Below are 51499 nucleotides of genomic sequence, written 5' to 3'. Positions count from 1 at the left end.
CACAGCCCCTGCCTGGCAAGCACAAGGTCCTGAGTTTGATTCCCAGTACCAAAAAAAAAGAAGATTGTATTTTTTTTTGTATGAATACACCACAATTGGTAACCCCATCATTAGTCAAGGAGCACCTCAAGTTAAAATATGAGCTCTGAAATTTGTGTTAAAAGGTAGACATCAGGGCTGGGGATTTAGCTCAGTGGTTCTGCCACCTGCCTCACAAGAGCAAGGTCCCGAGTTCAATTCTTGGTACCAAAAATAAACAAGGTAAAGATATCGGGGCTGAGGATGTAGCTCAGGAGCAGAGCATATGCTTAGTATGCACAAGGCCCTAGGTTTGCTGAGACATTCTCTTACTGATGGATATTTAAGTTAGATCACTTCCATTGTGGGACTGTTATATATAAAGATGTTATGAACTGTGTGTGCGCACGTGTGCACACATACCTGCACATGCCTGAATGCACACATGGTGCTGGGGATTAAACTCAGGGCCTCACATATGGTAAGCACTGCTATGAACATTTTTGTACACATTTCTGTGTAATTTTCATTTCTGTTGGGTACAGTATTAGGGTGAGATTTGTGGATAATTATACAGAAATCTCCCCAAAGATATTTTTACATTCCTCCCAGCAATAATGTATCAGTCTACTCCACATTCTTGCCAACTTTGGTGTTGTCTTTTTTATTTTAGCTATTCTTTTTTTAAAAAACCACTTAGCAGTCCAATTATTTAAATACAGGATGACTAAAAATTGCATGTTTTTATAACAGGAAATACAAAAATGACAGTTTTATCAAATTTATTCAATAATTGTTGGGTATATCTTAAAACATTAAATACAAAACATGTTACAATCTGAACAATAGTATCTAGTCTTTCTTTGAACAACACACTTTACACTGTCATATTAGCCTTTCCTTTTATCCTGTGGGTGGTATAATTTCAATAAAATGTCTACCCACTAAACTTTTTTTGTTTTTTTGGTACCAGGGATCGAACTGAGGACCTTGCACTTTCAAGGCAGGCGGTGGAACCACTGAGCTAAATCCCCGGCGTACTCACTAAACGTAATGGTGAAGACAGGGGCAATGGACATCCTGGTTGGCCTTTCACTATCCCATAGTTTTCCATTATTTGGTCTGTTAGACCTAATCTAAATTGTGACTTTTTGAACTCTTGTCTTGAATAAATGAGCTCCATATTGTCTGGTCCAGAAGATACATAAATATAAACACATTTGTAATCTGCCCCTTATCCTGGACAATGTTGGTCTGCTTTCTGTCATCACAGATTAGTTTGCAGTTTCTGAAATTTTATAGAAATGGAATTATACAGCCTACAGTTTTTTAAAAAAATGTATTCAGAAATAATTTCAACACAATGAAGCTCACTTTTTTTTTTTTTTTGGTACCGGGGATTGAACTCCAGTCCTTGTACCTACGGGACAAGCGGTGGAACCACTGAGCTAAATCCCTGGCTTTTTTTTTTTTGAGACAGGGTCTCACTATGTAGCCCAGGCTGGGCCTTGAACGTGTGGTGCTCCTCCTGCTTCAGCCTTCAGAGTGCTGGGATTACAGGCATGCTCCACCATGCCCAACATCTTATTTATTTTCATCAGGGCTCTCCAGAGAAGTAGAACCAATTGTGTGTGTCTGTGATATGATACTCAAAAGGGGAATAGTTGGGTCAAATGTGACTTCTATTTTTATCTTTTTAAGGAATCTCCATACTGATTACACTCCCACCAACAATGAAGAAGGGTTCTACCTACAGCCTTGCCAGAATTTGTTAATGGTTGACTTCATAATGGCAGCCATTCTTTCTGGGGTGAGATGGAATTTTTTTGAGACAAGGTCTCAGCTATGTAGTTCAGGCTGGCCTTGAACTCACTATGTAGCCCAGGTTGACCTTGAACTAACAGTGATCCTCCTGCCTCAGCTTCCTGAGTGCTGGGATTACAGGCATGTGCCATCATGCCCAGCCTTTAATATTATTTTAATTTGCATTTCTCAAGTGGCCAGTGATGTGGAACATTTTTTCATATATTTATTGGCCAACTGTATTTCCTCATCTGAGAAGTGCCTATTTATTTCAGATGCCCAGTTTTCGATTGTCTTTAAATTTGGGAAATCTTAATTTTTTTGTGTCTTTATATATTCTAGATATTTGTCCTCTAAGGAGTACCAAGCAAAAATTTTTTCCTATTCGGTAGGTTGTCTCTGAACTCTACTGGTGATTTCCTTTGCTGTGCATTTTACTATATTCTTTTAATTTTAATATTAAGAGCTACTAAGTTTTATAATAAATTAGAAATAATGAGCTTGAAAATGAATCTGCTTTACGTACTGCTTATAATTTTAAGATATCAGAGTACTTAAAATTACAAAAATTAATTAGGGCAAGAAATTTAATTTTCTTATTACATAATAGAAAGATAATCCTGGAACTTATAAGAACAGAAAAATTTAATTTTATATAATTTTATTTTAAAACACAGGGAAATAGTGATATAATACATTATATTTTTAAAGTATCATCATAATATTCTGAAAAGTACAAAATTCAAATGTCTAAATTTTACATTCTCTCCCAAAATAATGCAAAAGAAAAACCCCCATTAATTACAAATATTTATATTTTATTTAAAAAAATCCTCCATCCTGGGAATTAGTGAGAATACAGTGGATGAATTACGACTGGATTTCATATCCTAATGGGTCAAGTCCCTGGTCCAGAAGCATGAGAGAGGATTCCCTTAACTTCTGCAGCAATTTCTTTAGTTCTTGCTTAGAAAATACCTGATATATAAAAAGAAAAAAAATTAATGAGAAAAAGATAACAATGAACTTACTGTTACCTAATCAATCTGATTAGATTAGCTTAGTATAAGAAGAAATCCCTTGTAAGGTTCATATGGTCTGAGGCTCACGGATTAGAGTGGGTCAGGAACTCAAGGCTATTTCTCAGTCGGTCTGTATCCTGGTCCTTCTGCTTGTACGTACATACACATTTTGTGGGGGAGAAAGCACCTACACTAAAACTGTACTATTAGTTTCAGAAAATCCAAGGTCAGCATAAAATATGAATACGCCTTCATAAACTGAAACATTAGCACAGTGGATCCCACCACCGAACTTACAACCGCAGATGCTGTGGACTCACCAGGTAGAGCTTATGGCGCTCGGAGGACACCATATCTGCCAACTGCAGGCACTCCTGGTACTGACCCGTCGTATGCAGTATGGTGTGAAGCAGAAAACACAGTCTTGGCAGACAAAGCTTTCTTAATAAAACCATTTGATGTGTCCTTTCATGGTCTCCTTCAGAATCCTACCAAGAGACATCAAGTATTTTGACAACTTTAAGCTATATACACTTACGAACAGAAAGTCAGGTATAGCAGGCCCTGAATGTCCGTGGGTTCAGAAGCTGCAGATCCAACCAAGCAGATAGAAAATACACAAATTTCCTGTTCTTGTCGTTTTTACCCAAATAAGATAGTATAACTACTAACACAGTATTTATACTGTACTAGGTATTATAAGTAATTCAGAGATGATTTATAGGATGTAGGAGGATGAATGTAGGTTATATGAAAATCCTGTGCCATTTTACACAATGGAATTTAGTGGTGTGACTTTAGTATGCATGGGGACCTGAAACCAACCTATGTCCCATGATACTGAGGGATAACTGGACTGAATCCAGCCCAAAGAGTTAAAAATTAAAGGGTTTTTCTAAAGCTTGCTTATCATGCCCATTAAAAATAAAATGAGGCGACCAGAGGTTTAGCTCAGTGGTTTCGTTGCCTGTGTACAAGTGCAAGGACCTGAGTTCGATCCCTGGTACAAAATAAATAAATAAATAGATAAATAAATAGATAAATAAATAAATAAATAAATAAAGTAAAATAAAATAAAATGAGGCAGGGGAGGGAAACCTAACAAGATTTTACAGCAAAGCATTAAGATGAACAAAGTATACTACAGAGGGGAAAGTGCTGCTGTATGTATTTCTAATAAGGTTAATGTCCAGAATAACAACATACATAAAAGGAATAAAGACTAGATACCATTAGAGCAACCACCACCATTTCACTGGATATATACAGATATAACTATACCAACATGACAACAGTGATTGTGGCTGGAAGATGGGTCAGGACGGAGGAAGGGTCACAGGGAGGACAACTGTGTTGCAACCGTGTTGTTGTTTTTGTTTTTTTCTACTTTATTTTAAAAGAATGAAATTACAACTTCTCTTGTATAATTAAAAAAAAAACCAACCAAAAAACTCAGAAACTGAAGCCAGGCGTGGTGGTCCACACCTGTAATCCTAGCATTCAGAAGGCTGAGGCAGGAGGATCACTGTGAGTTCAAGGCCAGCCTGAACTACATGAGACCCTATCTCAACAAACAAAAACTGAAAGAACCTATAGGCTTGAATAGTTAATGAATGAGTGAATTGAGAGAACAGATAGATAACAATGACTTAATACAGAGAAAACAATTAGTTTTGTTGTTTTGTTTTTGCTGTACTGAGAATTGAACCCAAAGCCTTGTGCATGCTAGGCAAGCACTCTGCCACTGAACTACTCCTCCTCCGGGCCAACTAGTATTTCTAAGTGTACATGTATCTTGTTTTGTTTTTGTTTTTGTTTTTTGGTACAGGGGATTGAACTCGGGTCCTTGCGCTTGCGCAGCAGGCAATGAAACAACTCGAAACCACTGAGCTAAATCCCCGGCCCACGTACATGCATCTTTAAAAAAAAAAAAAAAAAATCACAGGGACAGCTGCGTATAGTGGTGCATCCTTGTAATTCCAGCACTCTAGGAGCCTGAAGCAGAAATATCCAGAGTTCAAGGCTAGCCAGGGATACAAGGTAGTTGAAGACCAGCCTGGAGTAGTACATAGTGAGATTTTGTCTCAAAAACAAAAGAATAACAAAACTTGGTTTCAGGGCCTTTTCATCTGTGCTCCAATGTAGTCTTTCTTCTATGTTAAGGAGGTAAAGTATCTCTGGTTCCTATAATACTGCTACTTTGTGAAAGTAGCAGGTTTGTTAATAATCTTCTTATAGGATGGATTCTGGTAGCTGCTCCTCCTAAATCCTGTGGTCGCTGCCATAACATCTGGGAGTGCTGCAGGCACTCTCTCTCCCACGCTTGATACGAGGTCTCAATTATGTAGTTCAGGCTGGCCTTGAACTCACCATATAGCCCAGGCTGGCCTCAAACTTGCAACAGTTCTGCTGCCTCAGTCTCCCAAGTGCTGAGATTACAGGCTTGTGCCACCACGTATGGCTGATCTCTTTTGCTAACTATAATGGATTCCTGTGCTCGCTTTGGCAGCACATACACTAAAACTATAATGGATTCCTATGCCAGCAGAATGGCTGCTATCCAGAAGCACACCAGATAGGCCCTGCGATTTGCCACAAGAAAAGGAATCAACTGTTCTGTAACAACCTAAGATTTTTTTTCTCATCTGGAATAATGAATAGCTTTGAAATATTTTGAAAATACAGAGTCCTGTTGGGAGCAATGCTACATAATTTTAGGGAAAAATCATTTGGTTAGCTTAGTTCTCCTGCCTACAGCCCAGCTATGGAATTCTGAGACCTAACTCCATTTTGGCCTCCGGTCACAACTGAGACCTCAATGATCCGGTGATGCTGTGATTCTCCAGGACAAGAAAAATCCTGGGAGCTGAAAACATCCTGGGAAGAACAAACATCTACTCAGTTCCTCCTTGTTCTTGGATTGTTACATCTTGTTTATGCGGTTGTACTGAACTCCCTGCAAGTCATTTGTTACATTTGTTTCTCCCGATGTACTGAGTACTGAATAAAAAGTGTGGTAAGGTGGGGCCTTTCGTCTTTGCCGCCCAGAGCAGCACTGATCAGACCCAAAGCTCAGCTGCTTCTCAGTCTCATTTTTCTACCTTTCCTGTAATTTGCCTTGTGCTGCTGTGGTTTGCAGGAGACTAGGACTTACTGCAGAGGTTCTAGTAATGTCCCCTTTCCCTGTTCCCTACAGAGTCCGCCAAAAAAATGCATTGGGGACCCTAGAGGATGTTGTATATCACAGAAAACTCACTACACTGAGGGCCCTTAGAGAAAAAATGGAAAATGCACATGTAGCAATCTCAGTGACCAAGCAGCAGTTTGCTGTACCAATAAATGTCTGGAAGCTGATGGACACCATTTGAGCACCTCTCTTTTTTTTTGGTACTGGGGATCAAACTCAGGACTTTTTGCTTGTGAGGCAGGCAGTAGAACCGCTGAGCGAAATCCCTGGCCCAATCTTGTGGGGTTTTTTTTTTTTTTTGGTGCCGGAGATTGAATTCGAGACCTTGTGCTTGCAAGGCAGGCGCTGGAACCACTGAGCTAAATCCCCAGCCCTCGAGCACCTTTTGTAACTAGAGGCCAAAAGTAACTTGTTAATCTCATGATATCTCAATAAATTTAGTATTAAAATAGTTATACAAATTTTTCTTTTCCTGAAGTGTGTATACATTTTTTGTGTGTGTGTGAACTCTCTCTGTATATAAACAAAAAGATTGTTTCCACCCCAGGGATATATAGTGTTTTATATGTGAGACAAACTCATTAATTGATGTGTATTGCCAGCAGGAGCTGACAGGTACTGATATTACAGGAGTCTCTAATCTGAACACAATGCATTCACTCGAGTAATGTAGTATCATTTATTTCTCAAATGTCTACCAAAAACCTCTTTAATGTGCTAGGCATTAATTTAAGCATCAAGTTTAAACTGAAGAAAACAGGTTCCTTCATGAAGGTTACATTATGATGGAAGTAGAAACAAAAAGGCAAATAAATTAACACATACCAGAATGGGCTAAGTGCTACGAAGAGAAAATAATGTAAGGAGATAAAGAGACAGATGTATATGCACATGTGCGATTTAAGATGGGCTGAGGATGTAGTTCCAGGTAGCTCAGTACCTAGCACAGGTAAGGTTTAACACGTTCCCACCAGCTTGAACCACTGGTGGTCCATGTATGATTGGCCCATGCCACCGCCCAGCAGGGAGACATGAATTACAGCCCTGTTGTGAACGTGTTAGTCCTGAGTATGGGGGGAAAAAGGCAAGGTGTTGGAGGGTGGGAAGAATGTCTCCCTTTGGGAGGTGGAACTGCTGAGAGAAGTCAGAAGCTGTCCATACAGGTATCTTGATGAAAAAACATTCTATGCAGAAGGAGAACAGCAGAGGCCCACAAAGCTAAAACACAGTAATAGGATACAAGACTGGGAGGAGAGAGATATAAAAACAAAAAAAGTGTATGTATAGTCTTATATATCAAGAAGAGAACTATGGATTTTATTAGAAGTGTAGTGAGAAATCATCAGAAAGTTCTGGGTAGGACAATGATATATTTTGTTTTAAAAGGATCATGAGTTCATCTATATAAGCAAGAAACCATATAAAGAAGAATGGGAGTCGAGTGTAGTGGTGCACATTTATAATCCAAGCACTCAGGAGGCTGAAGCAGGAGGACTGCTGCAAGTTCATGCCAACCTGGGCTAATACAGTGAGGTCAAGGCCAACATGAACTACATAGTGACACTCTGTCCCCAAAAAACAAATGGAAGAAAGCTGAAAGAAACAAAGAAAAAAGAGGGAAAAAAAGGAAAGAAAGGAAGGAAAGAAGGAAAAAAAAAAAAGGGAAGCAAAGCAAAAACGTAGAGGCTTGAACTAGCTGTGGTAGAGGTGGAGATGGTAGAGGTAGTGAAGGGTAGGTAACTATCGATGAGCTGCCCACTTCACTCCCACTGCCCATCCCATCTCACCGTGTCACCGGCCTCCAACACTAATAGAACTGCTCTACAGTTTCTTATTCCAGTGCCTTGGAATAAGGCCACTCAGCCACCCTACCACACTCTGTAGTGACTGAAAACGTGAGGTGCAGCTACAGGAACCAGTGTGTAATGCTTCAGCCTCCCACTGTGCTGGGATGACAGTGCATGCCACCACACTGGCTAATCTGTGCTTTTCTTATGGCGTTTAATACTTTGGTAACTGGTTCTCAATCTAGGTCAAAGGTGAGAGCCACTGCTTTACATATATTTTACTTCTACTACTGGACTTGTCCCTCTCTAAATTAAGTCAAATATGTGTATAATTTATTTATTTATTTATTTTTGGGTACCGGGGATCGAACTCGGGTCCTTGTGCTTGCGCAGCAGGCATTGAAACCACTGAGCTAAATCCTCGGCCCAAATATGTGTATAATTTAAACTACTGGTCCAGAATTTGTAAAAACTGGATATTAGTATCCCATGTAAATATGTTAAATGTAAAGCAATAGTTTATCATAAAGTAAAATATATCTGTTTCCCAGCTAGTGTTTTTGGCTTAATTTAAAATATGAGGGGCCAGGGATTTAGCTCAGTGGTTCCACTGCCTGCCTTGCAAGCGCAAGGTTCCAAGTTCAATCCCTGGTACCCCCGCAAAAAATAAATAAATAAATAAATAAAATATAGGATGTTTAGTTATAAATACAAAGGTTATATAAGATCTATAGATATTCCTATTCAGAGATAGAATACTGAAAAACACACAGTGCTTGTGGTTTGTTTTAGGTATGAACAATGCACAGTTTACCTCTCTGACATCTACCATCCATCCTCCATCAACAAACAACAAGACATTGTACATTTTCTCCTTGACATCAGCAGTTAGGGCATCCAGATGTCCTTTCCAAATATCATAATCCATCTGCAAAACAAATATAAGGCAGACAAAGTGAACAAAAATCAACAGGTAATGTATTTTTAGATCCCTCCCTCCACCCCACAATACCTTTTTGGCTGTCTTGGAGATTAAACCCAGGGCCTCAAGTACGGTAGGCAAGTACTCTACCACAGAGCTACAACCTCAGCCTCATAATGTATTTTTAAAGTACAGACAATATACAAATGGAATATAATTCTTTTTTTTTTTTTTCCAGTACCGGGGATCGAACTCAGGACCTTGTGCTGTGAGGCGGGCATGGTGCCACTGAGTTAAATCCTAGGCCCTAGAATATAATTTTTTTTTTTGTACCAGAGATCGAACTCGGGTCCTTGCACTTGCACAGCAGGTGGCGAAACCACTGAGCTAAATCCCTGGCCCTAGAATATAAGTCTTAAAGAGTTGGGCCAGGGCCGGGGATTTAGCTCAGTGGTTTCGCCACCTGCTGCGCAAGCACAAGGACCTGAGTTTGATCCCTGGTACCAAAAAAAAACCAAAAACCAAAAACCAAAAAAAACCAAAGCAAACAAAAATGGTTACATCAATTAAAAAAAAAAATTGGTACTTCAGTTGGTCAAATATAAAAATAATTACCAACAGACAGCAGTTAAAAAAATAATGAAATATGAACTAAGTAAATGCTAATGTTATCTGAAGGTATTTTTCAAGATTAAATTACCTACAAAAAAGTAACTAAACAGACAGCTTCTTTTGAAAACCAGAACGTTAACAAGACCTCCTGTTATAATCAGACTATAACTGCTGAACAAATGACCTCTTTAAATACTAACACACATTTATAAGGTGCAATAAATTCATTCCAGATCCCACATTCAACTTACTTCATATTTCTTTTCTTTATGTTCATAAGCTACTTGCTCAGTAAAACTTGGCTGAGATATCAAAGTAGGTTTTTGTGGAGCTGCATTCATATGGTTAAACCACTCAGCAAAGGTTTCATGGGCTTCCTAAAATGCAAATTTAAAAAAAAAAAAGAAAAAATGAGTGTCTTTTTTTCACCAAAAGCTTTTAAAGATTTGATTCTCAGAAATTTTATAATGTCAAGAAACAAAACTGTTCAATATTTTTTGCACACACACAAATCATTGTGGATATGTAAATGTCTTATCAAAGGACAAACACTGTGTGTTTATCCACAGTATATATACTGTGTTTTCTGGGATCTTCTCCAACCTCAGCATCCTAAGTATGTGTATGTGATATATATATATATATCTTGATAGTAATCATTCTATACAATGTACATGTTTATCTATCTTCGTCAATTGCCTACTGGGTTTCAGGGATCAAAGAGAATATTATTCACAAATTTAGCCCTATTAGCCTTACCTTATAATTACTTGATTAGTTGTTGAATATATTTTAAGTATGGTGTTATTTTTAATTTCAACAAATCTAGAATACTTTGGCTTTCTCAGTATTGCTAACAGCAGCAAAGCTAAAGTTGAGAAAAGTTTTCATAAATTTTAAGAAAACTTAAGGTTTATTCATTATCCATACTTTATTTTTAATTTTATTTTAGTTTGAGTACATGTGTAGTACATGTCTTCATTCCTTGAGGGAAGTTGCTAGATGCACATAACATATCTTAATTCCTTTTTTCATCCCCTTTCCCTCCTTCCTTCTCCCTATCTCTTGATCCCCTTCATTTATGGCACGTTTGCAGTACATGTTTACATTCCTTGCGTGGAGCTGGTACATGTATAACACACAGCAATTTTTTTTTCATCCCCTACCTCTTGCCTTCCTTCCCCCTTCTCCACCTCTCTATCGCCTACCCTCTTGAGAAAGCTGTATCTCCCTACTTTCTATTAGCTACCTTTTATTTTGCTTTTTATTTTTACTCTGGGTTTCTCATATAAGAGAAACAATGGGATACTTAAGTTGTGTGTTTGATTTACTTTACTTAACAGTATGGTGTCAAGGTGTATCAATTTTCCTACAAATGACTCAAGTTTTCCTCCTTTACGGCAGAGTAGTGTTCCACTGTCAGCATTCACACTTTCTAACTTGCTTAACTGGCCATGAGCAGGGAACTATGGTAATGAAGACAAGGTCATGGTTTCTGTCCCTCTGCGGATTAGTCTTCACAACAGTCAAAAGGGAGACAGGAGAACCAACTACCACATCTGGAAACAAATTCCAACTATGACGGAAAGAAAAATCACCACGAAGATTGTGGTTTTCTTTATAGTCTCACCAAATAAGCTCTAATGCACAAATGTTCTCTGACAGCATTATCAATTTCTGCAGGAAGTGAATTGTGGGTTCCTCTTTCTTCCCACAGATTATAGATTTCTGCGATAGAATCCCGAGGAATTTTCACAAATACTTCTTTAGCAGCTTCATGCTTTTTTAATGCTATGAAAAAAGAATACATAATTTTCAATATATATGAACTTCTACGCAATGTTTTCTCAGTAGTTTACAATCTTTACAGTGAGCTGTAACTATCAGCTCCCAAGGTACTGCTCTTAAAGGTCTTAGTGATCTTTCTAAGCTGGCTCTTTCTTTATCTCATTGTGACAGGAACACAAAAGGACACAAATGCAGTTATACTTTCACATACTTCCATGTCTTAAAGAAAGCAGTTATATTTTTCAAAGTCTGACAGCCATGAGATTATATACCAAAATCATTAAGATAATGACAACTCACTGTTAAGCAGGCCTTGTTTCACGATACTATATTTGATATACGAGTACCTGGTGTTCTCTCTATTGGTAAAACTCAGTAAAACTACAAACAAAATTCAAAAAGAGATAGATCTGAACAAAGAACATAAAAATATAGCACACCTAGGAATTTTCTCATTATTGCATTGCTTTGTTTCAGGGCTTCTGACCTCTGTGTCGGGTCAAATAACAACCAGTCTATGACATCAATTTTCACACGGTCCTCCTATTCATTCAAAAGGGGAAAAAAGAAAAAAGCATCAATTTTGTTTCTTTTTAGAATATTCTACAAATTAGTAGAGCTTATACCTGTACTTCTGGTGAACATTTCCCCTCAAGTTATATAAAATTATAAAAGAACCTAACCTTCCTTAGTTTAATTTCCTATAATAACAGCTCTCTATTAAAATATAGAGAAATTCCCTGGACTACGAATCTGGAATTATATACTATGTGTTCCACTAAAGTAACTGCGTGAGGCTCTGTTTCTTGGTAGGGCTGGGGTTTGAACCAAGAGCCTTACACATGGCACTGGAAAGTGTGCTACCATTGAGCCACATCCCCAACCCAACTATGTGACTGTTTTAAAGTAGTGCTCTAAAATGGTTTTCTTTTTTTTTTGGTACCAGGAATTGAACTTGGGACCTTGCGCTTGCAAGGCAGGCACCGGAACCACTGAGCTAAATCCCCGGCCCTAAAACGGTTTTCTTTCTTAGATATAATTTCCCTTTCTTTCTGAAAGTAGAAGAGTTAATGATTTAAAAAGTGTCTAGAATAATCTGATGAACAGAAAACCAATGCTAAGCTTTGCACAGTGCCAGTATTATAGCCAATGCAGTTTATCCAAGGCACGATCATTGCTAATTGAAACCAAAAGCCAATGCTCAGATTGTTATCAGAAAAGCTTCCTTTAACATACCTGTAATACTATACTAATACTATAAGTAATCCATCACACAAGACCTTAAATATACTGCCAATTTTTGTAATTTAAAAGGCCCAGGCAGGCCAGGTGTGGTGGCACACGCCTGTAATCCCAGCACTCCAGAGGCTGAGCTAGAAGGATGGCCATGAGTTCGAGGCCAGCCTGAACTACATAGTGAGACCTTGTCTCAAAAGAAAAAAAAAAGGCCTGGGCTGACAAACAGTCTTCAAAGAAATAAAAAGATAGAAGCTAGTGTATTTTATGGTAGAAGTTCACCAAGGAACAAGATAAAGGATTAATGGAGGTTATACAACCCCCTTACCTTCCACCTGAAATTACCTGAGTAATGTCACTCTCTTGGTCTGGGCTCAGGTCATGAGGACTAAATTCACCATTATCTTTCTTTCGAATATTCTCAACCACAGTTTTTGTTATTGTTGCAACATCCAAATCTAAAACATTTTTTGAAATGACAAAAAAACCACAAAAACCCAAGAACAATCATTAATACTAATATTCTCTAAACAGTTACAATAATTTGGTAAATTTGAAATAAGTTTTTTGTTTTTTGTATGGCTAGGGATCAAACCCAGGGGCTCAGGCTAGGTAAGTATTCTACCACTGAGCTATATCCTCAGCCCCTGGAACAGTAATTCTTAAAATAGCTAATACATAAAATCCCAAAGCTTTATGAAATAAAATGCCAAATTTAAAAAATATCTTACATATGAATTACAATGTTATTTTACTCCTAAAACAGAATTTCACTGAAAATTGTTTTTGGTACTGGAGATTGAACTAGGGACCTTGTGCTTGAGAGGCAAGCGGTGGCACCACTGAGCTAAATCTCCGGCTCACTGAAAATTTTATTCCTTTTTATCCCCCCCGTAAAGAGAAGCAAGGTTCAAAACTTGAAGGACAAATATTCTAACAGTCAAAATGTAAATTTGCCTACAAAGGTCCACAGATGAAATCTCAACCATTTTTACCTGCTTCCCTAGCCAGTTCCAAGGAAATGTGGCGATGTTCAAAATCTGTGACACCTTCCAAAAATAAGGCATACTGAGCAACAGCAAGGTCTTGAGGCAAATGACAGCAATAAAATGCTATGAGATGTGTATTCCCCTCACTTATTAAAAACTGAAAATGGAAAAAAGATCAAAGTTGGTCAATAATACAGTAAGTTCTAGAAAAGTATGTTTTGTTTTTTTGCAGGCAGTGCTGGGAATTGAACCCAAAATTACTAAAAAGCTTTACTAAAATGTAGTTAGGGTAATTCAAAGATCCCTAGTGGATGAGCTTCCTCCCATTGGATGTTAAAATGGTATCACTCTGATTTTTTAGTTAGAATAGTAAAAAAAAAAGAATCAGGTTTTAGTTTCTCGAAGTTTACCTGTATGTATGTCTTTAAAACTTCAATTGAAACTTCTTCCTTCATAGGAGAAAAGACATAATTATAATAAACACAACTGCTCATATGTATCACTAATACTATTTCTTTTTTTTGGTACCAGGGATCGAACTCGGGACCTTGCACTTGCAAGGCAGGCGCCGGAACCACTGAGCTAAATCCCCAGCTTCTAATACTATTTCTAATAAAAATTCTGCTAATAAATCATTTAATAATTTTAATATATGCCATTAAACAATAAAGACATCAGGCAACGTGCTTAGGAAAGCCCATATACTGCCTGATTTCACATTACCATAACTCTTTGTGGGTACTTAGGATTACTGTTCACATTTTACCAAGCTCAAGGTTTCAACTACTATATCTTCATTTCTACATGTAGTCTTGACAGAAATGTTATGAAACTTAGAAAAAAAAAGGAAACTAAGAGGAAAAAGAAAACAAAGGTTTAGACTCTCACAAAGAACTTAAGTCTGGCTCAGCCAGCTTAGCTACTTGATTTGAAGTTGGATATATAGTTCTTAAAAAGCAGGAAACCTTGTGTTCTGTGGCCAAGACTAGAAGCCCAATGGTCACTCTGTGAGTTATCATCAGATGACCATATGCAACCATAGCAAAGCCTTTCACACACTTATCACTTTCTAGAGAACAACAACAAAATAAGGTGCTTCCCTAGTGATCTGTACATAGCATCAACTTTGCACAGAAGGATACACTGTTTTTATTTACTTTGGCTTGTATTCCCAGGGTGTGGAAAAACAAAATGAGGTGAGTCATGAAGCGGAGGAGATGCCCAGGTAGTTTGCTTCTGCTTTTAGAAAGCCATCTGCTGAACTCATCCATCAAACCTACATGCCATCAAAGCAAAGAATAAAATCAGATAAACATTACCAAGAATATGCAGTGTGATAAAAAAATATGGCAAATACAGTGAAAGACACTGTCAACAATTCCCCTCAAAATAGTCCCCCTCACTTCAACTTATCCCATCATTCTTGCCACTTTCTGAAGCAGTTCTGGAATTCCAGTGCTAGTGTCTAGTTGTGGGTGCTTTGATGTCGTTTTGACTTTGGGAAAGAGCCAGAAGTCACACAGTGCCGATCCAGTGAACACAGCGGATATTATGGATACACCATAATGTTTTTATTTGACATAAATTGCCATAAACATTTGATCAGTGTAGCATGATCAAAAAAATATGGTGCATGTTTAAATAAAATTACAGTAAAAGACACATTGCCATTCACGCCCTCAAAATACTCTCCCTCACTTTGAACACAGGTATCTCATCATTACTAGCAATGTGTCTTTTCTTGTGATGAGTTTTTTTGCGGGGAAGAGATTCAGACAGGGTCTTCTTTTGAAGTTCAGGCCAGCCTTGAACTCACTATGTAGCCCAGATTTGCCTCAAACACCCAGTGATTCTCCTGCTTCAGCCTCCTGAGTGCTGGGATTACAGGTGTGTGCCACCATGCCTGGCAAGCTTTTAAAAATTTAAATATGTACTATATCTTTCAATCACTCCTATTTATCTTATTTTTATAGTGCTATTAAGTCACTGTCTCACTGTTAACAGTCATTATATAACTCTACGTCCTCTTAGACTCAGAGTTAAATTCAAATTTTATTTTATAATAACAAGTAAAAAAGTTGCATCCAGATAGGTGGATATTTATAAAGCTTGAAAGTATGGTAAGTCGGGCTGGGGATTTAGCTCAGTGGTTTCGCTGCTTGCTGTGCAAGCACAAGGACCCGAGTTCGATCCCCAGCACCATTAAAAAAAAAAAAAAAAGTATAGTAAGTCTATGCAACGCTTTGATAACTTACGAAAATTACTCTAAGAAAATGAAGAACTCAAAGTAAAATGAAACTATAGCTTACCATCAATGTTTCCCAGGATAAGGAATTTTTGAACTATATGATAATGTTCTTGATTCTCTTCCAGAACTCTCTGAAAAATTTTATTTACATTTCTGTAAGTCTTCTGTAGTCGTTCTGGCGTATCTACTCATTGTTAAACTCAAAATCTCAAACTTTTGAAGGGACATCATTAAGCAGGACATGAAAGGCCTCAGAAAGACAATGTCTTCAAAATATACTCAAGGCTTACAAATCCAGGACTCAACAGTACCTCTGAAAGTAGAGAACTACTATATAGCAATTTAATCTCTAAGAATGTTAGTAACTATTATTCTTTATATTTTATTCCCATTTATTCTGGCACAACATGGTAGACTAAAAAAGACATATATGCATTAAGCAAAATATAAGATTTCTTTCATCAAGAGCAGCAGTACTAGAAACCATTCTCTTAGGTATTTTCTTCTGCACATCATCAAATAATGATTCAAATTAGGCAAAGAGTAGAGAAAATCAGCCAGGTGTGGTAGTGCACACCTATAATCCTAGCACTTGGGAGGCTGAGGCAGGAGGACAGCTACGAGTTTGAGGCTAACCTGGGCTACATAGTGAGTTCCAGGCCAGCCTGAACAACACAGCAAGACCTTGTCTCAAAAACAAAACAAAAAAAAGTAACTCCCCACCCCCACTCCCTTGCAGACTGGGGATTAAACACAAGGCCTTTGCATTGAGCCATAGCCCCAATTCTTTTATTTTGAGCTGGACTTGAATTTGCAATCCTCCTGCTTCAGCTTTCCAGAGTGCTGGGATTACAGGCATGTGTCACTAAGCCTGGCTTAAATTACTTAAAAGAAACACTAATTTTAAAAAACATTATATTACTTGGGGGGCTAGGAAAAATCTTATTAATTCTACATTCTGTATTTTAAATTTTCAAGAAAGGGGAATAAATGTAGCTTATATCCCTGTATTTGTATGAAGCCAATCCTAAACCAAAGAACAATGCATCATTTCTACAATTTTCTTTCTTTTAAAGAATGTCTCACCAGGGATTTAGCTCAGTGGTTCTGCTGCCTGCCTCACAAGCACAAGGTCCGGAGTTCGATTCCCGGTACAAAAAAAAAAAAAAAGAATGTCCCTAATTTTGATAACAGGCAAAGAAAAGAAGGGAAAGGGGAACAAAGCTCCACAAATCAGCTAGTGCACAATGGAATAACATTTCCTTATTCTATATCTACTAACAAGTTTATATTTACATTTACCTCTTTATCAGTAGCTTGAAGTTCTTCAAAAACCTTTTCTAAGGTCCAACTTCAAAAGAACAAAACGGAAAAGGACAGAATAATATTAATAATATGAAAAAGGGTTGTGAAATACCACTTCAAGGAGCATACCGCAAATCACTGTGATTAAAAACAAACCACACTCACTTTGCTTCGAGGTATTCTCTAGGGAGTTCTTCAGTTTCATTCTGGGCCATTACTGACAGCCGGATCTCCTGCTCTACCAGACTGTCCACCATCACCCGGAAGTAGGCCCATACAGTATCTTCCCAGGTGTCACAGACAGGAAGCAGCTTTTTTCCCATCCCCAAATAGAAACAAACACATCACCAAAAAAGAAAAGCAATTATATCCATTGATATGACAATAGTCACTTAATGATAGAAAACACTGTGGGTATAAATAAAATTATACCAAATAGCTTCCTTTTTTCTCCCATTTTTAAGCAGTTTAAACAATTACGATTTTTTTCTATACCAAATCATAATAGCACAAATTTTGCATGCTGATACAAGATGGCATTTTAACTGATTATAGCGTCCCTCAAAATAGCTGGAAAGTGTAGAGGGTAGGAGAGGCTGTAAGAAACATACACACTATGTAAGACAACTTGAGCAGTCACTGTCCTTTGGTATTTTTCTGGATATAGCTTTGGGTATTAGAAGTCATCAATAACTGTGGATTGCAATTAAACTGACAATTTTTAGTTGGAAATTAAAGCCTCATTTCATTACAACATGCATGTACGTTATATATCATGTTAAATCATTATTCTGTGTTTATTTACAGCTTATTTTGCCATTATTAGGCTTCCCAGTTCCCAGCTAAGAGAAGAGAGGGAAGAAAACCAGCAGATGCTGGGTCCAAAGGGGAAAGTATCTATGAGATTCACGATTTTCTCTTTTCCTGGAAGAATGTCTTGCCCAGTATATGTTTAGGATCACGTGTCACCTCCTTACCATGGTCGTCGTCACTACATCATAAATCATTATTCTGCTTCATAATTATCTCTATCACTACTACTTTTAGAAAGTAGCTTAAATTTATAAGATTTTTATATATATTAGAATATTTTATGAATCTATTAATTCATAGAAAAAATATTAACATTACATACCTGCTTGAGATTCCCACTTAAAGCTGCATAAATTGCTCTCTCATATTTATTAAAACGTTCCTAAAATACAATGAATATAAACAGATTTGAAATACTATTTTTGTTAGTACATTAATTTATGCCATTTCTTCTAGATTGAACCTATTTCGTGAGTTTCTAAACTTTAGAGAAAGATATAGTAGAGTAATAAGGAAGAGCCTTTTAACTTGATGAAATTTTATTTAAATTTCTTCCATAGGGTGAAAGCAGAGCCAACTCTAACTGATGTTTTGATTATACTGTATAACCAAATTTTAATCCATAGAACCAAAATGGTGTTTTTTTCTAGAATGTTTCTAAATACCTGATAATCCCTGATGCTGACCTGAGAACATCAAAACAAGACATGCACTTGCACCTGATTCTAAGTAGAATGATACTCTCCACATTACCCCATTTACTTTTGGGGTTCTGTAAACAGCATTTCCAGGTTTCTAGTCATGCAAATGACAGACTTCAGAGACTCTTCCTAAATAATTGAGTCCACCTCTGCCTTCTGTTTCTAGTCATAGTCCTGACCAGTCTTGTTCCCTTCCTTTCCATTCCCATCACTAGGATAGGGCTGGGGATTTAGCTCAGTGGTTCCGCTGCCTGCCCCGCAGGCGTAAGGACCTGACTTCAATCCCTGGTACCGGAAAAAAAAAAAAATACTATCCTAGGCTGGGCCCTTATTACTTAGTGGCTGACTAACTTTGATAGGCTCCTAATTACTTTATCAACTTTAGTCCTTACAATTTAAAACACTATTTTCCATTGCCTTGCTAATCTCTAAAACACTGCTACAAGGGGCCCTCAAGGTTCTGCAACCCTTGACACTCAATTCTACAAGCAAAGTTCAGGGTTTTTTCAAGGCGAGGCACCAAATTTACTGTAGTGTGTATGTGATTCTTAACTGTCTCACAGAAATAAAATTGTGCTACCATTTTTATTGACTTTTTATCATTTTTTTTTTTTTTTTTTGGTACTGGAGATTGAACTTGGATCCCTGCACTCACAAGGCAGGCGGTGGAACCACTGAGCTAAATCCCTGGCCCGACTTTTTATCTTTTTATGCATCACTGATGAAGGAGATTTTTTTCCTTTTATTTTTGCAGTCTTAAGCATTGAACCTACTGGGGTTCGATCATTAAACTATACCCTTGGCCCTCTGTATTCTTTACTTTGAGACAAGGTCTTGCTAGGCTGCCCAGGCTGGCCTTGAACTTGCAATCCTCCCTCAGCCTCAAAGTAGCTGGGATTACAGGCATACACCACCAAGGCTGATTCACTGATGAAATTTTGGGGGGTGGTTCTCTTAACTTCCCATAAGCCCTGTAGATTTGAGGGGGGTAACTTGCATCTTGTAGTGATTTTTAGCAATCCATATGCTGTGTCATCACAGAACTGACTATACAGTATTTCCTTTAATAAGTCATCTACTCTAACCTGGCAGACCTACCATTCCTTGAGACTTACGTATCCTACCTAGAATCCTTCCTTTGTTCTCATTCCCAACAACCCAAATCCTACTGATTTTAAAAAGTTCTATTCAACTGTTTCCACTAGCTCTAAGTTCTACCCAAGGCTTTTCTCTACACTTACTTGGTACATCCTTTATATTTTTGCCATATATCAGTGTTTCTTAGTATTTGGTGAATCTCAAATTTTGATAGTTAAAACTATTTCTCAATGTCACTAAACTTCTCTCAAAATAGAACTTTTGTTTCATGCTATTTTGAACATTTCACAGCCCCTAGATAGGCCTTCACTTAACCTGGAGTAAAAATCAGTATCAGTGAATATGTTATTTATCTTACATCTTCTGCCATTCTCCAGCAACTAATTTTCCAAATGCGTCGATACGGATTCCCTTCAACAGGTTCTAATTCTGCTCCTATTTCTATAAAATAATAAAATATATATTTTAAAATGAGATTTTTCTCTCAATCATGTCTAAAAAGGAAAAGTACAATTCACAAAGGCAGGCACTTAGAGCTAAATGCTTTTATTCCACCTCTCAGAATAAAATCTAACATACCTCCATTAATATTAGGGTCATGGTATAGTTTCCAGCCTTCCAGTGTTGCAGCTCTCCATGCTTGACCACAACGTTTACAGAGTCGCTGTGCCTTTAGGAACAAGAAAGAGTGACATCGGCAGTGTAGTACTGAAAAGTCCTTGTACCTTATAGTAGAGCATAACCTATTTATGACAAGATTAGATAATCTGTGGCACAAATGTTAGAGTATGTAGATAATTAATAATGGCATTCCACTTTACCAACAGGTGCATGCATTTCTGTGGTCTCTGCCTTCATTTTTATTTTTATAGCAATTCCTTTTCTCTTGGATTTTAGGCTTACCCATGCGTTCTCATAAGGCCCACCAGCATTTAATTCTGCTAGAAACAAGGAGGTTTAAGGAGGCTGATGTCCCTGATTTATGTAAAAGTATTATAAAAGCAATGTTAAGACTCTGTAACTACAAGGGTGCTATTGCTCATTTCGTACCCTGAACATAGTTTCTTAAGTTCAAATTGACGAAGAAGAAATCTGAGATCCAACATAGTTTTCAAGTGCCTGAAGACTGTCTCCTGGGGTTAGACTTATTTTAAACTTCTTTTTTCAGAACTAAGGATTGAACCCAGGACCATCACACTGAACCATACTACCAGCCCTTTTTATTTTTTATTTTTGAGACAGGGTGCAAAATTACCCAGGCTGGAGCTGAACTTGGGATCCTCCTGCCTCACCCTCCCAGAGTACTTGAATTACTGGCATGAGCCACTACACATAGCTTATTTTAAAATCTTAAAAATGAGAAGTGGAGCTAGACATAGCAGTATGTCTATAATTGCAGCATGCTGGAAGGCTGAGCCAGGAGCATCACAAGTTTGAGTCCAGCCTAGAACTTAGTGATTTAGTAATAAAAATAAAAATTTTTTAAAAGGCTGTGGATATATCTTAGCGCAAAGACCCTGGGTTCCATTCCTGTGGGGGGCCTTGCCCCCGCCCCCCCCCCGCTAGTACTCTTGAGTGCCTTTTACGGGCATGTCTAAGCCTGCTGCAAGTCTACCCGGCAACAAGGAAATAGCCCCAGTACCCTCCCCTTGCTCCCTCCCTCTAGCCGTACGGTATATATGCTGTAGCAGCTTCCGCAATAAACGAGACTTGATCAGAAACCTGTCTTGTCTCCATCTCTTGTGTCCCCTGTCCTTTGTCATTCTCACTCCCCCTCTAGGGTCTCCGTTGACTTACCCACGGGCCGGGACACATTCCCAGTAGTTAAAAAAAAAAAAAAAAATCTCAGAAGTAGACATAATGAGGATATACCTATGGTATGCAATATAATAAAGATGCAAAGTCTGACCTGTTATAATAGACTTTTTTTTTTTTTTTCGGTACCAGGGATTGAACTTGGGACCTTGTGCTTTCAAGGCAGATTGTGGAATCACTAAGCTAAATTCCCAGCCCTGACCTGTTAAATAGTTCTCTAATAATTAGAGCTGTGTAGAGGGCACTGCTTTCTAAAGCAGTGTGTATCTCCTCACTGGGAATTCAATGCTAAGGACAGATCCAGAAATATTGTCAATGCGATCACTCCACTGAAGAAGCACACTAAGTAGCCACAAAGATCTCTTTCAACTTAAAGAGTCTATGGCTTTTTGAAACTGGACAAGCAGAGTATTTTGTGCTTTACCTCATCTGTCATTCCAGCACGGATTAGAGTGAAGAGATATTTAAGTAATCGAACTTCATCTTCTCTATCCAGATCATCAAGGGGCATTTTCTGTCTTATGGGTGCATCAGGATCCTGCAGAAAAAAAACCATCAACTATTTTTTTTTTTGGTACCAGGGATCGAACTTGGGACCTTGCACTTGCAAGGCAGCGCCAGAACCACTGAGCTAAATCCCTGCCCCACCATCAACTATTAGTGCAGCGCTGGAGATCAAACCCAGGGCACTGCAAACACCAGGCAAGCCCTTTATCCCTGAGCTATACTCCCAGCCCTGTACCTACATACACTTTATTATTTTGTTTATTTGGGTACTGGGGATCAAACTTGGGACCTTGAGCTTGTGAGGCAGGCGGCAGAACCACTGAGCTAAATCCCCAGCCCACCTACATACACTTTAAACATTATCATGAGGTGATAAATCTATCAAAATAAACTCCTTTACGATTTGGTTAGTAAAGGAAATAAAAGTGCCACAAATCTTCCTAATAATCTGCTACCCGCCTCAGTTCTTCTGGCCGACAGCACATGCCCAGCTCAGGCAAGGTGGGTACCACTAGTGCAGCCCGATGAAGCTGACACCAGGCAACTCACTGTCACAACACCCACATGGCCAGGACAACCTGAAACAATTACATCTAGATGGTGGCCAAACAGGAAAAACTGAAGGGATCTATGCTGTGATGAGAAAGTGACTTTCTGAGAACACATGGAAAGAGACTCTATTAAGTACTAATTTTAGTATTAATGCCATGTAAAATACAACAACGCCCAATTAAAAAACAGTAAGCAGGTGTATGGTAAATAAAAATCCCCTAAAATGACTATTCCTACCTACTCCCATCCATGTGCTTTTTTTTTTTTGTACTGGGGATCAAACTCGAGTCCTTGTGCTTGCGCAGCAAGTAGCGAAACCACTGAGCTAAATCCCCAGCCCCCATTAATGTGCTTTTAAACATTTAGTATAATATACTGTCCTCACTTCAGAAGCGAATAGCATACATGTTCTACATGATGAAATTCAAACAAAAAATTATTTAAATACGACTTATTCCAAATGTTACTGAATGTAAGGCAGTATAATCATTGAGTCAGAAAATGGAGCACATAGTAGGTTAATTGGCCACTTTCACAAAGATTTTACAGACACATTCAATTTTGGAACATGGTTTCTCTCTAGCAAAAAGGAAATTACCACTTTCCAGCTGTGAAGAGTAAGCAATTTTCAGCTATTACTTGATACAAAGTAATTTAGCTGTAATTTATTTCAAGATCTTTCAGTAATTTCTAGACAATTTTCATCACAACCCATTTTTGTTATCAAATGAAATTTTATGAACTTTTTCAACTGCTACTTATTTATCTCACTCATTAACTGTAAACATTTTATATGCTTCTACCAATCACAAAGCTCTATTCCTTTATTTCTGAAAGCTTGGCACCTGTCCTTTTCAAATCCACTGTTATTCTTATTACTCCTATCCCAAAGTAACTCTTCTAACCTCAAGCTAACTTACAAGGATGTATTTTAGCCCCTGCTTTCTAAAAAAAAAAGAACTTTCATAGGTTACTACATTATAATTAAAGACTCAAATCTTACCACAAGACCAAGATTGATTTGTTTTTCATGTTGGTACATTAGGTACACTTTCCATATTTTCTTTTACAATTTACAGGCTATGGATAAGTTCAAATACATTCCATCATTCAAATTCAACTTAGTTGTTTTAGAGTAAAATGTTAACATATACAAACTTTAGGAAACTACAATAAGAATCCAAAAGAAGAAAAATTCTCACCCTTAAAAAGAAAAAACCACTTACTTTTGAAAACAACCTTCATTTGCAAGAATACTTACCAATTCAGTGACAAGAGGACGGGCACTGCCTATGGAAGAAGCTAGCTGCCGTTGTCTTAAAATATGGAGGGTATTTTCCCTAAAAGAAAAAGTAGCAACATTTTTTTAAAGGGACAATTTAAATGGGCCTATTGAAAAAAAAGCAATTCAAGTCAAAATTAGAAAAAAGATGACAAAACTAGAAAAAAATGCAAAAATCTTTCAGAGAGCAGCAGTTTAACTAAGATGACTAATGATGTTGGATACTTCTTCATGTCTTTACTGGCCATTCACCTATTTGCTCTTATGAGATATCTGGCTTTGCTCTTTTTGCCAGGTTATTTTTTTTACTACTGAGTTGCAGTTTATGTTCTGTATGTAGTATGTTCTGCATGTTTCTATGAGTCTGTGACTTGCTCTCCCTTATTTTCTGAATGGTACGTTTTAATCAGTTTTTAATATGTTTTTGTTTTCTCAGACAGGGTCACACTATGTAGACGTGGCTAGCCTCAACTCTTTTTCTTTTCTTTTTTTTTTTTTTAATTGTATATCCTTTTATTGGTACATTTTAGGTATACAATATAATCACATTCATCGTTGGAAATTTGCACCTTTACATACTCTCTTGGTTCTTCTTTTTCCCCACTCCCCTGCCCTCCCTTCAACCCCTCCATCGCTCCCTACTTACAATGACTTTGTTTCCATTTTTTCATTTTCTCATATTAATTCCATTCCCTTCTTTCCTTTCCCCTACCCCTCCCACTTCCCCGCACCCTTTGCCCCTTTTCTTCCTATTTCACATTATCTAGTATACCTTTTGATCCTTTACTTTCAGTTTCTCACACCACAGAAACTATTCAGTATTTACACATGTATGTCTTATTTATTTCACTTGAGTATGGCCTCAATGTGCATCCATTTAGCAATAAATGTCTCTAATTTCTCTTTTTTTATGGCTGAGTAGTGCTCCATTTAAAAAAAAAAAACAAATTTTCTTTATCCAGTTGGCCTCAACTCTTGATTCTCCTGCCTCATCCTCCTGAGTGCTGGGATTATGAGCATGTGCCACCACACCTGGCATACAAGTTTTTAATTTTTACGAAGTCCATTTTCTTTCTCTTCATCATTGCTTTCTATAACCTAAGAAACATTTATCTTCAAAGTTACAAAAATATATTTCTGTGTTTTCTATTAAAAACTATGGGTTTAAGACTCACTGAGAGAGAAATTAGGGAAATAATTCCTTTTACAATAGCATCTAAAAAAATGAAATATGTAGGAATCAATCTAACAAAGGAAGCAAAAGACCTCTACACTGAAAACTACAGAACTCTGAAAAAAGAGATTGAAAAGGATGCAAGAAAATGGAAAGACATCCCTTGCTCCTGGGTAGGAAGAACCAATATAGTGAAAATGGCCATACTTCCAAAACTACTATACAGATTCAATGCAATGCCGATTGAAATTCCAACAATATACTTCACAAAACTAGAGAAAACAATCCAAAAATTCATTTGGAACCAGAAGAGACCTAGAATAGCTAAAGCAATTCTAAGCAACAGAGACATGGCTGGGGGTATCACAATCCCCAACTTGAAACTATACTACAAAGCCACTGTGATAAAATCAGCATAGTACTGGCAAAGGAACAGACCTGAGGATCAGTGGAATAGATTCGAAGATGCAGAAACAACTCCAGACATACTCAGCCACCTCATTGACAAAGGAGCCAACCACCATCATTGGAGGAAAGACAGTCTATTTAATAAATGGTGTTGGAAAAACTGGGTTTCAACCTGCCAAAGATTAAAGCTAGACCCATACCTCTCACCATGCACTAAGATCAAAGTGGATTAAAGATCTAAATTTTAAGACAGAAACACTAAACTTGCTGGAAGATAAGTTAGGTAGAACTCTTGAAGACATTGGCATAGGAAAAGACTTTATGAACAAAACCTCGGCAGCACGGGAACTGGCAGAAAGAATCAACAACTGGGATCTCATCTTATTAAAAAGCTTCTGCACTGCAAAAGAAACCACCAACACAGCTAACAGACAACCTACAATCTGGGAAAAAATTTTTACCACCTGTACCTCAGACAAAGGTCTACTATATAGAATATATAAAGAATTGAAAAAAATCAGACCCCCCCAAATTCAAAGACCCAATTCAAAAATGGGCGTCTGAAATGAACAGACATTTCTCACACAAAGAAGTAAAAGCAGCAAACAAATATATGAAAAAATGTTCAACATCACTGGTCATTTGAGAGATGTAGATGAAAACAACACTGAGATTCCACCTCACCCCAGAAAGAATGGCTGCTATCAAGAAATCAACCAATAACAAATGCTGGCGGGGCTGTGGGGAGAAAGGAACCCTTCTCCATTGCTGGTGGCAGTGCAGACTGGTGTAACCACCATGGAAATCAGTATGGAGATACCTCAAAGAACTAGGACTAGAGGTCCCATTTGACCCAGCTATTCCTCTACTGGGTATCTTCCCAAAAGAATTAAAAGAATCATACCACAGAGATATATGTGCACCCATGTTCACAGTGGCACAGTTGTTAATAGCTAAAGCTTGGAAACAGCCCAAGTGCCCATCAACTGGAAACTGGATAAAGAAGATGTGGCTTTTTCTATAAAATGGAGTACTACTCAGCCATGAAGAACGAAAAACTAGAGTCATTTACAGCTAAATGGATGCATATCGAGGCCATACTCTTAAGTGAAATAAATAGGACACGTGTAAATACCGAATAGTTTCTCTAGTGTGAGAAACTAATAGTGTAAACAAGGGTTAAAATAATTAAAATGAATAACTGATAATTTGAAATAGGAAAAAAGGTCCAAAGACGAAGGGGTGAAGGGAGGGGAAGGGGAAAGGAAAAACTATGAGAAAAGGAAAAAAAATGGAAATGATGTCTATGTAAATAGAGAAGGGCACACAGGTAATGGGGAAAAAATAAGAACCAAGATACATCATGTACAGGTACAAGCACCCAATGATAAATGTAAACGTATTGTATACCTAAAATGTACCAATAAAAGAACAAACAAAAAACTATAGGTTTAGCTTTCACATTGAGAACTGTGATCATCTTGGATTGTTAGGTACAGTGTGAGGAAGCTGTCAAGGCTAATCTGTTTTCACATAGTCTGTTTCTGCAATGTATTGAAAAGACATTCCTTTTCCCCACTGGTCTGCTTTGATGCCTAGCTGAAAACCAAATCATCATATGAGTGTGGGTATGTTTTAAGGTTCTCTATCCTGAAATACTAAGTTTTTAAAAAAGACTAGCTAGCTGGGAATGGTGGTACATACCTTGTAATCTCAGCATGTGAGAGGTTGAGGCAGGAGGATGGTAAGTTTCAGACCAGCCTCAACTACACAGTAAGATCGTGTCTTAATAAAAAAGAAAGAAAAAAAGAAAAGACAAGACTAGCTCATGGAAAAGTTGCAAAAACCTAATAGGAAAATCTAACTGAAAAAAAAAAATTTTTTTCCCTGAAAATGAAAATTTCTTTTAGAAAAATCATAATCACTCAAGATTTAACTTTATAGACTTGGTACATACATGTTATTGAATTTGAAGGCAATCTGAAGTTTTCCTAAGTGCTACAAATAAATTGTTCCTTTAACTTAGGAGTATTTTTTTTTTAACTTCAAGGTCCTAAAATAATTTAAGACAGGAGGATTCAGGGCAAAAACAAAACAAAAAACAACTAGTCTGAAAGACAGCAGCATTTTCTTGATGATCAAATTAAAATTATTTAAAAAGAGAAAAAAATGTCAAGATGACTGGACCGTTTCCCACGATATTCACAATAAAGTCCAAAATGCTGACAACACCAGCCTATTAAGTCTTACACCATCTGGCTCTCTCCAGTCTCATTTCCTACCCTCCTCCTTGTGTCCACATCAGCCTCTTTATGCAAACACTTCACCTTTCCAAAGCCTTTGTGGCTTGTTTCTATCCAGAACACTTTTCCCTCAGATTTCTGCACAGCTCACCTCACTTTTTTTCCCTTTAATTTCACTTTGTTACCCAGACTAATCTTGAACTCTTGGATTCAAATGATCCTCCTGCCTCAGCCCCAGTAGTTGGCACCGGCCATGTGCCACCAGCCATGTGCCACCACGCCCAACTTCATTTGTTTTTTTGTTATTGTTTTCTTGTTTTGAGACAGGGCTTTGCTATGCAGCCCAGGCTGGCCTCAAACTTGCTGCAGTCCTCCTGCCTCAACCTTCTGAGTCCTGGGATCACAGGCGTACGCCACCATTCCTGGCTTGTACTGTTTTTGTTTTGTTTTATTTGTTTGTTTTTTGGTACAAGGGATCAAACTCAGATCCTTGTGCTTGCAGAGCAGGAGGCGGAACCAATGAGCTAAATCCCTAGCCCTTGTACTGTTTTTTTAAAGCAGCTTCTTGCTATTTAGCTCAGACTGGCCTCAAAACTTTGAGTGATCCTCCTGCCTCAGCCTCCTGAGTGCTGGGATTACAGGCATGTGCCACCATGTCCAGTCCTTCTTTACTTCTTAAAAGCCTCTTAGTGCTCATAACTTCTTTAGAGAGGCATTTCTTGATCACCTCTTCTAACTGTAATGCACTCACTGTTATCTACCAATAACTATTTTTTCCCAATGCTCTTAATCGCAATTTATTTGCCATTTAACTCTTTTAAACAATTGTAAATTCTACAAAGACAAAGCGTTATGTTTTGCTCACAATTTGAACAAAGTAAAAACTGAATAAATTTTTATTGAAAGATAAATGAAAAAATGTTAAGTGATTTCAAGTATAAAAGTGTAGTGACTTACCAATACACTGATTTTGCATAAAATTCAATATTATCAGAAAAATCCCCAATTTCTTCTTTGGCAATACTCTCTAACCAATCTACCACCATCTGGGGGGGGGGGCAAAAAGATAAGCATTAACCATAAAATGTATGAGTGCTTTATTTATAGTGATAATTCAATTATCCTTAATACGATTTTTTTTTTTTTTGGTGATATGGAAGATTGAACCCAGGGCCTTCACACTGAGCTACATCCTTAGCTCATTTTTAATTTTTATTTTGAGACAGTCTTGCCAAATTGCCCAGACTGGACCTGAACTTGCAGTCCTCTCGCCTCAGCCTCCCAAGTAGCCGGGGTTATAGGTCTGAGTCACTGCACCCAATTTTCAAACACTTTTTGACTTAAAAAATATCAAGCAACAATTTTTCCAAGCACCATTTTTACATTTTTAAGATAAGTAAATAGCATGACAAAAGAATAAATAAATATACAGGCTTTATTTATTTTTTTTGACAGGCTACTCCTGAAAATACTAGGGCTGTCATTTAAAAATTAAAAAACAATTTTTCAAATTCAAATTATAAAATTTATAATTTTAACTACAAATAAATAGATCAAGTTGAAATAAAATTAAGAAAATGTTTTAAATTTTAAAAAAACTTTAATACTTCATTACTTTTCTCTACTGTTTTGGTTTTGTTTTGTTTTTTTTTAAAGACAGGGTCTTGCTATGTATCCCAGGCTGGCCTTGAACTTGCAGTGATCCTCCTGCTTGGCTTCAGGAGTGCTAGATTCCAGGAGTATGTCAACATACTCCACAATTGGAAAAAAAAAAAATTGAAAGTATTCTAGCCATACCTGACACTGTCGGACAAGGGACTCTCTCTGAAACAATGCTTCCACAAATGTTTTTTCACTGGCATTAACAGGCTGTTATAGAAATTATTTCAAAGAAGGAAGAAAAATAAGAACATGTTTTAAGAATATTACTCAACAGAAAAATAAAAGCCAATCAGAAATAATCACCTATACATAGATGTTCAACCATACAATAAATCTGTACGTTTATTTCTGAAAAGCATTTATAAATAAATTTCAACTTTCAAGATTAATGTGCAGTTGCTCTTATTTGACATTTAAATTTTTTACACTTGGAATTTAATATTCTATTTCCTCATGGCTGATGTATTAAGGGACATAAACACAAAATTAAATTTAAAAAACACAAAGTGTAATAAAGGGCTAGTTATACACATATTAGAAAATGAACATTAAGGAACTTTAAAATATTTTCATGTAACACAGCAGAAGCTGATAAGTACAACACAAGACTTTTAAGACTCTTTGTGACAACATGGCAGAAATATTAATAAGTAACGCTAAGCAGTATATGAAAAAGGATATGTTGTGACTACTTCAAGCATGGGGCAAATCTATTAATAATCTATTTTATTCATGGGTTAAAGGAGAAAAGTTACATGAGCTTTTCCTATTTTCCTGGTACTAAGGGTTGAACCCAGGGCCTAAGCTATATCCATAGGCATTTTTAAAATTTTTATTTGAAGAGAGGGTCTCACTGAGTCAAAGTTACCCAGGCTGGGCTCAAACTTGCTAACCTCCTGCCTCAGCCTCCCAGAGGGCTGAGATTACAAATATGGGCCACCGTGCCCACCTAAGCTGTGTGTGTGTGGGGGGGTGTGGGCGTGTGTTGCTGAACACAGAACCCAAAGCCTTGTGCATCCTAGACAAGCACTACCTCTGACGTAGATGCCCAGACCTACATGAACTTTTTCATTGATGTTAAAATCACTTGATAAAAATAATTTTCCCAATTTAAAATATTTCACTAATGTAACTACCTGATTTAAAAATCTAGCCAATACCATAATTTTTTTTTTGGTACCGGATATCGAACTCGGGTCCTTGTGTTTGAACAGCAGGCGGTGAAACCACTGAGCTAAATCTCCGGCCCTAGCCAATACTATAATTAAAGTGAAACACTTTCTTTAATGTCCAGAAGACTCAAAGAAGAATCCTTGCTACTACTAAACTATTTTAGAAAACGCTACCTAACATAAACCAGAAAAATAATTAAGTCATAATAAGTACGGAAAAAGAATCAGAATCATCATTATTTGTAGATAATCAAAGTCCCTACCTAGGAAACTAAAGATAATGAATGAACTATGGAACTAATAAGAGAGCTCAATAAATACCTAACTATAAGACAGACTTTCTAGAAGTGCAAGTTACTTGTTGGTATTTGTGGAATACAGAGACTGGAAAGATATTAAAAGTATTTTTGGTAACAAAAAACAACAGACTAACAGATATGGGTAGTTGAAATTATTATAAATACAAAGTTATTTTCTTTTTTTGATTATATATAATTGCTTCAAACATGAATTACTTTTGAAATCAGAAAGTTAAACATAATTAATCCCCAGAAATGCACCTAGTCTTAATGGTTTTATAGGCATATTTTTATTATCTTTCAAAGAACAAGTAATTCCTCACTCTTCAAAACACAACGTATTGAAGACTCTTGAACTTGTTCTGCAGAGACAGCATAACGCTAGACACTAAAACTGAATGAGGATAAATCACAAAAAAAGAAAATACACTTAGGGAGTTCTAAATATTTAGCTAATACAATCTGGAGGTATATTTAGGGATGAAACTGACAGAGACTTTATCCTGAGATAATACAGTGGCAGGAAACCTATTATTAGAAACCATTACACTAATAAATTAAAGTATTTATACATGCTAAAACATTTGTTTTGAGTGCATTCAATATCCATTCCAACCCTTAGCAAATCAAGAGACAAGAAACCCTTAATGTAGTAAAACATCAAACGTAAAGATGAAAAGCAAAAGTATTCTTTTCAAGAATAAGAAAAGAATGTCTGCTATAATTGAAGTAATTCACCATTGTATGGGTGCTCCTAGTCAATGTAATGAGGAGGGGAAAGAAATAAGAGGGATACGAAACAGAAAGGACCGAGGAAAACTCACTATTTTCAGATGACTACTGCTCACATACAAAACCAAATAAACTCAAATAAAAAATGTACAAGAGCTGGAAGACGACAAAACGTGAACTGTACACATAAAGGAGTAACTTTCTACTTCACAGTAATAGCTAATTAGAAAATAAGATGGAGACTCTATTCACAAAAGGATGTGCAGAGAATTTTACAGAGAAAGTATAAGATCTATACAAAATTTAAAAGATCCGAATAAATGGAGAGAGATGCTATTAGCAATGTGAAGATTCAACATGGTAAAGATGTCATTTTCCCAAATTACTATTTCAATAAATATTCTAAAAGAACTTTAAAAAAACCAAAACTTTAAAAAAAAAAGCAACTTTTTTTCAGATGGAAAGTTTATCTGAAGAAAAAAAGTATGCAAAAGTAGCCAAAAATGTATTTATATATGGGAAAGGGGGACTTATCCTACCCAAATATGGAAATTTTGGCATTAGAATGCAATCATTATGTACTCCAAACATGTACTAATAAAAATTAAAAAAAATTTTTTTGGGGGGGCAGGTACCAGAGATTGAATTCAGGTCCTTGTGTTTGCGAGGTAGGCGCAGTGCCACTGAGCTAAATCTCTGGCCCAAAAATAAAAATTTTTTTTAAGTAAAAAGTTTAAAAAAATTTCTGAGTTAGAGTAACTCATGTAGCAGTCACTTTCAAGTGAATAAAACAGAAAATATTCATGTATAAATGAGACTTGGTATATTATGAAGGTAACATTACAAATCAGTGAAAGATGACCTGCTTGATGAAGGGTGTTGGGCTAAATATTCATTTGAAAAAAGTTAAATGTCTTTTTTATTTTATAGTCCAGATGAATTTAATTATATAAAACAAGAGTTAAATTTCTAAAAAAATATTGAAAAATATTTCTTTTTATACTTTTTGGTTTTTAAGACAGGGTCTTGCTATGTAGTTTAGGCTGGCCTTGAACTCACTATGTAGCCCAGGCTAGCCTTGAACTTGCAATGATCCTCCTGTGCCAGCCTCCTGAGTGCTGGGACTACAGGCATGTGCCACCACGCCTGACTGAAAAATCTTCTTTTTTTTCTTTTTTTGGTACTGGGGATCGAACTCGGGTGCTTGCATTAGCAAGGTAGGTGGTGTAACCACTAAGCTAAATCCCCCGCCCCTGAAAAAAAATTTGTTTTTTTTGGTACCGGGGATCAAACTCAGGTCCTTGTGCTTGAGCAGCAGGCTGCGAAACCACTGAAGAATATTTTTAACAGTAGGAAGGGCTTTCCTTATGAGACACAAGATAATGAATGCAAAAGGAAAACATATGAACAACAAAAAAGGAAAATGACCCTTAAATAAAGTTGAAAGACAACAGAAAAGAAAATATTATTAACAGGTATAAAAGAAAGAATAAGAAAATACTGGAAAATGAGCAAAAGCTATGAACACAAATTTATAAAAAATATGAATCAATTATGAAAAAATACTGCACCTCACTAGTGACCAAAGATTTGCATATTACAACACTGAGCTACTTTCCTAATTAGGAAAATCAAATGACTGTTAATATCCCATATCAAAGTAAACATTATGAGTGGAAGTGTACACTGGTATGTGCAGTAGGTAATACAACAATCTCAAATTTTAGCCCAATCATTTAACTTCCAGAATACAGAAAACACTTGCACACATATACAAAGATGAAGCATTTTTACTGTATTGATTACTGTAGCAAAAACACTAGAAACAAATGTCTAGCAGAATGCCTAGGACATGAAGGTACATGGCACATTAAAAAAAAAAGGTAAACGTCTATTAATTGACATACAAATTCATTTACAAATATTAATGAAAATTTAGTAAAATGCATAAATAAAATCATAGTATTTGTTAAAAAGACAAGCTAGTTATATATGAATATACGTATATGTATAGAGATACACAGAAAATGTCTGGTAGTGTACCAGCACATTCCAAAGTGTTATAATGAACAGTGAGAGGAATAAAAAAAGGCCTTTTACCTTAATCTCTAATATAAATCAATATTTGATTACTATGTTTAAAATGCAGAAGCTCAAGATGGAGGATTAAAAATAAAATCCTACCAGGGATTTAGCTCAGTTGTTTCGCCGCCTGCTGCGCAAGCGCAAGGACCCGAGTTCGATCCCCGGTACCAAAACAAAAATAAATAAATAAAATAAAATCCTATTACTAAAAATTTTTTAATTTTTAATCATTTATAAAGGAAAATATTAATATGAAACTTACAGGAGTTGTAAGCATATTTCCATTTTGTAATGAAGTCTGTATCCTGTCTCTGAGGAAACATAACACAAAATGAAAAAGCCTTATTTGAATGCATGAGCTCACCTTGTAATCTACTACATGTGTAAACCTACATTCTATCTAGTATAAATAAATGAGTTTGGAATTAATTTGGTCATTGCACTTTAAACACAAGTAGCAAATGCCTGCTGACATCTGAGCAAAACTCATATTCACCAAAAATACACATTGCAAAGTTTTTAATGGCTACCCACTAAGACATACACTTTTTCCATAACATTTTCATATAGTAACAATGAAAGAACCATTTTCTTTTCTCTCTCTCTCTGTCTCGATCTTTTTTGTTTCATTTTGTTTTGTTTTCTGAGACAGGGTCTTTGCTATGTAGCCCATTCTGGCTTTGAACTCACTATATAGCCCATGCTCTGCCCTTTACCTCAAGATCCTCCTATTTTGCAATTTATGTATACAAGAAATTATAGGCATTAAAAATATTTTATTGACTTTTTTAAAAAAAGATCCTCCTGCTTCAGCCTCCCAAGTGCTGAGGCCAGGCAAGTGCTGAGATTACAAGTCTGTGCCACTGAGTCCAGAGTCAATATTTTCTTTTAGGATGAGAAAGCAACAGAATGAAAGCCAAACCACTGAGCAGCTAAGAGAAAGTTTGATTAAATTCTTTCTTTCAAGCTTCTATTACATAAAGTCATCCCTTCGGTTCATTTTTTTTTTTTTTTTTTTGGTACCAGGGATCGAACTTGGGACCTTGTGCTTGCAAGGCAGGCACCGGAGCCACTGAGCTAAATCCCCAGCCCCTCAGTTCATTTTCTTAATCTATCCTTCCTATGTATTGTTCTATTTTTAGTGTTTTCCTTAAATCTTCATACATATCCAATTCTTGGCAGTTATCAGGTTTATGACCTGATAGCCTCTTTTCTTATAACTAACTTCTATCAACCAAAGCATTAGAAATGATCAGCCTCAAAACAGCAAAACCTATTTGCAAATACATCTTACTCTTTTAATTTGCCTAGAGGTTTGTACCTTATGTTGACATCACTTATGAGTTCTACATAACTTTACCTATACAAAGAAACCAGCAGCCTCCAGGTGACCATCTCCTGCTGAAGAAGCCAGAGCATGCTGGCTGTTTTGGAAAATTTCTGCAGTCCAGGGGTCGCTCGGCTCACCATCTTACCCAGGATATTCACCTGAATGAGAAACACAGACAGCAAGAGGTGAACTTTCTACAACTCTGAGTTACCAGTAACTTTGTGTTCTTTAGGTACACAGCACTAAAAGGGTATTGTATGTAATATGTATACATAAACATTATAAATTTTTCCTCCCTTCCTATTCTGTTTTCTAACTGAATGTAATGTAACTTTCTCAGTAGAAACGACCCTAATTTGGAGCAAGGTGAACTGACATGGGTATATACACAAAAGTTTAACATACTTTAGATTTCAGATTCAACCACAGCAGTCATGGATACATTTTGTATTCTTCTCATATAAGCTATCTAGGGGATAAATAATATCAAGCCTATATGACAAAATCGTAACAGTAATAATGACATTTTAAAAATACCTTAAATTTATATTTGAAAGTTTCATATCAGGTAATAAACCAAGATAAATTTTTTTTAAGACTGATACCCAAACATGTTATTTCTAAACAAACTTCACTGAAGTTCTTGTTTATTTCAGTTCAGCAGTCTTAACTCTTTGCTTGTTTTTCTTGTTAGTATTTTTTTGCGTGTTCATCACTTAAATTTTTTTTTCATTAAGTTTATTGGTACATTTTAAGTATAAAATACAGTTACATTCATCATTGGGATCTTGCACCTTTACATGATGTATCTTGGTTCTGATTTTTTTCCCTTCTTCTGCCCTCCCTTCATGTCCTTCACCCTTCCTTATTTGCAAAGACTTTGTTTCCATTTTTTTTCCTTTTCTCATATTTTTTCTTTTTCTTTCCCTTCCCCTACTCTTCCCACTTCCCCTATTCCTTTAGACCTTTTCTTCCTATTATACAATATCAATTATACATTTTAAAATTACAATATCAAAATTTAGAGGACATTATCACAGATTTTACAGAATTTAAAAGGATATAGAAAGCATATGACAAAAATCTTTTTTGAAATAAACTTAACGACTTCTAAGAAGTACCTTGGAATACAAATTAATGAAACTGACTTTGGAGGAAATATAAAATTTTGAATAGCACCTATTAAAGAAAATATGTTCCTAACTTGAAAACCTACCTATATGGCAACAACAGGCTCATACACATTTTAACTGATGAATTATATCAAACATTTAAAGCAGAAGAAAGAAGGAACATTTCTCCCCGCATTTTAGGAAATCAACATTGCGCTAATAATAAAACTGGATAAGGATAACAGAAGAAAAATGTACGAACATAGATAAAAATTTGTTAAACAAAACAAACTGTTAGAAGTGAGATCTGGCAGTATGTAGAAAGTGGCTTTATTATAGGGATGGCAGTGTTGGTTCAGCATTGGAAGATCCACCCCTAAAAGTCATCATTTTAACAGAGGAAAGGAGAAAGCCATATGATCCTGTCACTAGTTGTAGAAAAAGTACTGGGCTAAAGGTCTTAACTCTTTTTGGGACTAACGCATGTGTGAGAATCTAATGAAAGGTATGAATTGCTCCCCTGAAACACACAAAAAATTATTCGATGGAAAGTTTAAGGACCCAGGGTAAAAGAAACGTTTCTCAAAAGTTATGAATAGTAGAATCTCTTTACTTTTTTTCCAAATTTTTATTTTTATTAGTACACATTTGCAGTACATAATGGTTACATTCACTGTGGGGAGCTGGTACATGTACATAACACATCTTTATTTTTTTATATCCCCTCCCTCTTGCTTCAATCCCTCTACCTCTATGAGAACCTCTTTACTTACTTTTTTTTCCTCTTTACTTACTGAGGGAATTAAGAAACAGGATTGGTCTCATTCAGAACATAAAGATTTACCACAGGTTTTCTCATCCTTTAAAAAAACTTGTTATTTAATGAAGCTACTGCTTTATAATGGGACGATTCAGAGGATGATTACTTAAATAATATTAAAAATGTGGGCTAGCTGGCTGTAGTGGCATATGCCTATAATCCCAGCACTTCGGAGGCTAAGGCAGGAGGATGGCTGTGAATTTGAGACAGGTTGGGGCTATATAGTGAGACACTGTCTCAAAATAACAAACAACAAAAACCCCTCAAAATTTTGCTGTTGTTATTATTATTCCAATTACTCTTTATTTTTATTTTATTTTTGATGTGAGGTTTTTCTGGGTTCCCCAGGCTGGCTTCAAATTCACAATTTTCTTGAATCACCTCCCAAATAGTTGGGATTATATGTGCATGCCACTGCACCAAGTTGCAATTATTTTTAAATATAATACTTTAAATTCTTTTGCTTTAATAGATTTTATTTTTAGAGCAGTTTTTAGATTCACAGAGAAACTGAATGGAAAATACAGAGTACCAAATAGCCCTGCTCCCATGCATACATAGCCTCCCTATCAGTATCACTAGAATGCTATTTTATTATAATTAATGAACCAACACTGACATGTCATTATCACCCAAAGTTCATAGTTGATGTTAGGGTTCATGCTGAGTGGTATACAGTCCACAGATTCTCACAAATGTATGATACTATGCATTCACATAATATATGCATGTTGCAGTAAAATTCCACAGCTCTAAAGTCCTCAGTGCTCTGCCCATCCATTCCTCCTTCCCCACTAACTGCCAGCTATCTTTTTACTACCTCCATAGTTTTGTCTTTTCCAGAATGTAACACAGTTGGAACTGTACAGTATATAGCCTTTTCAGATTGTTTTTTTTCATCAACAATATGCATTTGAGATTCTCTGTTGCTGGATGTGGTGATGCACACCTGCAACCCCAGCACTTGGGAGGATAAGGGGAAGATCCTAAGTTTGAGGCCAGCCTGGATGACACTATGCAACCTTATCTCAAAAACCAAAAATGATTTCTGGGTCTCTTCAGGGCTTACTAGCTCATTTCATCTTCACATTAAATGATACTTCATTTACTGGATAAATTACAGTTTATTCACTCACCAACTGATGAACATCTTGGTTGCATCCAAATCTTTATGAATAAAGCTGCTATAAACACCCATATGCAGGCTTTGGTGTGTGTGGACAAATTTTTAATTCACATAGCTATATGCCAGAGTGTAACTGCTGATCATATAGTAAGAGCATGTTTAATTCTGTAAGAAACAGTCTTCCAAACTGGCTGGAACATTCTGTATTCTCATCACCAGTGAATGAGACTTCCTGTTGCTCCACATTCCCATCAGACCTTGGTGATATCATAGTATTTTGGAATTTTGCCATTCTATTTAAGTATGGGACAGTGTCTGGTTTACATTTGCAATTCCCTAATAATATTTGATGTGAAGCATTTTTTTTCATAAGCTTTTTTGCCATCTGCATACCATTGTTGGTGGGGTACTCATTTCTCATCTTTTGCCCATTTTTTTTCCTTTTTGGTTCAGTTTTTTGTCTGTTTTCTTATTGTTGAGTTTTATGAACTCTTTGTATATTTTAGGCTGTTTTTTTTTTAAGCAGCAGATTTCTTTTTTTTCACCAAAGAGATACTGTACAGAGCTTCCTTCTACAGAAAGCAAGTCGCTCTGGCTGACGTCCCCACCACTCCTGCCCCTGTGCCTCTCAGACGTCTCCCTTAAGCACAGTATGGAAAAGAACAAGTTGATGCTGTTCAAAACCAAGAAGTACTGAAGACTGACCAATGAAGTAAAATTTGCTTACCTGATTGCTACAAATATTTTCGTATTCTTCCACAAGGTCAAAAACTGTAGATAAAGAATGCTTTAAAAAAGACTGCAGGAAATCAGGAAACATGCTTGAGGATGCTAAAACATATGAAAAAGAACAGGAACAAAGAAAAGTTAAGTGACATACTTTAGGTAATTTGTCTGAAAACATAAAACATAGCTAAACATCTTTATTTCTTTACTGCTGTATTTTTAAAAAGTTGGTAAAATACATGACATAAAATTTGCCATGGTAACCATTTTTAAGTGTATAGTTCAGTGGCATTAAGTATACTCACACTGCTGTGGTTACCATCACCAATACCCACGCACAGATGGGTAACCCCTTGCCTCCTCCAACCTGGCAGCCATTATTCTTACTTTCTAGCTCTGTTAAGTTTGACCACCTTAAGCACTTCTTTTAAGTGGAATCATAGAGAATTTGTCTTTTTTGGGACTGGTGTATTTCATTTAGCATAATATCCTCAAGGTTCATCCATGCTGTAGCATATGCCAGAATGTCTTTCCTTTCCAGCTAAATAATACTCCATTTTATGAGTATATCCATTTTGTTTCTCCACTCATCTATCAATGGGCACTTGGGTTCCTCTCACCTTTTGGCTACTAGGGATGTAATTATGAACAAGGTTATACAAGTATATTTCTTTGAGATCTTGGTTATAATTCATTTGGGTATACCCTTAAATAGATTCACATGTGACAATTCTATTTTTAATTTTTTGAGACATTGCCATACTGCTTGAGAGTGGCTGTACTATTTGACATTTACACCAACAGGACACAATTTTGATGTCTGTATCATTGTCAACAGTTGTTATTTTCTAGTTTTGGTTTATATTCCTCTAATGTCTATGGTGATATTGAGAACCTTTCGTGTGCTTCTTGGCCACGTGTATATCTTTGGAAAAATGTCAATTCAAGTCTTTTGTCATTTTTTTAATTGAGGTGATGTTTTGTTGCTGAGTTATAGGATTTCTTTATGTATTTTGGATATGAACTCTTTGCCAGATATATGATTTGCAACCAGATGTGGTGGTGCGTGCCTGGTAATCCCAGCACTCAGGAGGCTGAAATAGGAGGACCACTGCAAGTTTGAGGCCAGCCTGGGCTACACGGTGAGCTTAAGGCCAGCCTGAACTACATAGTGAGACCCTGTCTCAAAAAACCACCCCTCCCCCAAAAAAGAGTAGGGCTCTGGAATCAAAATGTTTAGTTTGAAATCCTGGTCCAATCACTTCCTAGCTGGGTGATCTTAAACGTTAACCTCTCTGGGCATCCTTTTCCTGTATGCTCTTCTTTTCTCTGTCTATCTCTGTCTGTCTGTCTCTCTCTCATGTCAGGGTCTTGCTGTGTTGCTAAGGCTGGCCTGAAACTCATCATACTCCCACCTCAGCCTCTGAGTAGCTAGCACTATAGGCATGTACTACTGCACCTGGCTCCTGCCCTCTAAAATGGGAATAATCATTGTAACTCTTTAGTGGACCGTGGAAAGGACCACATAATTTAATGCTTCTATAGTGGTAAACACACTGACTAGCACTTACTGTGTTAAGTTATGATGAAGAACTAACATAGTAACGTGTAGGTACAAGGACAATAAAGCAAATGGTGTTTTCCATGAGGGAATGGTAATAACCAACTTAAAACTAGCAAGGTCACAATATTACCTGGAAAAAAAAACAGTACTAGTGTCCAGGCCAAAACGAAGCACATCAACAATGTCACATTAAAAACTAAACCTAAAGAAAAAGAGGTGTTTTAATGGCACAAGTAAGAATAAAAGCATGAGACTTGTCTAGTAACTTCAGTCTATTTACACTGAAAGGTAATATGGGCAAGATATTACTCCAACTGATAAGTTCTCAACCTTCTAAAGATGGCCTTGACCATGAAAACTATATTACAGAGTGAAGACCAGGTAAAACATAGGAGGAAAATGGCTATTTGCAAGCCAAGGAGAAAGGCTGTTAAAACCACTAACCATGCCCACACCTTTTCTTTTCTTTTTTTTTTGGTTTTTTGAGACTGGGTCTCACTATGCAGTTCAGGCTGGCCTCAAATGCACTATGTAGCCCAGGTTGGCCTCAAACTCGTGGCGATCCTCCTGCCTCAGCCTTCCAAGTGTTGCTATTACAGATGTGTGCCACCACGCCTGGTGCCTGCTCACACCTTTATCTCAGACTTTTAGTATCAAGAACTTTGAAAAAATACATGTTTTTTTTAAGCCACTCCTCCCAAAAGAAATGTACTTTTATATGTTTATATTACAAATGTATATTTATTTACATCAACATATTAATGCTTATATAAATAATATATAATATTTATAATTACTATATATTAATGGTGTTCAGAAATGGCAGGGAATAGCTTCCTTCCTTAGTAAAAGAAAAGCTGCTCTGTCACAAAGCCCTCTTACCAGCTTCTCCCGGATCATCTTCACGTAACATAACTGCGCTGACATTTGCATCCTCTGTGAGGTTGTTGGGCTCTGTTTTCGTGAAGAGTCCTAAATGCCGTGTTGCAAATGCAGCTGCCCAGTTACTGTCGTCCAGATTCGTTATCTTAACAACAAAAATCCCCAGAGATGTGATGGAGTGACTGTCATTGAGTGAATAAATACTTTATAGTAAACAAGATTTTTAAAAACTTCTAAAAAAACTTTCTGTAGGTTTTTAACTCTTGAAAGCCAATGGGTTAATTTAAGGAAATGACGGGTTTTTAAATAGTTTTCTTCTATGTACTACTCCACACTTTTTTAAAAGGCAGTGAAGGTAACATTTTGTAAAATTTAAGCTGATATTAGTAAATAAAATAAAGTTCTACCTGTAGGTTAGTCTAAATCTTTCACTTTTGGGGAACTGCATAAAAGAGATGACCCAGTTTCTTCAACAAATGAATGGTAATAAAGAAAGGGATGTGGGAAGACCAGCCTGAAATACATAGTGAGACCCTGTCTCAAAAAATCAAAACAAACAAAGCCCCAACCAAACAACAACAAAAACACCAAACACAACAACTTAAAAAAAAAGCTGACAAAACAAGAAACCTGAACACTCCATGAAATACATATTATAATAAATACAATCATGGACCACATGACATTTTGGTCAGCAACAGACAACACATATATGACAGCGGTATCACAAAATTAGTAACATTGTAGCCACCTTAGTTTAAATACATTCTATGATATACATAGGATAAAAATCGTCCAACAATGCATTTTTCTTTTTTTTTGGTACTGGGGATCGAACTCAGGACCTTGTGATTTCGAGGCAGGTGCAATGCATTTTTCAGAAGGCATCCGTGTCATTAAGTGATGAGTGCCCATAAAAACATATACATATAGGGGCCGGGGATTTAGCTCAGTGCTGCCTCGCCTGCCTGGCAAGTGCAAGGTCCTGAGTTTGATCCCCGGTACCACAAACAAACAAAAACTTGTTTTTTATGTTTTGTTTTGTTTTTTTGTACCGGGGATCGAACTTGGGTCCTTGCGCTTGCGCAGCAGGCGGCAAAACCACTGAGCTAAATCCCCGGCCCAAAACTTGTTTTTTTGACACTAGGTCTCACTATGTAGCCCAGGATAGTTTTAGGTTTGTGTCCTGCCTCCGCCTCCCAAGTACTGGGATTATAGCAGTGAGCTACTGGGCCTGGCTTCAAAGTAAAAATCTTAAACAGCAATGCCATTTCATTTTCAGAAAAATACTTTGCCTGCGGGCGGGGGGGTGCAAACCTGTAACTGCAGCACTCTGGGAGACTGAGGAATGAAGACTGCAAGTTTTAGCCCAGTCTGGGCAATTTAGAGAGACCTTGCCTCAAAACAAAAACCAAAATGGGCCAGGGATTTAGCTCAGTGGTTCTGGTCCCTGCCTTGCAAGTGTAACATCCCGAGTTCAATCCCTGAGTTCAAGCGCTGGTACCAAAAAAAAAAAAAAAAATCCAAAAAAGGTTTGGGGATGTAGTTGGTATTAATGCCTTCAGTTCAATCCCAAGTACCACAGGAAAAAAGAGAAAGGGAGGGAGCAGGAGAAAAGAGGAAGGGGGGTAGAAAGAAGAAAGGAGGGGGAGGGGGGAAGGGGAGGGGGAAAGGGGAGGGGGAAAGGGGGGGGGAAGGGGGGGGGGTCCCACAACCAAATTTTGCTAGCATTCATATGGTAAAAGCATTAACCAAGGAAATAATTTTATTTACTTCAGGGTAACCTATATCCAAGACTGCTTTCACGGCTGACATTAATTTATAATTGGCAAAATAAATCAGGACAATACCTTTGACTACAAAAGGAATTAATTTACTGCCAAAATAAACCAGCTTCATAAGCAGAGTAAATTACTCGTTGACTAAATCATCATTAGTTATTAACACTAAAAAGCCACAAGACTATAATAAACTTTGTGTGTGTTAGGGATTGAATCCAGGGACTTGTACGTGCTCAGTACACACTCTTCTACCAAGGTACATCTCCAGCTCCAAGACTATAATCAATTTTAAAGAACGATTTGGGGCTGGGGTATGGCTCAATGGCAGGGCACTTGCCTATCATGTGTGAGGATCTAGGCTTGACCTTAGCACCAAAGGAAAAAACACAAAAGATGGATTTAACTTTCTATGACAAGGGAGAGGTTTATCAGGCAAAACCACCTTTCAGAAAACATCCAATTTTGACAAATGTACAAATGTGTGCATAAAAATTTCTGTGAAGAGAGCCAAAGAAAGAAGATACATTTTAATTTTGTTTTTGAAATTAAATGTGCCATCAAACTCTACTACAATGAAACTGTTTTCTTCTCAGACACAATGCTTTCAATTTTTTTTTTTTTTTTAGTACCGGGGATGGAACTCAGGACCTTGCACTTGCGAGGCAGGTGCTGTGCCTCTGAGCTACATTTCCAGTCCTCTTTTTCTATAGGTATTTTTAATACCTAAGTGAAGCCATTCTACATCATTGTTTATATAACAGTTCTGTTATTTTCAATTCTGTACCACAGTGATTCTTTTTTTTTTATTTTTTTGGTACCAGGGATCAAACTTGGGTCCTTGTGCTTTCGAGGCAAGCGGCAGAACCACTGAGCTAAATCCCTGGCCCCACCACAGTGATTCTTAAAGAGCACCTCATCTGCTTTTTCCAAAATTTTCTTTTATACCCTTGAGTAAAAAAAGCAAACAATCAAATTCTCCTTCTATACTTCCACAACTCTGATCACTTCCGTTATCAAATATCTGAGGGGTTTCCTGCACACAAGAAAATCAATTCAGCAGCAGATACCAGTTGGGTGTCCTCTAATTCAATTGTGACTCTACTGTCAGATCCCACAGCCAGACAATGTTTTTCTTCCTTATGATATTCATATTTTACTCAGTGTTCTACTTTTTCATGCTTCAAAAAAAGGGCTCAATTTTTATAGCCATCAGCAATCAATTCCAGAATGTATTCTGTTGGGTTAGCAAACTTGACAGATGAAAAAACATTTGATATACAGTATAGCTAAAGGTCACTGCTGTCAGTTTCTACCTGTAACATGAGATACTTAAGGTTTTTCAAATGTCTAGCCAATTATATCAATCCACATATCCTAGAGTTACTTTTAAATATGACTTCAATTTTCATTAACAGGCTTTTTTTTTGGTTTTTTGAGACAGGGTCTGGTTATATAGTTCAGGCTGGCCCTAAATTCACTATGTAGCCTGGGCTGGCCTCGAACTCAGGGCAATCCTCCTGCCTCAGCCTCCCACATGCTGGGATCACAGGTATGCGCCACCACACCCAGCTCTCATTAACAGGCTTTTAAGTCACACAGAAAAAGAAAAATTTTTAGCAGTAACTTATACATACCATGGACATATTTCCCAAAAATCCTGAAGACTGTGTGAGCTGAGGAGACCTCTCTTCTGTTCCCAAAATGCAGGAAACATCTGGATATTTTGGTAAGCTTCGGTTTGGAGGAGTAACTACAAACAAGAGGTTAACAGAAAGAACCCAAGGTATATGATCATTAATCATGAAAACCATGCAAGCAAGCAAAGAATATTTCAGTTTTCAATTATTTAGATTCTAACCATTTAAATACTTTGTTAACATTTCCACGATAGAAGTTTAACTTATTTTTCTAAATTTGAAATTTTAGTACTACTGAGCCAATCAGGGAAAACTTTACTACAAATAGAGCTGTTTCATTGTAATATAACAGAGCAGTTAAGAAAAAAGACACTAACCAATGGATCTTTCATATTCTAATTTTATAAAGAATACTGAGGCTTGTGCGTTGGTAAACAGACTATCCTTTGAGTAGAACTTATTACCCATATTAACTTTTCTAAGTATCACTTTCAGCTTTGGTAAAAGAGGTAACAATATCTGTCACAGTAACTGTGTATTTTTTTTTTTTTGGTACCGGGGATCGAACTTAGGTCCTTGAGCTTGGCGCAGCAGGCGGCGAAACCACCGAGCTAAATCCTCGGCCCTAACTGTGTATTTATGTGAAATATAATACCTTGTTCATGATACTAGTTTAACAAATAACTATAATCATTATGATTTGTGCTTACTTGGTGATACTGTAAACAAATATTATGCACACAATAAATATCAGCTATTATAACTATAGTACTGTTATTGTTAAATACTTTTTTTTTCTTCTCAGTATTGGGGATTGAATTTAGGGCCTTTGCACTAAGCTACACACCCAGCCTGTTTATTATTTTTTATTTTGAGACAAGGTCTAAGAAAATCCCCCAGGCTGGGTTCAAATTTATAGATCCTCCTGCCTCAGCTTTCCAGAATGCAGGGATAACAGGTAGGTGCCCAGTTTATTAAATACTTTAAAAGCAAAACAGTCTTACAAGGCTGTCGAAATGAGCTGGGAGTTCGAGGAATCATCTGGTTTCTTGGTGTAGAATTCCCAACATTTTCATCATGGGAGGCTCGAACTTTAGGAAGAGTTAAGAAAAGCTTTCTATGTAGAAAAGAAATTACTGAAGTTACAATTAACCATAGCATCACTACACAAAATATGTGAATAGCTTTTTAAGAACTAAGATTTTAACATGTATAAATCCCGAAGTGTAAATAAGGATCAAAATGTATACTAGATAATGTGAAATAGGAAGAAAAGGTCCTAATGGGAAGGTAAAGAAGAAAAAGGAACAAATATGAGAAAAGGAAAAAACAGAAACAAAGTCTTTGTAAATAGGGCGCGGTGGAGGGGTTGAAGGGAGGGCCGGGGAATGGGGAAAAAATAAGAACCAAGATACATCATGTAAAGGTACAAATTCCCAATGATGAATATCATCATACTGTATAACTAAAATGTACCAACAAACTTAATGGATTAAAAAAAACTAAGATTTTATGGCTAATATCTTTTCTGTGCAAAGAGTAAATAATTTCCTCTGCCATTTAAATTCTCAGGGTCAGTCTTAGCTAATTATATACTGGCCTAAGAGCTCTCAAATACAGAAAGGAAATTATCTTCGGCTGAGGAACAACGCTACTTTCACGGTACACAGTCACAGGCTTCTAGTGCTGCCCTCGCAGGAGTGCAGGACTGAGGCGCTCGCAGGTCCTGGGGACGAAGCACGGGCCGAGACGGAGGCCAGGGTCCCCGGGAGCACCGCGGCGAGGCCCTGGCTCAGAGGCCAGAGCAGAACCATGTGCAGTCGCAGTCTGGGAGCAACGGGCTTCCCAAACACTCCTACTGGCTGGACCTCTGGCTCTTCATCCTTTTCGACCTGGTGTTATTTTTCTTCCTGTATCTTATCCCCTTGACTGGTTTGCTGATGTCTCAGGAAGTTAGCTTCTGGAGTGAATTCTGAAAACAACTACGGATTTTTTAAATAAAGAAGATATGATTGTGTCGCAGCAGAATTTCAAGATTCTAAAGGACTATCCTCACATTTAACACGTTAACTCACTGGAAAACAATAAAATGAGTAATGATCATGTTTATACATAGCTAAGTTCTTAAAACTCCATTGGTTCATGCATAAAAACTTTTCAAACATCTAATGGGTTTACAAAGATGAAGTATTTGTACTTAAATGTTTAGTATATTAAGAAATACAGTTTTAAATATTTTAAGGGTTAGTTTTTAATTTGATACAATAATATGGTGTATAATGAGGTGAGGTAATTATACATTGAAAAGCAACTTATTAAGAAGGGATTTTGAGAGAAGGCATGAAGTGTTTTTAGATTGCATAAAGACTATAAATAACAAAAGCTATACAGAAAATATAATAGGCACACTATGTTTTGGCTCTAAAAGTTTACTTTTTAGATTCAGACTTTTAGGAAAAGATATGTCATGGTTCACAGCTTGATACACAGGCTTAGAGAAAACATATCAGAATGTATGCTACCCCTTAATTCCTTTTAAACTCTTGAGCTCCTTAAAATAAGATTGTTTTCAAGCCTATTTTTATTACTATTGTATTAAGTATGCTTGTAGCCAGAACATATTTTTATAATCCTTGTGACTTTGTTAAATATTTGAGCAACGTCAGTTGTGATACTTACTCATTCAACAGATCCTGTTGTCCAAGCATTATTTTAGACACAGCAGGGAACAAAATTCTTCATGGAGTCTATTTGCTCATTTATTCTTTTAAAAACTCTCATGTTATGGGCCAGGGATTTAGCTCAGTGGCACCGCACCTGTCTTGCAAGCGCAAAGTCCTGAGTTCGATCCCCGGTACCAAAAAAAAACACCTCATGTTATTTAATAAGAATTTACATTCCATCCCTACAGTGAATGTAATTACTGTGTGCTGAAAACATGTACTAATTTTTTAAAAGTATTAAAAAAATTTACATTCCAAGGGTGATCAGCTGGCATTTTAATGGAAAAGCCACAAAGTAGCTACTATAAAATCACTTGAGAAGTTAGTCCTTTTAGCTCCAAATGCTGTATATAATGAATATTAGAAATTGATTCCTCACTGAAATCAGTGCTATTTGATATATATGAACTGTGAAATATTTAGGGATTATTCTTTTCCCTATAAGACATGAGATCTGGTAAACTATACCATTATGATACAGAATGGCTCTGAGTACTAAAATCAAGTCTGCAATTGATTTTGGAGGATCTTAATTGGCCTAATGACCATAAAGTTAATTATACCTTCAGGGTATTGTTTCATTTGCCTAAAGAGAACCTTTCTTGGAAGGTGTGGTATCTGGGATTTTACTGAGTTTATTAAGTGATTATATTATCTGTTTTCTGTGCTACTTACTAATTATGTTGTCTAATAAATTTTTACTTACAAAGCTGGAAAAAAAAAAGAAAAAGGAATTTAATTCTCAGCACATGCTGCCCACAATATGATAACTGGAAAATAGAATATCCTGTTTTCAGGGAAGCAAATTGTAATCTCAATTTATATTTTATATTTACCAAATAAAGTATCTGTGGCATGAACAAAACTAGTTTCTACAGTATTTTATTATAGCTAATGTTTAATAGTTCTCATAAAAAGAAAACTCTACAAAACAAACTCAAACAGCAATTTGTATAATGTTCCCCAAAATACAAAGGATACTTAAAACTCTTTTTTGAGCACTCTGCTTCCGTGCAGTCCGTGTCACCTCTGGCTCTCGGATTACAGGGGATAACATCTCTCCAAAGCCACTCCTAAAATAGCATGATTAAGATCTTTCAATGCAGTATTTTCAAGCAACTTTATCATCTTGATTGGTGGAGTCATTTCAATAGCCAAGGCTTAGATCTTTTAGCCAAGCTTGACCTCCTGGTTCCAGATCCTGTTTATTCCTCATCCTCAAAGGCTCACTTGGGTCTTACCTACACAGACTTCTTTGATTTTCTAACACTCATAATGTTATTTTGTCCTAGGGAATTATTTCAACACTTGGAACCTATCACACTGTTGAAATTATTGCTTCATAAAAGTAAATCTTTTCCCTGTTCAATTGTGGAGTTCCTTAACTGTAGACCTCTAAAGGACTTCTGCAATCTCTAAAAGTTAGTCATGCATTGCTTAATGATGGGACAGGTGCCAAGAAGTGGATCATTATGCAATTCTGTCATCATACGAATGACATTGTACTTAACACAAACTAAGAAGGCTATGAAGTCACTAGGTAATATATTTTATGACACCACTGTCGTAGTATGTGGTCTACCATTGACTAAAACACTGTTATGTGACTGTACTTCAAGCCACAAAAATTATGAAAAAAATTGAGCGGATGAGATGGGAGGGTAAGTAAAAGAATTCTAGTAAATTGGACAGAAACGAATCTTCAGAGTATTTCTCCCCCTAGTGCAGTAAGTGTTGTCTCCTTCTCCTAGCCCTATTAAAGACACAATGTTCCAGATCTCCCATCATTCTCACCCGAAGATCTAGAAACTAAACCATATCAATTATGAGCTGTGTTTGAAAACAAGAATCTAAACCAGGCATGGTAGTGCACACCTGCAATCCCAGAACTTGGGAAGCTAAGGCAGAAGGATCACCAGGAGTTCAAGGTCAGCCTGGGCTAGAGACCCTGAGCTAAAACCCCGAAAAACAAACAAAATACCCTACAAGAATCTAACATGCTTCTCCTCCACTTTATTTATTTATTTATTTTTGGTACTGGGGATCGAATTCAGCACCTTACCCTTGCCAAGCAGGTGCTGTGCCACTGAGCTAAAACCCCGGCCCTTCCCCTCCACTTTAAATCTTCAGAGTTCTCTCTGGCCTATACAATCAGGTCCATATTTCCTAACATGACATTTAAAGTGTAAACCCAGTGTAGGGGCTGTGCCCTATGATCAGTCACACCACCCCATATAAACATACGCTGTATGCAATCATTCAGATACGCAAAGCATACACATTCTTTATATCCTTACATATCTGAACACGTGTTCTTTTACACAGGCCTACTTCTGCTCCTCTATCCACCTGATGAACACCTACTTACTCATCAAATGGCCTTATGGAGGCTGGAAACACAGTTCCATATTGGCAACTTGGTTCTTCTATCTATCATTAACTTTCTAACTGACCAAATTCCTTAATATCTTTCAGCTTCATTGTTACCTACGAAAAAAGGATGACACTACAGAAGCGCACAGGCTTGTTCTGAAGATTCAATAAGGTACTTAATGCATAGCACAATGGCAGTCAGGTAATAGGCAATATTTGAGAATTCATAATGTACTATTATTCAAACATCACCTGCAAAGTTATCTCCTCTGAGAGGTTTTCCTGACAACTCCCGTGACAGGGAGTGTTGCTGTTGCGGACCCACCCTGCCCTGCCCCAGGCGCCACCCGTGGGGAGACAGCCCCACTCCTCTGAGCTTTCCCCACCCAGGGGCCATTTGTGGGGGCCTGGACCTGCCACTTTGTTCTCCCGGGGAGTAGGGGTACAAGGATGAATGACAGAATCACAGAGTCAGCGTGCCTCTAGTAGTGCCTTTGGCTCACCTCACTTTTTCTCACCCAAACACGGGGACAACCAATCAATATCCATTCGTACATTCTCTGGTATAACTTAACCTCAGCTGTCTTAGCTTTTCCCTAATGTGCAGTATGCAATCACCTGAGTGCAGCCTTTCTCCTTTGTGCTCACAGAAGAGGGCATTCTCTTCTGGTCTCCGACAAGGGAGACTTAATTGCTCCTTCTTTTCACACAGTGCAGTACAAAACACTTTATCATTTTACACTGCTTGCTTGTCCCCTCCACTACACAATGAATTCTCCGAAGCCAAGGACCCTAACAACTCACCTTTCTTTGTCTCAGGGAACTAATATAATCACTAGACCACTGGAAGAATTCAACTATTTGATGAGGGCACTTTTAACCATCAAGACTGGGCGGAGATCTCAGTGCCGTCACTGACCAGCTTTGCGATCTTGGGCTGGTCACCCAGCTTTTCCAATGCCTGCCCACCACCCACCCCGCCCACCTCAGAACATCAGTTGCGGCGTGAACTCAGCGAACAGATCACAGAGTTGCCGTGGGAACGTACAGGATTGCCATTTGTTCCCTCCCCCACCCACACAAGCGGCCTTTCTTCCCTGAGTTATCAAATCTCCAGGGCTGGGAAAGGAATCCTATGGCCAACCTTCAGGACATCCACGGCTTTATCTGGAAGTCTGGTTTCGCTTATTTCGTTCCGCCAACTTACAAGAGGGACAAGATTTTGGGCCCAGGTGTTACCACCACGACTGACCTGTCCATTGCTACAGCCTTCTTCACTTGGAACCCTAGAAGACTGGTCCAATACCGCCACCGCGTTTCAGCCCTCCCGCTTTCCGGAAGCAAACCTTTCGACCCGGAAGCAGCTCTAGAAAAAAAAGTGCGCGGGGTGGGGGAAGAAAGAAAATTCCACCAGGCGCATGCGCAACTTCCAACTACAGGCGCAGGCTCTGAGTGCAGTCGCAAGTTTACCAGTGCGTGATTGAGCGCCTGGCTGTCTGGGCGGCGCCTTGGCTGCGTACGGGGGGCGCGGCTGCCTAAATCCGACCGCTCTTGTGGGCGTGGTCAGGTCTTGGGTGTCCCACCAAGGTAGGGAAAGATGTGCAGTCATTTCCTCGTGTTCTCCGTCGGAAAGAACCTGGACTCGGAATTCAGGCTGCACTGTATTTCAGGGGACCCTGTCTCTCGGCGCACTCATCTCTTTGACTAAATTGTGGTGTGACCTCAATGTACAGTTTTTAAAATTGCTCTTCATAATTGCTATTTGTCCTCTCCCTGGTATTTTTCCCCTATTGAGAACAGGATTTCATTCTTTAAAAGTCAAAAAGCAAGCATAAAAGGTGATGGTATTGCCCTCTTTTTCAAAGTATTGTCTAGGCAAAAAGTATATTCTGGCCCCGAAGGAATGTTAGTCAAAATTTTGTCTTTTTTTTTTTTTTTCCAGTTTGAAAGCAGTTTCTGTTAAAC

The 51499-nt window shown here is 37.3% G+C and overlaps 1 protein-coding gene and 1 non-coding gene across 4 annotated transcripts; one reads left to right on the top strand and one right to left on the bottom strand.

Moving 5' to 3' along the window:
• Positions 1 to 2618: 2618 nt before the first annotated feature.
• Nup107 (nucleoporin 107) lies at positions 2619 to 50986 on the bottom strand. 3 transcript variants are annotated; one of them, XM_087192399.1, is made up of 28 exons: positions 50787 to 50986; positions 48143 to 48234; positions 45443 to 45529; positions 44436 to 44551; positions 41021 to 41165; positions 38576 to 38679; positions 34821 to 34948; positions 33723 to 33771; positions 29308 to 29379; positions 28468 to 28556; positions 23665 to 23743; positions 21769 to 21882; positions 20109 to 20199; positions 19888 to 19970; positions 18053 to 18112; positions 17083 to 17228; positions 16915 to 16963; positions 15674 to 15743; positions 14522 to 14640; positions 13775 to 13813; positions 13371 to 13521; positions 12721 to 12833; positions 11580 to 11682; positions 10982 to 11142; positions 9603 to 9728; positions 8632 to 8745; positions 3164 to 3331; positions 2619 to 2799 (listed from the first exon to the last, which is right to left on the bottom strand). In XM_087192399.1, the coding sequence occupies exons 1-28, from the start codon at positions 50792 to 50794 to the stop codon at positions 2692 to 2694; spliced, it is 2784 nt and encodes a 927-aa protein (XP_087048525.1). In that variant the 5' UTR covers positions 50795 to 50986; the 3' UTR covers positions 2619 to 2691. The 3 variants fall into 3 exon arrangements, with proteins under 3 accessions (XP_087048525.1, XP_087048527.1, XP_087048526.1); XM_087192401.1 differs by having other exon boundaries at positions 41021 to 41202; positions 50787 to 50891; XM_087192400.1 differs by having other exon boundaries at positions 50679 to 50889.
• LOC147823639 (U4 spliceosomal RNA) lies at positions 12260 to 12402 on the top strand. Its single transcript, XR_015443487.1, has one exon. It is a non-coding gene; the product is annotated as a U4 spliceosomal RNA (small nuclear RNA).
• Positions 50987 to 51499: the final 513 nt, after the last annotated feature.

Source organism: Heterocephalus glaber, unplaced genomic scaffold (genome assembly GCF_053883595.1).
Source record: "Heterocephalus glaber isolate CG9 unplaced genomic scaffold, H.glaber_assembly_v1.0 deba00001571, whole genome shotgun sequence".
In the NCBI taxonomy this organism is placed as follows: domain Eukaryota; kingdom Metazoa; phylum Chordata; class Mammalia; order Rodentia; family Bathyergidae; genus Heterocephalus; species Heterocephalus glaber.
Note: the sequence above shows the minus strand (reverse complement) of the source record. Positions and strands in the feature narration are given on the sequence as shown.

What these genes read in the sequence shown, in the direction of transcription:
- Nup107 (XM_087192399.1), bottom strand. An exon ending in CCCTGGGAATACAAGCCAAA is followed by an intron (nt 13,814 to 14,521) that starts GTAAATAAAAAC and finishes TCTCCTATGAAG; the next exon opens with GAAGAAGTTTCAATTGAAGT. An exon ending in AAGAGAGTGACATTACTCAG is followed by an intron (nt 11,683 to 12,720) that starts GTAATTTCAGGT and finishes TTGAATGAATAG; the next exon opens with GAGGACCGTGTGAAAATTGA.